Source organism: Diadema antillarum, unplaced genomic scaffold (assembly GCF_040938485.1).
Source record: "Diadema antillarum isolate AM-2024a unplaced genomic scaffold, OU_Dant_1.0 seq00000481_RagTag, whole genome shotgun sequence".
Classification (NCBI taxonomy): domain Eukaryota; kingdom Metazoa; phylum Echinodermata; class Echinoidea; order Diadematoida; family Diadematidae; genus Diadema; species Diadema antillarum.
The window spans coordinates 849,833-921,921 of record NW_027271445.1 but is presented as its reverse complement, the minus strand read 5'-3'; the positions used below and the strand labels follow the sequence as shown (position 1 = coordinate 921,921).

Genomic DNA, 72,089 nt, shown 5'->3' with positions numbered 1-72,089 from the left:
AATGGAGGCACAGCGTTCTGACTACGAAACCTCCCACAAAGAGGCAACCACGTGATTAACCAAAGCTATCTGCTTGGTTTCTGGGTTGGCCTGGGTGCCTTTTTCTCTCTCCTCTATTTCTATCTCCACTACTATCTCCTGTTCTGGTGGAGTTGTGGCCGGGTTGGGTGGTGTGTTTGTGCTTGGAGTTGGAGACGTGGGTTGTTGTGGAGGATCTTGTGGTGGGGCGCCTTCTGCATGAGGGGGTTCCTGAGTTCGCTGCCTCTTCCTGGTCCCAGCTACTGGAAGGGGGTTCGTCGGACGCCTGATAATCGGATCTCTAGAAGGGGAGCGTCGTCTTCGGAAATTGTGGCGACATTTGATATGGTCTTTTAGGCGAGGCCAGTTATCATACACTCTTCCACAGATCGGGCAGGGAAACTTCTTACGACTGTGTTCCATTTGTTTCTGTAGGTGGAGGGTGAATGGGGGATTGGGGGCATCATAGACATAGTATGCCGAATAATATTGTTTAATTGTTATTATGAAATGTTCTGTTTACTTCTTTGGAGTGACCCCCTCTCTTGGATTGGGATTGACTCGGGCAAATAAAGGAAAACCTCTACATGTTCCGCTATAGCACGGTTGCGAGCTGCCACAACATCACCAGTTATTTCTGTTTGCGTTGCCTTTCCTTCTTTCGCCCCTTCTGCCCCTTTTACTTCGGTGCTAGCCTCCATGCCCGTCTATACTTTATTCTTAGTATTCCGGTGATGAGTCGAGATCATGAAAATGGAATAAGTCTTGAGAACCATCCAGCACCGTTGAGTCAGCTGCGCGAACGTCGCTCTCGTGGCAACTTCTAGCATCTGTTCCTCTTTCTACCAGTATTGGCCTCTGTTGAATTTGTAACCAGGTTAAGAATGTGATCACAATCAGGTAGAGAAGGGTCACCAATACCAGGCCCTCTTCCAGATTCCACATAACCTGCCTGGAAGAAATGAAAAAGGGCCAAATTATGTGAAATGATGACTTGGTAGGCTAAATTCTGGCCATCTTTGCTACATAATAACATAACATTGATTTGCTGAAGCACATCTCATTGATAGTTGCTTCATTGCAAAAAAATACTATCCTCCTTCACTACACCGTCAACTCGATGACCTATCGATTATGTGATGTGGAACATCAGTGACCGCCCCGAGGGCACATATCCATAACAAATTAACAATATTCCCTATGCGAACGTAAGGGCAGCAAAACTGGTAGGCTAAAAATTGGCCAATTTCCTATTCAGAATTGCTACATTGACTTGTCAGCACAAATCTCCTTAGTCCTTGCAAAATTACAACAAAAATTATATCCTTTCCAACTCAGCTTGATGACCAAATCGATTAAAAGAGATGGCACATCAACCGACCGCCCCGTAGGCACAAAATACAACATTATCCATGCATTACATCATAAAACACAAAACATAAAGCAGCAGAGCCAGCAGGCTGAATTCGGGCCATTCGCCTATTTTGGAATTACTACATTGATTTATGAACATCACAAATCTGCTTATTCTCTATGATGTCCCCTCTGTGGAGACTCCGAATCTTCCTCCAATGGGAGCATAAAAAAACGTAAACACTCCATAGTATAGCGCTTTGCAACTCTTCTCACATTATCATTACAAAGCAGCACTTAAACCATAACGACAATACTTTCCGTTACAGACAAGAAAGCAAAAATACATTTCACTAACAAAAGTATACACAATACATGAACAATAGTGGACCTAGTCAAGGTCTCTAAAACTGGCTGTACAATACCTCTCTGTAATTGGGAATATGCCAGCCTCTCGGGAGTGCAGGAGCACCTTTGTGATCTCCTCAAAGGAGGATCTTCCTCTAACGAGGCGGCTTCTGGCTCGTCCCGAGGGCAGTTACGTCCCCTGGGGCTTCTACTTGTTCCTCAACTTCTTCATTACACGGTTGGGTATCTACTACCTCTTCAGATTCAATAACACATTCTCCCCTATCATTGCCATCCCCTTCCCTAGCCTCAATTGCTGCATCATTAATGGATGGGGCCAACTCCCTAACATTATCATATGACTCATTAACAATTGTTCGATTAATTTCACCTGTGACATTTGGCTCAACACGCCAAGCAACAGCCTCACCCCGCCCTTCATTCCGGGGTTCATCATCTACTACTTCAAATTCACTTGGGGGACGGGAGCTGACATTTCGTTTTCGTTTGGGGCCGAAGGCCCGGGTCACGTTAGGAATAAAATTACAAGGCATTAGCAAATTTCTATGGAGCATTTGCATCCTCTTTCCCCCCGTTTCTGATTTTACTTGATACACCATTATATCTACGTTGGGCTGACCCACCACAACATAAGCATCCCTACCCCACCTATCGGCTATCTTCTGTTTCCCCTTTAACCCTACGTTACGAACTAATACCCTATCCCCAGCTTCCAATTTATTCTCCCTGGTGTTGGCGTCGTACCTCTTCTTATTCTTATCTTGGGCTAACTGATCAGTTTCCGACGCAAGTTTGTATGCGTGTTCCAGCCTTTCTCGCAGGCAGGCAACATACTCGTCTGAGGAGATAAACTCCTCTCCTTCCCTAGCTCCTAACAAGGCATCTACCGGTAGTCGGGGATGGCGTCCAAACATCAGAAAAAATGGGGAGTGTCCAGTGGACCCGTGTTTAGCAGAATTATATGCATGGACGAGAGTTGACATGTGCGCTTTCCAATTCCGTTTCTGCTCTTCAGGCAAAGTGCCGAGCATTCCTAACAGCGTTCTGTTCATGCGCTCGCAGGCGCCATTACCCTGGGAGTGGTAGGGGGTTGTCCTGGTTTTCTTTACGCCGACTAAATTACATAATTCATTAATGGTCTGGGATTCAAAATTTCGGCCTTGATCAGAATGTAACCGCTCTGGGAAGCCGTAAGGGAGAAAGAAATGCTCATACAATGCCTTAGCTGTAATGGTAGCTGTCTGATTCTTAGTCAAGACGGCTACGGCATACCGAGTGAAATGATAGGTTATCACCAAAATATTGCCGCAGCCGCCCTGACTCTCTTCCACTGTAAGGAAATCTATACAAACTAATTCCGTTGGGCGGGTGGTTCTAATATTCACCAAAGGGGCTGTGTTTTGCGCTGCCGGCGCGCCCTTTCTGCGCACGCACTGCTCGCACGTCCCTACAAAGTGCTTCACATCCTGCCCCATGTGAGCCCCAAAAAAATCTACTACGGACTAAATCAAGTGTCTTCTCAGCACCGAAATGACCATGCTTGGAATGTAGTAGTTCTAAAACAAACTCACGTCGACTTGCTGGCAACACTAGCTGATATTGGCTCCTTCCATCTACCAGTCTTCTCCTATAAAATACTCCCTCCCGTAATTCTAATTTATCCCATTCTCTCAGTAAACATTGAACCTCTGGGCTTTCCAGCTTTAATTCTCTCCTTGGGGGTAACTTATCACTTGATTTCAAATCAATGATCCGACTTATATGTGGGTCAGTCTGCTGTTCCTCACACCAGTTGAGGGGGCCACCTAAGGGGTCAATGTCATTCCTATCTGGGGAGGGGGGTGGGGCGTGTACCTGTCCGTCATGTCCTACTATTTCCACTAAGGGGGTACCTGTTTCTCGGGCTTCTCCTAGCCCCTGCTGGGCCACGGCAGTGATTACCGAGTGAACTACTGTGGGTGCTACATCACCCTCTGTTTCCTTACTCTGGGACTCTGTCTGGGGGATGGGGTTCCTAGACAGGATGTCAGCATCAATATTAGTACTACCTGTTCTGTAAGTCAAGGTCAACTGATAATTGGCCAAAGCGGCCAACCATCGGTGTCCTGTCGCGTCCAACTTCGCAGTAGTCAACACATAGGTGAAAGGGTTGTTGCCGGTGTACACGTGGGTCTCATTGCCATACAGAAAATCGTGGAACTTCTCAGTAACAGCCCACTTACAGGCTAAAAACTCTAGCTTATGGGCGGGGTAATTGCGCTCTCCCTTGTTAACGTACGCTATAACGCGCTCTCTCCCTTGATCGTCCTTCTGATATAGCGTGGCACCTACATTTTATGTAGGCCAGTCCTACTCCCGTCTGTGTGCAAAATAAAGGGCTGGGATAAATCAGGATACTGTAAAAGTGGATATTTTCGCGTGACTAATTTTTCGCGCTTGGCCGGGTCGAAAGAGTTTCGCGTGTTTTTAATTCCGCGGAATCAAGACATCACGCACAGGCACATATGGCAAGCAAAAATATTCGCGTGCTTTTATTTTCGTGCTAGTTTCTGGTTGCGCGAAATGCGTGAAAATTTCAACACCGCGAAAATTTCCACTTTTACAGTACTGTAATACCGGGGCAGAAGTTAATTTGATCTTTAATGCTTGGAAAGCTTCCGCTTGCCTTGCTCCCCAGGTCCATGGTGGGGGTGGTTTCAGGTTTTTTTTCCCCTTTAGGGGCCATTGAACGATGGCGGCCGTCTTCCCAGGGTCCGTTGCTATGCCTTCCTCTGATATCACGTGGCCGAAATAGTTGACCTGTGACTGTAATAAGTGACATTTGGAGGGCTTCAGCTTGAACCCATGGGTGGCCAGTCGGTCACTGACCTTCCCTAAGTGCTCAATGGGCTCTTCTAATGTACTGCCAAACACAATGATATCGTCTAGATACACAACGCAGCAAGTGTGGTTTAACTCTCCTAAACACCTCTCCATAGCCCTTTGAAATGTGGACAGGGCATCGCAGAGTCCGAAGGGCATCCGGTTACACTTCCAATGACCAAAAGGGGGCGGCAGCACGAAGGCAGTCTTAGATTTATCCTCCTCTGCTATTTCGACTTGCCAATGTCTCGCCTTCAGGTCAAGGCAGCTAAACCACCAGGCACCCCCCCCCCCCCCCCATCATCTGCAGCACCTCATCCACCCACAGCAGGGCATAGGAGTCCCTAACTGTACGTTGGTTAAGTTTCCTAAAATCTATGCAGAAGCACATGGACCCGTCTTTCTTATGTACTAACACTACCGGGCTTGCGTATGGGGAATAGGATTCACGTATTACGCCTGCGTCCTGCATTTCTTGTAGGTGCGTCCGCACCTCTTCGTACCGACTGGGAGGAATTCGCCTATATCTTTCGTTTATGGGGGTTGGGTCTCCTGAAGGGATTTTGTGTTCCACGATTTTACTATGGCCAGTGTCAGTCTCTGAAGTGCTAAATGCACCACTATATTGCCCTACCAATTGTTTAATGCGGTCGATAGCTGCTTCCGGGGTGCCAGACTCCAAAAAATTTAACTGGGAGGCAACTACCTCTGCCTGGGATGGGGGAACCTTGGTTACCTGCTCTTGTGACTGTACTGTACTTAGTTCTTCACACAAATATACCTCCCCTAATTTGGCATGACGGGGAATCCAAAGTGTGGCATCAGTCGGATTTTGAACTACAACTGGGATACGCTGCTCATTTTGCACCTCCTCACTAGCTGTCACTAAGCCTGATTCAACAACTAGCCCCGATGGGAGGTTATGAAACTTTGGCTCAAACACGTCATACTGGACTGGGGATGGACATAACTTAATCTTGGCGGACACGATAATGGCCTGATGGGCCGGGACGGGGACTGCTTTTTGGCTTGCATTTCGAGCTACACCTACCTTGCCCGTAGCGTTCGGAGAGTTTGGGCCGCTGACGGCTGCATAGACTAGCTTCCAGGAGGCAGTCACGCCCTCCATAGTCCCAGACTCCTCGAGAAAACGGGGTCCGATGGTCTCCCTCCCAAGTCTTACACATTCGCGTATTACATTGACACCTTCACATATTGGGACGGTTTTTTTGTACTGGGTCTCGGGTACAACTAAAATCAATCTACTTACTGGGGTTTTCCCTGCCTGGGGGAGGGCCCCGTCAAATGAAACGTCTACTTCGATATAGCCAAAATAGGGGACGGCATTCCCATTTGCCGCCTCGACCCTTATCAGATTATCTATCTCGTTTAGTGGGAACCTCAATAGATAATGTCTGTAAAACCCCTCTGACAAAGTAGTGACCTGTCAGCCTGCATCTTGTGTACATCGACACATCTTCCTCCCTATCCTTGCAATTCCCTCATTCACTCCTCCCTCTAATCTGTTAACAGCCGTGGCTTCTTCGCTGCTACTATGAGGAATCTGGCTACTTACTTCTTGACCCATGGCCTGCCCCATGGACATGGATCCTGCCCGTTTAACGGCCGTGCACGGGGCGGGGGCATGGGTGGCGGGGCATGCTGAGGGGGCGGTGGGCGGAAGGGGGCAGGGGGATGTGCAGCCATATGGGGTCGGCCGCGAGGTACCGGAGGGAGGGTGCACTCCCTCGCGAAGTGACCTATCATGCCGCAGTGGTAACATGCCCCTCCTTGCTCTAACTTTTGCAGCCTATCCCTAATCTCTTCTAGCCCTGCTACTAGCTCCTTGGGGGCAGCAGTGCTCACTTGTACGCTAGCCGGCTGATGCTGCGCATGAGGCCGCGATGGCCCACTACCTCGAAACTCGCGAGCCTCCGCCGCCTCCTGTTCCATCGCGTGCGTGATTCTTACTAATTCATCAAAGCTTGTCGCAACCTTGTAACGATGCCGGATAGCCTTTTTAACTGTTTCATCCATTAGCCCTCTCCAAAATACTATGCGCAGAGTCTCGTCTTTGGAAGAGGAGGGGATCCCTCCCCTTTTCTCCGCGCGATCTATAAGCAGCTTGGGACGCACACTGTAGGCTGCGAGTACTTCCCCCGGGAGCTGTCTGGTACAATGTAACTGGTGTAAAAACATCGCCCCACTTTCCAAAGTCCCATAAAACCCCTCTAATTTCGAAACAATACCGGAGACCGTCGTCTCGGGAGGCATGTTCAGGACCATCTGCCCCACCTCCCCCCTCAACGACCGCCTGACCAGTCTGTTTAGAGCATCAGGGGGGCAAGTTTCATCCTGCTTGAGGCACTCCACCTCATACTTCAATATTTCAAATGAAACCTCGCCCGCCCCCCCCCCCCCTTCGGCTTTGGATCCTGTAATGAAGGTAAATGAAGGTAAATGAATATCGATCCCTCTCATGACTATTCATATTACATGATAAAATTTTACCTCAGCTGCATTTTGGTTGCACAGATCTTCTGAGCCACTGCATGGTTGCCTTGGAAATATGCAGTCATATGCTGATGGCCTTTTGCAGGGATCAGGAAACAATTTCTTCTCCATGTAATGTTTGAGATGCCTGCGCATTTCATTCACTTTCCCAACTCCCATTGTGACCAGTTCTTCTATTTTGGAGGATATTTCTTTAGCTATTGGGCGCAGCATTCCTGTAAGCTTAAAACAAATATGAAAATAAACTATATATGTGATAGGGAACTTCTATCCCTCTACGCGCTGCATCAATACTGCGCCGATACCTATGTCAGAAGCGTCGGTCGTCAGTATTAACAGGGATTCAGGGTCTGGGAGATGGAGTATGGGGGTAAGTCAGGTGGGACTTCAGCGTGTTGGACGCTTGCTCTTCCAGGGGTCCCGAGTCCATGCGGTTGGTTCTGTCTTTCTTTGCCAAGTCTGACAGCGATGCAGCAATAGCTCCAAAGTTGGGTATGAACTTGCAGTAATACCCAGCTAGTCCTAGGAACGCGCGTACCTCCCGCTATGTTTGTGGCACTTCTGCCTGTAGGATTTGCTCTACTTTCTCATGGTGAGGCTTCAGCGGGCCTCCACCTACTACATGTTCTAGGAAGTCGAGAGTCTTGAAACCCACATGACACTTCCTCGGTTTTGCAGTCAACCCAGCATCTGCAAGCCTCGATGGTGATGATTGTGATGACTGGGATGAAGGAGACTAGGATGAAGATGATGATGGATCAGATTCATAGTCATCTGAAGACTGATGTGTTGGAAGCCTTTGTGAGGGGATTAGAAATGGCAAAGAGCAGGGTGACAGTGGTGTTTGAAGTTCTTGCACTTGGGACAGTATTGTAGATAGACGGAATGGTATACATGTACCTCTAGAGCTCCTGTGTGGCAAACCTTTCTGAGGAGTTTAAAGTCGTTGACAAGACGCTTGTTGAAGAGAACCTCTTGCAAGGCTTCATGTGCCTTACTCCCCGGTGTTATCCACTTCTTGGAAGAAACCTCATCTGAAGGAAGATCCTCATGGACACACTGATGGAACCGTTTCCCTGAGTTCCATGTGTGCACATTACACACATGGTGAGTGAGTGACTGAATCATCTCTATCAGCATCAGGTCATCTCCATTACAGTTTTCAGCTGCCCACCACACATGGTTTGTAATGGCCTTTATCCAAGGTCCCAGCTCTTGGCAGTCTCTTTGTTTTGCCTTAGCTGTCAGTGTTTTGGTTAGACTCTTGGTTAGGTGCCACACATTGAATTGATGACTGATATTGGGGTATTGCTCTCTCTTGATCTTTTTGATGCTTGGGTGACGATCAGTAGCAACAACAGTTATTGGCAGCTGTGCCGCAAGAAGGCTGTTAAGAGTGCGTTTAAAGCCAACATTTTCCATGGCTACTGAGCTTGGTGCTTCCTTGACATAGACCCAAGCCATGCCAAGTATCTTGTTGGTGTTCTGGTGAAGGCAGTGTAAGTACGGTACTTTGCACTGCACCAAGGTGAATCACACCGACCATCATCACACTCAGTGACCTCCTCACCAGAGACTTCTGCCCAGACATTGCGTATCTGAATTGAAATTGATCGGTGGTGGCAAGAGTAATTGGCAACTGTACCTCAAGAAGGCTGTCCAGTGTGTGTTTGTATCCCACATTCTCCAAGGCTACTGAACTTGTTGTTCCTTGACATGAACTAAAACCATGCCATGGATCTTGTGTATGTCATGGTGAAGGCAAGTGTGAGTCAAGTGCAGTACTATATACTTCGCACTGTAACAAGGTAAATCACACCTACCATCACCACACACAGTGACCTCCTCACCAGAGGCTTCTTCTCGGACACTGCTTATATCTGCATTATAGAGTGCGTTGATGGTCGGCAGGAGGCTGTCATGAATGTCGGAGTATGTTGTGTTACACAAAAACCGCAAGTTCATTATATCAGACACAGAACGTAGGTCTTCATAAGTCTTCCCAGTGAAGAGTATGGCAGCACATGTGATGATATTTCCAACAGGCTGACAGTCAATGCTTGACTGTGCTGTCCATCGTCTGACCATATTGCTACATACACAGAACACCTTTACAGCAAGCATTATCCCAACAACTGATGTTGCCAATTCAGCGATGTGGCCATCCATACACTTGTTACACTTCAAGTCGTAAAGTAGCTGATCCAGGTGGCTCTCAAATGTAATGTATTTCTTTTCTGTGCAGTGGTGTGCATTTCCTGGTTCACCCTCTGAATCTGAACTGGGTGATTCATCATCAGGTGGTGAGAAGTCAGAGTCATCACAAGGATGTGCTGGTGATGAGTATGATGACTGGGATGAAGACAATGATAGATCAGATTCATTGTCATCTGAAGACTGATGTGTTGGATGCCTTTTTGAGGTGATTAGCAATGGCGAAGAGGGTCGCAACAGTTGTATTGGAAGTGCTTGCGCTTGGGACAGTATGGTAGATAAACGGAATGGTATACATGTACCCCTAGAGCTCCTGTGTGGCAAACCTTTCTGAAGAGTTTCAAGTCATTGACAAGACGCTTGTTGAAGAGAACCTCTTGCAAGGCTTCATGCGCCTCACTCCCGGTGTTATCCACTTCTTGGAAGAAACCCCATCTGAAGGAAGATCCTCATGGGCACACTGATGGAACCGTTTCCCTGAGTTCCGTGTGTGCACATTACACACATAGTGAATGAGTGACTGAGTCATCTCTATCAGCATCAGGTCATCTCCATTACAGTTTTCAGCTGCCCACCACACATGGTTTGTAATGACCTTTATCCAAGGTCCCAGCTCTTGGCAGTCTCTTTGCATTGCCTTTGCTGCCAGTGTCTTCGTTAGACTCATGGTTAGGTGCCACACATCAAATTGATGGTTGATATCGGGGTACTGTTCTCTCCTGGTCTTTTTGATGCTCGGTGACGATCAGTAGCAACAACAGTAATTGGCAGCTGTGCCCCAAGAAAACTGGGTTTAAAGCCAACCTTTTCCATGGCTACTAAGCTTGTTTCTTCCTTGACATAGACCCAAGCCATGTCAAGCATCTTGTTGGTGTTCTGGTGAAGGCAGTGTAAGTACGGTACTTTGCACTGCACCAAGGTGAATCACACCTACCATCACCACACACAGTGACCTCCTCACCAGAGACTTCTGCCCAGACATTGCGTATCTGAATTGAAATTGATCGATGGTGGCAAGAGTAATTGGCAGCTGTACCTCAAGAAGGCTGTCCAGTGTGTGTTTATATCCCACATTCTCCAAGGCTACCGAACTTGTTGTTCCTTGACATGAACTAAAACCATGCCATGGATCTTGTGTGTGTCATGGTGAAGGCAAGTGTGAGTCAAGTGCAGTACTATATACTTCACACTGTCACAAGGTAAATCACACCTACCATCACCACACAAAGTGACCTCCTCACCAGAGGCTTCTTCTCGGACACTGCTTATATCTGCATTATAGAGTGGGTTGATGGTCGGCACGAGGAGGCTGTCATGAATGTTGGAGTATGTTGTGTTGGACAAAAACTGCAAGTTCATTATATCAGACACAGAACATAGGTCTTCATAAGTCTTCCCAGTGAAGAGTATGGCAGCACATGTGAGGATATTTCCAACAGGCTGACTGTCAATGCTTGGCTGTGTTGTCCATCGTGTGACCATATTGCTACATACACAAAACACCTTTACAGCAAGCATGGTCCCAACAACTGATGTTGCCAATTCAGCGATGTGGCCATCCATGCACTCGTTACACTTCAAGTCGTAAAGTAGCTGATCCAGGTGGCTCTCAAATATAATGTATTTCTTTTCTGTACAATGGTGTGCATTTCCTGGTTCACCCTCTGAATCTGAACTGGGTGATTCATCATCAGGTGGTGAGAAGTCAGAGTCATCACAAGGATGTGCTGGTGATGATTATGATGACTGAGATGAAGACAATGATGGATTAGATTCATTGTCATCTGAAGACTAATGTGTTGGATGCCTTTGTTAGGTGATTGGCAATGGCGAAGAGGGTCGCAACAGTGGTATTGAAGGTGCTTGCTCTTGGGACAGTATGGTAGATAGAGGGAATGGTATACATGTACCTCTAGAGCTCCTGTGCAGCAAACCTTTCTGAGGAGTTTAAAGTCATTGACAAGACGCTTGTTGAAGAGAACCTCTTGCAAGGCTTCATGCGCCTTACTCCCCGGTGTTATCCACTTCTTGGAAAAAATCTCATCTGAAGGAAGATCGTCATGGGCACACCGATGGAACTGTTTCCCTGAGTTCCATGTGTGCACATTGCACACATGGTGTGTGAGCGACTGTATCATCTCAATGAGCATGATGTCATCTACCTTACAGTTTTGTGCTGCCCACCACACATGGTTCGTGATGGCCTTTATCCAAGGTCCAAGGTCCAAGCTCTTGGCAGTCTTTTTGCTTTGCCTTAGCTGTCTATGTTTTCGTTGGACTCTTGGTTGGGTGCCACACATCGAATTGATGACTGATATTTGGGTATTGTTCTCTCTTGGTCTTTTTGATGCTCAGGTGACGATCAGTAGCAACAATGGTTATTGGCAGCAAGAAGGCTGTCCAGTATGCATTAGAATCCCACATTCTCCATGGCTACTAAACCTGTCAATTCCGTGACATAAACTAAAGCCATGCCAAGGGTCTTGTGTGTATCATGAAGGCAAATACAAGTGCAGTATTTTGCACTGTACCTGGCTGACTCACACCTGCCATCACCACACACAGTGAGTTCTTTATCTGTGACCTCATCCTGAATGTGTTGATTGTCAGCAGGATAAGTTTGTCATAGATATCATAGTATGTGGTGTCAGACAGGAACTGAGGTTGAATTATGTCCATCAGTGATCACATATCTTTGTAGGTCTTGCCAGTGAAAAGTATGGCGGCACACATGAGAATGTTTCCGAAAGGTTGACTGCTAATGCTTGGCTGCGGCATCCATCAAGTGACCATATTGCCACACACACAAACACATTGAGTGTGAGCCGTGTTCCCATTATTGATTTCACTAATTCTGCAATATTGTAACATATTTTTGTGTTCTGAAAGAGTTGTGCCTAAATGCTTCACTCCAACAAGCACACCATCCCGAGGAAAACATGATGTAAAATCTGCCTGGGTTGCTTGCCAAAGTATATGGCTGAAGAGGCACTCCTTTTGTTTTAACTGGCACAGCAAATTCATGACAATAGTGCCACTCACACAGTCATGTACTCAAATCACCATCACCAGTTCCCAAGTCATCTCAGAAGAGACTTAACAAAGTAGGTCGCAAGACAAGTACATACTATTTGCTGTTGATTTTATTCAGGCAAGGATCAGCAGTAAAACAAAGACAAACTTGTCCACTGGAGATAAGTTTCTTCCACCAGGACCAAAACCAGACTCTCTTCTCTCTCCTCTTACTCGGAATTTGATACTGACTGGAGTGACCGATGAAACTTTTATCCCCTCTCTCTCTTTCTTTCTGTCACTTACTCTCTCTCTCTCACTCTCTGTCTCTCTCCCTCTCTCTCTCTATCTATCTAGTTACATAATCTTGAGCATACACAGCCCTACACCAGGGACATGAACTAAAACCATGCCATGGATCTTGTGTGTGTCATGGTGAAGGCAAGTGTGAGTCAAGTGCAGTACTATATACTTCACACTGTCACAAGGTAAATCACACCTACCATCACCACACACAGTGACCTCCTCACCAGAGGCTTCTTCTCGGACACTGCTTATATCTGCATTATAGAGTGGGTTGATGGTCGGCAGGAGGAGGCTGTCATGAATGTTGGAGTATGTTGTGTTGGACAAAAACTGCAAGTTCATTATATCAGACACAGAACATAGGTCTTCGTAAGTCTTCCCAGTGAAGAGTATGGCAGCACATGTGATGATATTTCCAACAGGCTGCCTGCCAATGCTTGGCTGTGCTGTCCATCGTGTGACCATATTGCTACATACACAGAACACCTTTACAGCAAGCATTATCCCAACAACTGATGTTGCCAATTCCGCGATGTGGCCATCCGTACACTTGTTACTTTTCAAGTCGAAAAGTAGCTGATCCAGGTGGCTCTCAAATATAATGTATTTTTCTTTTCTGTGCAATGGTGTGCATTTCCTGGTTCACCCTCTGAATCTGAACTGGGTAATTCATCATCAGGTGGTGAGAAGTCAGAGTCATCACAAGGATGTGCTGGTGATGATTATGATGACTGAGATGAAGACAATGATGGATCAGATTCATTGTCATCTGAAGACTAATGTGTTGGATGCCTTTGTTAGATGATTAGCAATGGTGAAGAGGGTCGCAACAGTGGTATTGGAAGTGCTTGTGCTTGGGACAGTATGGTAGATAGAGGGAATGGTATACCTCAAGAGCTCCTGTGTTGCAAGCCATTGTGAGTAGTTTGAAGTCATTCGCAAGATGCTTGTTGAACAGAACATCTTGCAAGGCTTCGTGCGCTTTACTCCCCGGTGTTATCCACTTCTTGGAAGAAACCTCATCAGAAGGAAGATCGTCATGGGCACACCGATGGAACCGTTTCCCTGAGTTCCATGTGTGCACATTACACACATGGTGAGTGAGTGACTGAATCATCTCTATCAGCATCAGGTCATCTCCATTACAGTTTTCAGCTGCCCACTACACATGGTTTGTAATAGCCTTTATCCAAGGTCCAAGCTCTTGGCAGTCTTTTTGCTTTGCCTTTGCCGCCAGTGTCGTGATGAGAATTTTGGTCAAGTGCCATACATCGAATTGATGACTGATATTTGGGCATTGTTCTCTCATGGTCTTTTTGATGCTCAGGTGACAATCAGTAGCAACAACAGTAATTGGCAGCTGTGCCCCAAGAAATCTGGGTTTAAAGCCAACCTTTTCCATGGCTACTGAGCTTGTTGCTTCCTTGACATAGACCCAAGCCATGCCAAGTATCTTCTTGTTGTTCTGGTGAAGGCAGTGTAAGTACGGTACTTTGCACTGTTCTCCGGTGAATCACACCTACCATCATCACACACAGTGACCTCCTCACCAGAGACTTCTGCCCAGACATTGCGTATCTGAATTGAAATTGATCAGTGGTGGCAAGAGTAATTGGCAGCTGTACCTCAAGAAGGCTGTCCAGTGTGTGTTTGTATCCCACATTCTCCAAGGCTACTGAACTTGTTGTTCCTTGACATGAACTAAAACCATGCCAAGAATCTTGTGTGTGTCATGGTGAAGGCAAGTGTGAGTCAAGTGCAGTACTATATACTTCGCACTGTAACAAGGTAAATCACACCTACCATCACCACACACAGTGACCTCCTCACCAGAGGCTTCTTCTCGGACACTGCTTATATCTGCATTATAGAGTGCGTTGATGGTCGGCAGGAGGAGGCTGTCATGAATGTTGGAGTATGTTGTGTTGGACAAAAACTGCAAGTTCATTATATCAGACACAGAACATAGGTCTTCATAAGTCTTCCCAGTGAAGAGTATGGCAGCACATGTGAGGATATTCCCAACAGACTGACTGTCAATGCTTGGCTGTGCTGTCCATCGTGTGACCATATTGCTACATACACAGAACACCTTTACAGCAAGCATTATCCCAACAACTGATGTTGCCAATTCCGCGATGTGGCCATCCATACACTTGTTACACTTCAAGCCGTAAAGTAGCTGATCCAGGTGGCTCTCAAATATAATGTATTTCTTTTCTGTGCAATGGTGTGCATTTTCTGGTTCACCCTCTGAATCTGAACTGGATGATTCATCATCAGGTGGTGAGAAGTCAGAGTCATCACAAGGATGTGCTGGTGATGATTATGATGACTGAGATGAAGACAATGATGGATCAGATTCATTGTCATCTGAAGACTAATGTGTTGGATGCCTTTGTTAGGTGATTAGCAATGGCGAAGAGGGTCGCAACAGTTGTATTGGAAGTGCCTGCGCTTGGGACAGTATGGTAGATAGACGGAATGGTATACATGTACCTCTAGAGCTCCTGTGCGGCAAACCTTTCTGAGGAGTTTAAAGTCGTTGACAAGATGCTTGTTGAAGAGAACCTCTTGCAAGGCTTCATGCGCCTTACTCCCCGGTGTTATCCACTTCTTGGAAGAAACCTCATCTGAAGGAAGATCCTCTAGCACATTGATGGAATCGTTTCCCTGAGTTCCATGTGTGCACATTGCACACATGGTGTGTGAGCGACTGTATCATCTCAATGAGCATGATGTCATCTACCTTACAGTTTTGTGCTGCCCACCACACATGGTTCGTGATGGCCTTTATCCAAGGTCCAAGCTCTTGGCAGTCTTTTTGCTTTGCCTTAGCTGTCTGTGTTTTCGTTGGACTCTTGGTTGGGTGCCACACATTGAATTGATGACTGATATTTGGGTATTGTTCTCTCTTGGTCTTTTTGATGCTCAGGTGACGATCAGTAGCAACAATGGTTATTGGCAGCAAGAAGGCTGTCCAGTATGCATTAGAATCCCACATTCGCCATGGCTACTGAGCTTGTCAATTCCTTGACATGAACTACAGCCATGCCAAGGGTCTTGTGTGTATCATGAAGGCAAATACAAGTGCAGTATTTTGCACTGTACCCAGCTGACTCACACCTGCCATCACCACACACAGTGAGTTCTTTATCTGTGACCTCATCCTGAATGTGTTGATTGTCAGCAGGATAAGTTTGTCATAGATATCATAGTATGTGGTATCAGACAGGAACTGAGGTTGAATTATGTCCATCAGTGATCACATATCTTTGTAGGTCTTGCCAGTGATAAGTATGGCAGCACACATGAGAATGTTTCCGAAAGGTTGACTGCTAATGCTTGGCTGCGGCATCCATCAAGTGACCATATTGCCACACACACAAACACATTGGGTGTGGGCTGTGTTCCCATTATTGATTTCACTAATTCTGCAATATTGTAACATATTTTTGTGTTCTGAAAGAGTTGTGCCTAAATGCTTCACTCCAACAAGCACACCATCCCGAGGAAAACATGATGTAAAATCTGCCTGGGTTGCTTGCCAAAGTATATGGCTGAAGAGGCACTCCTCTTGTTTTAACTTGCACAGCAAATTCATGACAATTGTGCCACTTACAAAGTCATGTACTCAAATCACCATCACCAGTACCCAAGTCATCTCAGAAGAGACTTAATAAAGTAGGTCGCAAGACAAGTACATACTGTTCGCTGTTGATTTTATTCAGGCAAGGATCAGCAGTAAAACAAAGACAAACTTGTCCACTGGAGATAAGTTTCTTCCACTAGGACCAAAACCAGACTCTCTTCTCTCTCCTCTTACTCGGAATTTGATACTGACTGGAGTGACCGACGAAACTGTTACCCCCTCTCTCTCTTTCTGTCACTCATTCTCTCTCTCTCTCTCTATCTAGCTAGTTACATAATCTTGAGCATACACAGCCCTACACCAGGGAGGTGATCCCTGCCTACTCCCAACATCACTTCACCATGCACAAGGAGGATACCCCTCTCTCATCCACACACGCACACACACATACACACACATAGGGCCTACTGCTACGTTCTAGCTTTGGCTCAGGGATTATACAGTCAGTCATGTACAGCATAGTAGGTCTGTTCTCCGGGTGTTCCATTCCTCTGGAAGGGGTTACTCTAGGCATGGTCAATATTGTTACAATATGGCCATCGTATACTTCCTTCAATTCAAGCCATAAAGTAGCTGGTCCAGGTGGCTCTCAAATATGATGAATTTCTTTTCTGTGCAGTGGTGTGCATTTTCTAGTTCACCCTCTAAATCCGAAGTTGATGGTTCCTCTTCAGGTGGCAATTATTCAGAGTCATCAGAAGGATCAGCCATTGATGATTGTGATGATTGCAGTGAACACATGAAGAAGAAATCTTGGGAGACCATGCATCATTTCTTTCATAAGCTCTGCCACACTGCCATTCTTTTCAATTTGTGCCATTCTCTCGTGGTGGGATTCCCATCTCAACCAGGAGATTACATCATCAGCTGGGCTTGCAAGGAGTTCATCAGTTATTTTTATTTACTTTATTTATTTTATTCACAACTTGCATATTCCCTCACGATGCACAATTCCGAGACATGCATACAAAGCTGGAAGAGTCACAAGCAGAGTTTTCCACAGGACCTCATCACTCCTTTGGAAAATATGTCCCCCTTTGATGGCAGTGCTTTGAGGTGAAGGTTGATGTACTCATAGTAACGTTATAAATACGCAGACGTTCTTGGGCATTTTGCCTCTAGTCACCTCATGTGCAGGACGTAGCTCAGCAATTGTTGATTTTCTTTTATGGCTGCATGGGGATTTTCTTCCTTGAAACACTTGCAAGCCTTATTTACCGTCATGGTTAAGTATCTTTTTTGTACTTTCTGCTTTTTCCCTCCAGATGGGACTGTGATAGAATCTTTTATCCCCAGACATTGCAAAGAGAAATTTCTTTGATAGAATGTGATTACTGCATCATGAACCTCATTGTATGCATCAGGATTTTGAGGTTTTGGCTTCTTTCTGGAGAGTCTTTCAGAAATTGCCAATTTTGATCCCACTGCTTGTCTTTTCCTTGGACTTCCAGGCAGAACCAACCTGACCCTCCAAGCATCTTTGCCAAGAGACTTGGAACTTGTAAAAGAACCAACACGTATGTTCTCTCTTTCTTTCACTTGCTCAGCAGCTTCATTGCTCTTTGTAACATATTTTGGTCTTCTCTTTTCACATAATCTCAGTACTCTAGATACATTCAGCTCTCTTTCGCAACTTTTTTTAAGATTCAAACTGGGTCACATTGTCCGCCCTTGAGAGATGCTTCCTTTCTGCATCTTTTCTCCTTGCAGCTGCACTCCTTTCTGCTTCACTTTTTCTCGGTAGACCACTATTCTTTCCTTTACAGTTATTTTCTCCTGCAAATCTTCAGGTTGTGGATGTCGAGGTGTAGTGGAGCTGGCATTTGTGTCCAGGCCATCTTCATTAAATAATTTTAATGTGACCCTTCCTGAGTATTTTCCAGGGTAGAAGAAAGTTGCTCCTTGATTTTTATTTTTTTCACCCTCGGGTAACATTTTTCAGTGCAAACCAGGTTTATATTTCACACATACATATTGTATAATGTGACTAGTCTTTTCACGGGGCATAGCTTCAGCATTTTATAGAATCCTCTAACCATGGCCTCTTGCTGCTATTAAGAGCGTATTTAGCAATGATAGTCTTGTCAGCAGCCGTTTACAGGGGATTGCAGCAAGAAGTCACAATTAGAGGCTAAGTAAGCATTTCATAACACCATGTCATATAGGTACGTCCAAATATCTTTCAAAACGGTGTGAGCGCAATCCTGCCTTAATCTCAGAGTAAAGAAATACAAAAAACAAGAAACATGACTAAATAATGCTGAAAATGTAGAGGGAGCTGATTATACACAGAATTTCCTATATTTTAAGGGGGAAAGAAATTAAAGGTTATCAAAGTGAAATGTAATGTACAGTAAAGATTAACAATTTTCCTCACAAACCTTTTAAATTCTAATTCATGAATTACAAAGTTGTGCTTGTTTTAATGCAATATTCAACCAACAGAATAAATGCTAAGGCATTTTCTGAGTTAGGTTTTTCTTTTCCTTGTATTTCAAATGGCTTCGAGTGGGTGTTTGTCTGCCCAGAGTGTCCACAGGAAAAACATCCTTGTTTTTGAATACGCATCACCCAAAATATCTTGTTTCAAATGTCCTTGTGCCCTACCATCTTCTTTTACTGAATAAAGATTTGTCCTCCCTTTGCTTCTTATATCAAGACAATAGAGAGAAACATCTTTACATATCCATACTTGATTGTGTATGTTGTTAGAAATGAGTATCTGAGAAGAAAAAAAAAAGACATAATCAAACAAATAAAATCCTTGAAACTCGAGACTCGCATCTTGTATGGCTTCGTCTGCCACAGGTATCTCTGTGCGTCACACATTTCAGAAGCATATTTTGCAAATCAGGAAATGTAAGGTATTTTTGTGAGCATCTGATTCCACAATTGAGAACCACCGAGAGGATATGAGAAACGAGCGTTATCTCTTTTCTAGAGATGGAGTATTTTCTTTGCTCAAGTTTTCAATTGCATTACAGACTGTATATTCATTTTTGGTCGCTTTCCTGTTGTTTGCATTAATTTCTTCTCTAGAGAGATGGTAATAGTTTGCCAAGTGGGAAATGATAATCACTGCATTGTGTTACGGGAGGCAATGTTTCGCTGTATTCTTGATTTCACAAATGTCAGTCAATTTCCAAAATTTATGAATATTGATATATATGTGGAAACAATGGTATTTTATAGCATCTCTTTTAGTTTATATAGTAGTTGGTACTACAAACAGAGAAATTGTCATCTTTACTGAGTAGTATCACTAATGGATGTCCTCATCTTGCTCACCCTCATGTGACTAGTTTTTGCTGAGAGTGGCATATTACTCTGACATACAATGTGTATCATGTGGATTTTTTTTTTCAGAAATGATCTCTTTGTGCATTGAATATATTCCTTATGTTAATAAATTGAATTCAGAGCCTTCTCATTCTAACCAAGTGTATTGCCATACTTGATTGAATGTGAAGAGTGAAAAACTAACTGTGTCGAATCCTGTTTTGCTGATAACAACTGTGTATGAGTGTGTGTGTGTATGTGTGTGTGTGTGTTTATGAATGAGTTGGTTATGCATACTGATTCAGGTATTAATTCCATGTGTGTGTTTGATTGTCTGTAGGCATAATGTAGCCTATTAAACTGCCTTGCCAAAAAAAAAAAAGCTGCTTGGATATTGGTGCATGTTGTGGTCGGTGTGTTTGCATGTCTTTTGAACAATACAAACCTACTTATTTTAGTTGCTATGTAAATAAAGCATTTATCCATATATTGGTGTGTATCAGTATGATGGCAAACAAAGCGACCATCTACAGAGATTCAGAAACTGAGATAACTGCCAGATTATGTTTCTTCTATTGCACTGGTGTACGTAGTGCTTTGCTTCTGAGAAACATAAAGGCATTATCATTAGATTATCATAAACTTTATTTTGTGTGTGTGTGTGAATACTCTATACATACATATATATATATATATATATATATATATATATATATATATACAGCAAAAAAAAGTAAACACTTTTCAAGTTTATATTTCTCATAGAATGTGTGGCTAAATGTTAATGTATTATATACCATATGAAAGTTATTTTAATTGGCTGTCAACTTGGTATATCAATATAAAGGGGAACTTTACACACGAGTGAACGCCCTTTTTTCTCTTCCAAGGCACAAAAAAGATGCAAAAATGGACAAGTTGTCATTCATGCGTAAGTGCTCTTCCATATAACAATAAGAACAAAAGACAAATTAAACACAAAACATGAATTAAGTTGCAAAAAATACACCTACGATCTCTGCAATATATATGAAGCCTAAAAGACCAATAAAGGCTGTCACAAGAGTGACTTTTTTGTTGTTAGTTATTTTGCTATGTTGACTCAGAAACATTCAGATCAAAACGGATCAAGTAGAGTTAAATCAACATTTGATAATCGAGTTTTGATAGTACAGTATTAACGTTGAAAATTGGTATAAACAAATACAGGCATTCAAACGAGATTCACAAAAATATACGAAATGAACACGTAACTTTGAGCTTTTTGGATCTCCGGGTTCCCGTTCAGGTCCTCCCTTGCCGACGTCGAGTGAAGCCTTGTAGATTATGAATAACTGGAACCCGTATCGATGTAAATATACGACGTGCCGATTAAAATGTTTCTCAATTTCTTGTTTCCTGCAGTCGATACTTACACACACCTTACCAAAGTCAGGAAAGTACGCAATAAAAATTCGCTTTACAAAATCATGGACAAGAAACGAAGGTCTTTCTTTGATCCCACAATCGCCGCCGCCACCCGATTATGTGCATCTTGATGAGTACATTCAGGTGCTTGGATAATGACGATTGTGTAATCGTGCATCATCACTCTGACAAAAGAACCATTTCCCTCATTGCGGTCTTATCTTGCTGAGATGCCTTTTCAGACTCAACTGCCTTTGAATAAACACCGATGAAAGGGAGCAGCAAACCCGAAAACATGACAGTTTTCCTGTCACAAAATTGAAAATTACTGAAGTGGACACTTGTGGACAAGCATGTAACATGGCCCGGCTTAATGATAGAACATACAGTGTCATGTCATCTACGGTTTCTGTCCGTGTTTACTCTGAAACAATGTGCGAAAAATGGGGGAAATTAGATTACAAATCACAACTAACCCGCCGAAATAATTGCTTTCTCTTGTAAAGTACGCGCTTTTCGCAAATGAAATTACTTGAACAATAATTTCCCTATGTACATTACAACTTGGCATGCATTTTTCTTGAGAATCACTATCTTCTGCGCATGTAAGTTTTAGATTCCTCAAAGCGTCGTCTTGTTTTTATCCAGGCTGGCTGTCGGCGGTGATGAAGATCAATGCAGGAAAGTATGTTTAAAATGCTTTTGTGCCACATTTGACCGAAACAGGTGCATGAATTAATTAACGAGCGATGATGTACATGATATATGCTTTGATGTGTTAGATTACTTGCATTTGTTGGTTGACCCTGACTTTCATTTTATTGCCTCCTCTTGGTACACCTTACTGTGTAGGGCTCGCCGTTGCTCAGCCACCTCCCTACCCCGCCCCCTTCCCCTGGCTGTTGCTATTTCACTCTTTTCCTTTCTTCAATTCCATCCGCATGCTGTTCCTTATCTTGTTTGATGTTGCCTCCCTATTCATCCTTTTCCTCCAGTGGTTTCCCCCTTATGTGGTCCTCAGGATCATTACTGACCCTCCTCTGCCTTTTGTCTGTCCACCCTCCTGCTCTAATCCCCTCCCTGTACCTGCTGGGCTCCTTACCCGTGACCTCCTATCCTCTCCTTTTGTTTCTTTGTTCTGCGTCCCTATAGCCGTCTGTCCCTGACTGCTCTTATTGTGTGAAGTCCTTTGATTGCTTTCCGTGCCTGTTTGTCATTTTGCCTCTGACGAATATTCTGCTAGGATTGAAAACTCAGACCTCTTTTGACTCAATTTCTCTGGTTATAACCATACCATCTTTGAGGTTTATATTGGTTCTGAAGAATTCCTTTAACAGTATATAGGCCTACAGCTCTAAAACACTTCTATATGTATACGCCTACACATCGTTCACGATACTTTAAAAATGACATACGCCATCACATCATTACACTTGACCGTAACGGATTGAAGATCGAGACTTTGTCATTCAAACTTGAAGAACATTATCCCATTCATGTAACATTTATCATGCAATTATAACAACTGCGTCATCACGTCAACATTATATAAAACATTAGTTGACAGTGTCTTATTTTCCACCAAGCTCATTTCAGTTGTGTTTATTCGGGTTGCGTTCATATGTTTTAAGTATGACCAAGAAAAAAAAACTCTAAGTACTAGTATACGAAGCAGCGATCGCACTATACATGCTGTATCAGTGTACTTTGCTGAGAGTGAGCTATAAAGAGAATTCCAACAGTTCAAATTAGTGAACACAATATCCCTCTATAGATTAATAAGTCATGAAACATCAGTAAATAGTTATCTACCGGGAGAGAGGAAGAGAGAGGGAGAGTTTGACTTGAGAAGACTATTATAAACCTAAATACCTATAAAAAAAATGCTTGTATATAGAGATAATTATTATAAAGAAGCAATTTCATTTAATGTGAGAATACAAGTAAAAGGTCAAAGTATCAAAAGAAAAATTGTGTCGACCAAAAACTGGTATGTGTGTGTGTGTGTGTGTGTGTGTGTGTGTGTGTCTGCATGTTGAGATTTGATGAATCCTATTAGTAACTGATACATTTTCGCATACAATAGGCATTTTCCTGGACTTTTCCGAGGCTTTTGATACGATTAATCACGAGATACTTCTCTCTAAGTTATCCCATTATGGCATTCGTGGAAAAGCCTTGCAATGGTTCACGAGTTATTTATCTGTGGAAAAATGAGCAAAGAAAATGGGATTCCATCGGGATTCGAACCCGAGACCTCCGGATAGCTATATAGCCCGGTGCTCTACCGACTGAGCTATAGAAATCCCTAGTTCAGTGTTCGTCCCAGAAACCCTAAATTCTCAATGCTCGGATGGTCAGAAGCTATAGCAGTGTGTTTGTCTGTTATTTATCTAACAGATTTCAATATGGACATGTGAACGATTTTGATTCTTCTATGAAGAATTGATGATTATTTTTTTTTAAATCTTCAGATAAACTCTCTTTTATATTATTTGCGGATGATTCCAATCTTTTTTATTCCCATCCTGACCCTAATTAGTACAGTGAGTTATGAATTAAAGAATATCGCACAGTGGATATATGCAAATAAATTGTCACTGAATATTGAAAAGACAAAGTATATGTTTTTTCAGTAATTAATCCTTAGATAGACTTCCAGGTAATGTTGTATTTGACACTACTCCCCTAGAAGAGGTTTCGTCTACTAGATTTTTAAGTGCTTGTGTTGATAACAAGTTATCATGGAAGTGTCATATAAATAATATTTGTAATGTAATCGCCGGTAACATCCATTATGAATAACAAATAGATTGAAATATCAGCTCCCTTCTTCTGCTTTGATGACGCTTTATTCAAGTTTGGTATTACCGTGTTTAAATTATGGAATTCTTCCTTGGGGGAATACATATTCGACATTGCTAAACAAACTTTTTCTTTTGCAAAAGATGGCGCTCAGAATATTGTTTTTAACCTTCACATATACCTTCAAATACCTTTACGTACTGATAAGTTGTTCCCTGAACATGAAATCCTGAAAATAAAAGAGTTGTATTTATTTCAAATTGGTAAATTCATGTTTATTTACAACTGCAACCACCTACCCAAATTGTTTTCACTCTTTATTTCGCCGTAACATCCACGTGCATATCCCACGAGACAATCCAAAGAATTTCATCTTCCCTTAGTGAGAACTGTGCACACTCAAAATAAATTTCTTTATACTGGACTCAGATTTTGAAATAGCTTAGATAATGATTTAAAAGAATCTGTTAAGTTGATTACATTCAAATAAAAACATGAAATATATTTGCTTTCCATATACCAGTTAATTCCGTTTATGAAAAAATCCGCCATGTTTCACTGGTCCTTGAGATTTTGCAGCGTGTCCACTTACCTTTTCCATTCATTTCCTTTTCCTCTTCTTTCTCAATTCTTCCCTGCGTCTCTTTCCTCGTACTTTATTGTCCGGTAACTGTGTGCATTTTGCTTCATTTCTGTTATTTCTGTGTTTTGTGTTGTTACTCAGGGCCGGCGGAGAGTTTTCAAAAGTGTGGGGGCCCACTTCCAGGTTTCATGAGCTAACAAGCAAAAACAAAAAGGAAAGAAAGAAAAGAAAAGGTCTTAGTGGAAAAACATGACCTTACCGCACTCACACTTCAAGATCTCTATCTATTTCTATTTAGTGCCACTTGAAACGTACTTCCGGTTTAAGAAAAGTGTGGGGGCCCAAAGTGATGACACCTTATGTCTTCCTTTTGCACAAAAAGTGTGGGGGCCCGAGCCCCCACGGCCCCCACGGTTCCGCCGGCCATGTTACTGTTGTTGTTGTCGTTATTGTTTTGTGTGGCCGCGTGTATAATCTTCCTTTTTGGTAAATTTTCCTGGCATACACGGCCAAATAGTGTCTGTGTCATAAATGTGATATGTTATATAGTTTATATGTTTGCATTCTAAAATCATACTATTGTTTATACCATGGTATCAGCATCATTATTCAATTTCAATTCAATTCAATATTGAGTAATATATCAATGGGTAAATGTACAATAGTATACAGAAGAATTTAATATGAATATATTGTAACGAGCCAACCTCGTTACGGTCCTCTACTAGTATAGAAACGGTAACTGTATTGCACTTTGCATTCAGCAACTTCATACATTCTTTAAGGCATTGAAGAATGTAGGGAATACCCGTTTGTTATGAACTGACGGCCAGGAATATTGGTAATTGAGGGATTTAGTATGAGTAGCGAACATTTGAGTGGTAACTTACCCCATGTGACAGAAATATGAAGGAATATGGAGTTTGAAGACGATGTTAAGTCCTTTATTACGAAGGATCCAAAACATAGCCGATAGATGCGCGTACCGCGTAGTGTTCATTCAGGGTTGTAGACCTTCCCTCGTACGTTATCATCGATATTTTGGCCCATTATCTTAATTCATATCCAAATTTCCTAAATTCACTATATCTGAGAAAAATAATTTGCAATTATTGATATATGAACTAGCTTTTGGTGATAGAAGTGAATTTTATTATTCTTCGGAAGCTAACTCGCAAATTGATGCAAGTTTGGATGCGAGCTTTGGCTTCGCATCGCTGTGATGACGTAGCCACGTCAGCGTGTGATTTGGATCCTCCGTGTGTGAAAATTACTGCTATTTTGTCGATTCTGGTCAATATTAGAGAAATTTGGTTTGTTATATGTATCTGGTCATTTAGTAAATAACTCACAACTTATAAAGATGCAGATTCTTTGTTATGGAAAGTGATAGTTGTCGAGATAATAAGAGATTTGCGACGTCAAACTAGCACAAAATCTACGGAGTGTAAAAGTTCAGCGCTTAGCGCATACGTAGCTACCTCCGCGTAGTGTTTCCCGCGACGTCCGCATTAAGAGTATATAAGCAGGAGAAATTTTTAGATCGAGAGGAGACTCCCGGAGTCCTGCTCCAGGTAACGAGCTACTCTCTGCTCACTCCTCAACACACTACTTTCTTTCTCCCTCCCCCTCCCCTTATGTAGAGGAGACTCTTGGAGTTATACTCCAAGTATCGAGCATCTGCTCACTCCTCTACATCTGAACTACACCCCCCCCCCCCCCTATGTCCCCATGTAAAATGTCAATTTATATTTTAGGATCTTTCGGCAAATTCAAAAAGAGTTAGAGACATGCTTTGTATTAGTTTCATGAGATGTCATGTTAGGGATTTTGGCGAGTCAGAAACTAAGGGGAAATAGAAGAACTTATTCACACGTACAATCAAACGAAGTGTATGCATGGTTCGGTATTAGAATTTACGAATTGGCTTAGGCATGCATTAATAAAGAATGAGTATGTAACAGTGGTGATTTTGAAATGTTGTAAATGAAAGATTAAACTTTGATTTTTGTTTTTGTTGAACCTGAAATCTGAGTACTACAACCTTGTGTCTTTCTTTGTTTCTGTGTACGACTCACTTGGCTTAGTTTCTATTTTCACACACCACACAACCCATACACATCTACTACTACTACACATCTACTACATACACACACACATACACACACACACACACACTACACATATATTCCTCTCCTTGAATATTCCATCTTCCCTCCTCGGTCATATACTTTGACCAAATAACTCATCCCCACCGAGACTATTAGTTTCCGAAGGGTCGATTTACTCTGTATATGTTTTTACCGCTCGGACATTTGGGCTTAACATCTCGCCCACGGAGTTGATCAATCTTTCTGGAAAACACACAACATCTACACTAGTAACTCTCGGTTATATTATATTCTGTGGTAGTGGCGACAGTGTGCCCTCGACGACGAAGATCAAACGACAAACAACTCAGAAGGGCGATACACACAACAAACAACGACTCCTTAAAAAGCCATCTAAAGCCCGCCACAATATGTTATTGGTACAACAAATTGGTGTTGTCGTTATTATGTTTCCAGTGTTCCACGTCTTGCAAGCTTGGCTTTTTAGTGAACACTGTTTTCGGCATCGTTATGATTATTTACTTTTTTGTTGCCATGACAAAGTGCATTGCCATGACATTATTCGTGCATATTATACTTTATATTATTATTGTATTTGAAAAAAAAAAACTGCCCTTATCAGACGAATAAAAGGCAGATCGACAACTTGTGCCGCCTTAGACCATGTTTTCTTTTTCTTTTTTGATGATGGAAATAAATAAACTATTGAATTGAATTGAACTAAACATCGGGAAGGAATGCTGTTTTTCAGTGCAGCAGACGGAAACCAATAAAGTATTATACATTGCTATACTGTTGTGTCTGTGTGTGTGTGTGGGGGGATAAAAAGTTATGCATGATGTCTTGTATACGCGCTGTCTTATGCATGGATTAAAATCGTGAAATAATAAAATTTGCTCCTACTTCTGGAAGCTGTCGGATCAAGCCTAAATTGAGCTTGCTAATGCGACTCCTCTATATAGGCCCTGATACTGTTTGATAACTGTCTGTGATGATCGTTTTTTTTTTTGTGTGTGTGTTTTATATAAGAGGATGTGTATTATTTTTCAAGCAACCCAGTGAATTCACGCGAACTTTTTTTTGTTGTAATTTCCATGTGAATTTTCAAAATTCAAGTTCCGTATGCGGATCCACCGGGACTAATCTGTAAGATATGTTGAGGTACAATACTTTCGTAAAGCATGCGGGATGGTGACTTCGTGGAAACAAGAAAATGAATGACTGTCTTTTGCTCAATCGAAAAGATGACTGTCTACAAAACAACATTTTTCTTTAAAAATCAGGTTTATTCAAGGGATGCTTGTTCTGCTGCAGCGCTGCTGCTGCTACTATCGATCATGGATAATGTTCCATGAAGCCATCAAAATACAGTACATGTAGAAGTTTTTGCATCAGAATTGCCAAAGTCGCTCATAATACTATGTGGTAGGTTATAAAAGATTTTCAAAGATAAGTAAAATCAATTTCATGAATTTTTCACAAGTTTGTCTTCTGAGCGAAAAGTCTCTCATAAGACTTAAAGGGATAGTACAGTATTGGTGGAGATGAGAATTTGGCTTTTAACTTTTTGCGAGATATAGGGGCCAAGAAAACACTTATAATATAGTACAGAGCATACCATTTTAAGAGGAATTCAAAGTTTATTTGATGAAAATCGGGTGTGGAATGAATGAAACATCCAAAAACAAAGTAAAACAAAGCAATCGTAATAAAGTGTGGGTCCCACACTTTATTAGAATCGCTCGTTTTGGGGTATCTCAGCCATTTCAAAACCAATTTTCATCAAATAACCGTTGAATTCCTCACAAAATTACATGATCTTTCATATTTCATAAGAGGTTTCTCATTATCTCACCAAAAAATGTTAGAAACCTGAAATTAGGTCTCAACCAGAACTGTAGTGACGATCCCTTTAAAATACAAAACAGACCCTTGAACCACGATGGGAACAAAATATAGGATACTGTAACAGATTACAGTATCAGCGCCACACATCAGCGGCCCATTTCTTTGCTGTTACCCCCCCCCCCCCCCCCCCCCCCCCCAAAAAAAAAAAAGAAAAAAAGAAAAAAGAAAAAGTGATGTTTATATGTTCTTGTCGAAAAATGAAATAAAACATTGAATTGAAATGAATTGAATTGAACTGAATTGAATTGAATTGAATTGAAAACAGACGAAACTTTTCATGGTCAGTGCAGTCGAGAGCCCTCAGTCTACGTCTGTTCGTGGTCTTAAATGTAGAGCGCCAGCTGTAGTTCGCCCTTTACCAATCTGCTGCCTAACCAAAATGGTGAGCTACACAAATCATCCAAAGCAATCTTCATAATCCTCACCTTCTAAACAGAATTCATGTATCATTTATGTATCATTATCCATAGAAACATACATGAGATGGATATCAACTTAAATTTTTATTTTGCGGTTCCAGTGAAAAACACAATAAAGCATTATAAATCTATGTACAGCGTAGTCGGAGCCCAACACAGATGTGATACGGAAACCCTCCGGTTGAGCCCTACCACAATCCGTGCACACAAGTAATCGTGTCCTCCGGTCACGCCGCTCTGGCAATGATTATGAATGGTTCTCAAAAAGTTGTTAATGTTTGTGACGGGTATCACGATACAAGATATGTGGTTCAATTAAAAATGGGACTAATGTTGTTGAGACTCGATATCGGTATAATCCTGAGGCAAATCCTGAAGTAGGCCCAGCCACCACTGCTTGTTCGTTGTAATAAACTTGTAATAAATACACATCTGTAAAATAGTCTACGGCGGCTCGGCGGCGTGCCTGTTTGTAATACTCGTGAAGTGCCTGTTTGTAATACTCGTGAAAGCAGCCCCACCGTGTAGCGTTCAACGCGACGGTACATAACTTGGCACGGCGGTGGGGCTTCCTTCCACAGTGAACATCTTTCTCCCATCGTTGACGTTAGATCAGTAACACAATGAATGCGGCCCCACCAAACTGTGTTTGGAGTAAAAGCCCCAGGGCCCAATATTCGGCCGGCCTCCAAAATCCAGACACTTATCATTTATTTTTATCACATTCAAGCCAGCAAATTCTAACGTTACTGTCACAACACGCGCATATCACATTACCTGGCACACTCGTTTACCACAGCACAGGAAAGAACCTGAGTCACCTCCAGAAATCCATCTAAAAGCCCAAATTTTGCTGTCAAAAACGCAGAATCGCCGCAACTTTTCCAAAGCGTACGCGAATTAGGTCCCATGTAAAGTAAGAATCGGGTACGCCGAAAGAGTACTCAAAATTGAAAAATTATGCCGTTCTATGGTGAGATTTTCTGCTTATCGCAAGCTCAGAGTGTGATGTGGTATCCTCAAAAACACAAAAGAAAAACAAAATCTCCGTACGTGCCGACGATGCAGTGAAAAAATGTACAAGGGCTGAATGCAAGTGCAAAGTCACCAAAATTTGGAGTCTTGGACACGAACGGGTGCCGCCGCAACGTCCCCGATGCAACCTTGCGCCAACAAGGTATGGCATGCGCTCATTTTTCAGCGGCTTTGTATACGTATTGACATTGCGCGCGTGTCCGAATTTTGAGAGGCTGTCCGAATTTTGGGGAATTGACAAGGTGATAATATTTGGGGATTCTGTGAAATTTTATGATGTATTTAAACTAAATCAATATTGGGATTGGGAAAAAGTAGGTTGATATATTTAATATACATTATTATAGATATAATTTTGTAGAGTATTATTTGAGTTGAACAAATATTGCAAAAAAGCGTAAGTGTCCGAAAATGGGGGGTTTTACTATATGCGTGATTGATAAGTGGCAGGGCTGATCGATATCCACAGCATACATCATGTACATTTGTAGCATCTTTCGTCCTTTCTCCCTCCCCATTGACGTTGTGCTTTCTTCTTTTTTTTCCTCCCTCTTATTCTCGGAAAGACTTCCTAATGTCCCTCAACTAATTTAAAACTTAAATACAACCCTAACCTGACTTTGCTTGCTATTAAATGCATGGATGCACGCGCACTGCGGTGGGGCCTGTTTCACGATTTTGCCTCGATACCTTCAGGGCCAGGCTATTGGGCCTCACTAACCAGTCTGTAGTCCACCAAAATTGCATTAGGGTCTAGTAGGGTTTAGATCTATTTCTAAATTTCATAGAATGCTTGCTCTATCTTGTTGATATTTTTTTTTTAAATGTAAAAATTAGAACATTGGACATGGTCTACCCACTAAAAATCTAGGATTTCTCAACATGACTCATGACTCATGCAGGATGCTTGTAGGGGCAGACATGATATTTAGATGAATTGTTTTACAGGTACTCCAGATGGATAAAATAACAAATCACACCAATCAACGCAGTAGTGCTGACAGAGTATGTGAATTTGGTACTCAGCTAGGTTCTCATCATTCATTCCAATTTCTTGCTCTTGTTGACAGACGAAGGGTACTTCGAGTTTTGGTAAGCGCAAGAATAAGACCCACACCTTCTGCCGAAGGTGTGGGCGTCGCAGCTTCCACATCCAGAAGGGAGTGTGTGCCAGTTGTGGGTTCCCTGCCAAGACCATTAGGAAGTGTGAGTATAGGAAGAGAATTATCTCAGGAGTTCATTTAGCATTCTGATTTGTAAAGTTTGATAACAATATCATAGAGAAGCTATAGACAAAAATGTCTTTAAATGCGACACATTTTTGTGCTCTAATGTGTAAGAGAGAGAGAGAGAGAAAGCAATGGAGACTTGTAAGTATAATTTCTTGAAATGGAAAAACTCAACATTTTAATGGATCATCAGATTTTCCTCAAACTGTCACTGATGTGTTCTACTGATATACTGCATTCACCCAATCCACATGTACATTAACATGAACTTTCCTTTAATATCAGCTGTTAAAATCTACTGTATGGTGCAAAATTCATATAAAACCAACATAGTTGTAGTGGAATTCTCGTTGCAGTGGAGTAATTCTGAGTGCCATTGAAGAAAAACACAAGAAATGTGCTTCAATTTAATGAAATGCAGATTGCTTACAAAGTTATGTGGTAGAACAAACATTTACGGAGTGTCTGCATGGTAAAGATCTTTCATTTCAGTGTGGTCTATTTGCTGTCAGTGTCACGTAACTGTTTGCAAGAAGAACTTGTGTTATGTCATGTAATAAGAGTTTGTTATGTCATGTAATAAGAGTTTATATTGTACCATGGATAGTGTGTGTGTGTGTGTGTGTGTGTTGGTTGCACGTGCTGTGCATACAGTGTGTAATATGAACCTGAAGAAAACACGGAGGGGCAAAGACAAGTTGAGTGGTGACGGCATGCATGCATCAGTATAGGGTAGCATCTGAGATTGAAATGCAATTGAACATGAAATGATGTCATGATTCACTTGCCTTTCAGATATGAAACTTGTACAAACAACATTATGCCCTCTCTCACCTGTAAGATTTAAATGAAATGATTGAAAAACCAATGCATTTAACATTGGGATTTGATTGCCTTTACGCATGTTACAAGTGTACAATTTACCAGTAAACAAGATACGATATAAGCAAGGTTTGCGCGTTTTCATTTTATATTGTATTTAGTCGCCTGTAACGAAAGAAAACTGCATTATGTCCCGAGGACTTGGTCATAACAGGAGAGACCTGTATTTTATGTGTTGAAACTGTTAACAAAACAAAACAAAAAATCTATTACACTTGTAATTCTTGGTTTGGTTTGATGACAGACAACTGGAGCATGAAGGCCAAAAGGAGAAAGACCACCGGAACTGGCCGAATCAGGCACCTCCGTGCCGTCAACCGACGCTTCAAGTAAGTAGTGGACAGGTGTACACTTTATTCAGTAACTTTAAAAACTTGTGTTGCTAGATAAACAGCCAAGCCCCAGATGGCATTTTAATGACCATATTACATCCATATAATTTTACTTCTTATCGGTGCTTACTGACAGTTGTCTTAGTTATATACATTGATAGATAAGGGATGTCCAGTCTGTATTACAGCATGATTTATGTTGCTGTGGACTGTTAGAAGAGCAGAACATTCAGACCGCAGCACGTATGCTAATGAGCCGATCCGGCAAGATTTATTCAGCACTCTCGTTGACGATCTTTGCGTTCGAAAGGTGTCTCGTCGTGCGAGATTTTGGGAGAGTTTGACAGGGCTATGGTTTTCACAGTGTAGCGACTTGTACATTCATCATGGCTACAAGTCACGGTAAATTGTTCTCCAGACTTTGATCTTTATTTTGATACTAAATTTCCGTATAATATCGGTTCTTATCATGACGATATAATCAGTTGAATTTGCGTAAATTTTACCTGCTTTTCATATAAGATTTTGTCGTCTAAAGTTCGTTTTTGGTTCCTGACCGGATTAAGAAACTGTTGTTTCTGATTTTGGCTTTTTCGTAGAGAGGAAACTATGCTCAACATATATTGGAGTCAAGGAGACGCAAGCATGATTTATACTAGTTTTTCCGTTTTGAAATGTCTGTAAAATTCACTCTTAAGCCGGAAGTATGCTCCATACAAAGTGTACAGTGGCGCGAAAGAGCTCTCTTATTGGACAGTTCTTGCATTCAGGGCGCGCTGTACCACTGCTTCTAGCTTCTAGCTTCTGTCCGAAGCACAGAAATCTACACGCGTGCATATGCAAGCATGCGCTATGCACGCATGTGGCATGAAACCGTAGCAGCGTAATGACTTAGTGCAAGCGCTGAATGCAAGTGCTGTCCAATGAGAGAGCTTACTCTTGAGATTGCACGGTTTCAAGCTGACCAGCCCTGACATCGATGTATATTTTACTGGTTCCTGACCGGATTAAGCAACAAATTGTCAAGATATTTACATGGACACAAATATTTAAGGGATGGACTACCAAATAATGCATTTTCATTGATACGCAAGGTGAATTTGGTATTCTTTTGACGTCTTGAACATGTACTGCACGAATTACTTTTTATGCCTCCGCCACGTAGTGGTGCCGGAGGCATTATGTTTTCGGGTTGTCCGTCCGTACGTCCGTACGTACATCCGTACGTCCGTACATACGTCCATCCGCTTTCGTTTACGCGATAACTTGAGTAATATTTACTGGAATTTTACCAAACTTGGTCCAAGTATGAAGTATGATGGGGCAATGATTTGATTAGATTTTAGGTGAAATCGACTAAAGGTCAAAGGTCAAAGTCAAGGTCAAATCATGAAATTTATCCGTTTACGCGATAACTCAAGACTGTATAGAACAAATTTCACCAAACTTTGTTGGAGGATGATGTATGATGGGACAATTACTTGATTAGTTTTTCAGTGAAATCGGACAGAGGTCAAAGGTCAAAGATCAAGGTCAAATCCTAAAATTTATCTTTTTACGTGATAACTCAAAACTGGATGAAGCAGCTTTCACCAAACTTGGTCCAAGGATGATGTATGATGGGACAATTAGTTGAGTAGATTTTAGTGACATTGGCAAGAGGTCAAAGGTCAAAAGATCAAGGTCAAATGCTAAAAATGTTGCTATTTTCCCCCATATCTATGCAATGCCCGTAGTTATTTTCTTGAAACTTAGTGTAGACATGTATTACTGCATAAAGATTCTCCAGAGAGAGTTTCATGTTATAAGGTCAAAGGTCAAAAGGTCAAAGGTTAGGTGAAAATGTTGCAATATCACTTTTCTCACAAATGGTTCAATGTATCTTCATGGAACTTGGTACATATGCATGTACAGACTGGCAGGGATTATCTAGGGAATTTAGTGGTCATGGGTCAATAGTCAGGGGGTCAAAGGTCAAGGTCAACTCCTCAAAATGTTACTATTTCCCTCATATACGCCTGTACTAGTATATGCAATGATTGCATTATTAGTTTTAAAATTTAATATATGTACATGTATTACTTAATGGAGATTCTCTTGGAAATTTCCAGCCAGAAGGTCAAAGGTCCAAGGTTAAGGGTCAAAGGTTAGGTTTAAATGAAAAAAAAAGATATATTTTGTACTGTTTTTTTTTTATAGTGTAATTACACTCTTTCTTCAAGGGCAAGTCCAAGATAATGCGCACGTTACGTATGGGACATTCAGAGACTTTTATGACCTGAAAAATAGTGTTAATGGCCTTTGATCATATTGAACTTCATCATGGTGATTGATATCTAGAAGAAGTATAATCATGTAAAAAATTGAGAAAAATGACCTTGACAATTATATTCTAGAAGAGAAAATATGTGCCGTTACGTATGGGACCAGAAAAATTTTGTTTTTTTGAACATTTTTTTCAACCTCAAAACTCTCTGAAAGTATATTATTCTACAACTTGTAACTCACTGTGATGAAAGTCACAATACTCAAGATTATTACAGGTAAGTTTCATGTCATTAGGCAAAAATCTCTAATTACAGGTTCTAATTAAAGACAGACATGACGTGTTACGTATGGGACAGTTACGTATGGGACAGTTTGTCCCCCATTCATTTAGTGTGTGAAGAACAATTATTATGGGTATTTTGCATAATTGTTGAAGTAAAATCAGTTGAAACTACTCAAATACTGATCCAGATTGTCAAGGAAACAATATTCCCCAAATATCCACCATCATAATCATATTCAATCATATTTTTATATTTTTATGACCAACCTGGGTATGCATGCCCTTTGTCCCCCATTCGTTTAGTGTGTGGAGAACCATGTTTATGGGTATTTTGCAAAATAATTGTGCAAAATACCCATAAACAAATTTTTGCATAATTATTGAGGTAGAATCAGTTGAAATTGCTCAAATACTGATCCAGATTGACAAGGGAACAATATTCCCCAGATATTTACCATCACAATCACATTCAATGATATTCTATATTTTTTGTGACCAACCTGAGTATGTATGCCCTATTTTTATCAGGATAGTTACTACTGAAAAATTGAATAGTTTGAAGTGTTTACTTCCATTGATGAAGGGCAGTTTGCCATTTAGTTTCAATAAAAAACAACTTGACACAAGAAATATTACGTTCAATAAATAATCAATACCTGCTGCGTGGAACCCTAGTGATCGAGTAGATATATGATGTCTGTCTAGCCGTCAGGTCATTGATTCAAGTCACACCTCAGTATGTATACCCATGAATTTTGTTGTGGCTACTACTGGAAACTGAATAAGGACAATTTGTGTATCACTTGCAATAAAAAAAAATCATTTTACTTTTTTTTCTATAAATATCACAACCATTTCAAATTGGATCTCCATCACATAAACCTTGAATTCCTCTAGTCTTAGGATTTTATGCTCTTAAGTAATTCATATAATTGGTTTCCAATCATCTCTTTAAATGTTGAAAACTGAATCCCCATTTCTACAAAAAACTATACCATCCCTTTAATGCTGATTTTTCATTGTGTATTTTGCCATTTTCCCTTTCCCCTTTCTGAAAATTGTTCAGTCAAGTTCATGTATTGTTTCAAGTGTCTATAACTCAAAAAGTAGCCAAAATGTTGGGATTTTTTTCTTCAGGATGATTGACCATTTGTGTACTGAGAGACCTTCCCAGCTAGCTACATGCATTCACATGCAATATGTATGAGGATGTCCCATACGTAACGCATTTGTCCCATACGTAACATTATTTCAATGCCTAATAAAAAAATATTTCTTTTACTTTTTTTCTTTTTTCTCTGGTATTTAATTTCTCTAAACAATAAATTAGAACTTTCCAAAAGGGCATTAAAATAACCTTAGCAATTTCAGAAAAAACCTAAAAAAATGACCTCATTTTGTTACGTATGGGACATCTCATGATAGGACACGAGCTAATTTGCATAATCATTTGCATAGTATCTAAATTTTCATACCAAGTTAAACTATGTGATGAACTTCTTATGTCCACATATTAATCAAATATTATTTGCTTTCCTTTGAATTAATATGAATTTTTATAAATGTCCCATACGTAACGCTGTGTTTCACATTTATGCAAATGAAGCCCTTGAAATTTGCATAAATTTACATAATATCGTTTTTTCCTCCCCGGAAATCAAAACTTCAACTCATAAGCTTCAAAATGATATCAAACATGTCAATATTGAGCAAAGATGAAATTTTGCCTTCTGAGGGGACCTTATCTTGGACTTGCCCTCAAACCTTGAAAATTATACTCAATGCATAAACTTATAATAAGGTCGGTCAGAAGTCAAGTAAAAATTTTCAATTCCCCAAAGATGTGTACCTGCACTCTTTAATAGACAATTATAGCAAACCCAGTTTGTGGAAAGTGAACATTCAAGACATTTCTGATAAACCTGTTATTTCGATATTTTGCCAGTTATGTGAAACTGTCATCACACATTGTGAAGACATTGTACTATACACCTATTGGGAGAATCATGCATTATGGCGGAGGCATCAGTCGCCGTAGCGACATTTCTAGTTTCATCATTTTTCAAGCTCAAATTACGCTATGATATTTTTCATTTACAATAATTTGAGTAACATGCGACGATAGCTTACATATTTTCCTTGAATTTGATACCAAATTTGTGAATATAAAGTGTATTTTTGTTGCCGAAAGCCCAAGGACAAAATCCCCTTACGCAGGTCAATACGTATGCAAGCCTCGAGCGGGCTTGCATACGAGTTGAATAAATACGAGCGAATTATTGGGTGCTGCGGTCTGACTGAGAAAGTCTTCTCTTTTTTGGGGGACCAATTATGCCGTAACACCCTGATTCAAAAGATTGTGAAACCTGCCTGGAAATATGCAGCTTTTGAGTTGCATAATCAAAGACAACATTAGATTAAAGCTTCAAAGTTTTGTTATCACATCTAAGCCTATTTTGTATTGATATTGATTTTTATATATTGATAAACATCATCCTTTATACTCTAGTGGGTTGGGCAAATACTGAATTCATTTATTTATTTTAATCTTTTGGTTAGTTGCTCTTATGTGATTGAAAACATGTTTTTACTAATGTCTGGGACATCTCTCTGTGCACCTCTGCAGGAATGGGTTCCGTGAAGGCACGATTGCCAAGCCGAGGCCAAGAGGAGCAGCCTCATCGTAGATGACAACTGTGTACTGATGTCAACAACCACACAACCAATTTTTATCACAATAACTGGCTCATTCATTTGGTGGCAGCAGCAGCAGCAACACACATCAACCACAAACTTGTGATGAAACATTTTGTCGGAGGAGTGGAATAAATCCTCAAAAAAAAGTTAATGACTGTCAGCTTGCTTGAGTGTCTTTATATGAAGTCTGATACTTCGGCCCCTCACTCAGCTGGTCATCTGTACCGCATATGTGATTCTGAATTTTTGGGAAAGGGGAGATTTTAGGTGATCAATTCAGGGGGAAAAATCCACCAAAAAAATCATTAAAATAGGGGGTCTTTTGCATTTTTTCCCCTTTCTTATAGTTTTCAACCCTGAACATAACTGAAATAAGGGCCAGTAGTTAATGTCAGCTCCTGAAAAATTCTGAAAAAGGGGTAGTACGGCTTCGTGGTGTTTGCCCCTATTTACCAGAATGTGCTTTCCGTGCACGTTTTGCTACAAAAAATGTCGGGCTGGCCTTTTTTGCACGACATTTTGCCACGTATGCCATACATACTACATGTATAGGACATGCTGCTTGAACGTATGCTGGCATTCTTTGATAGGGGGTCAAAATCCTAAGCCACTCCTATTCTTAAAGGGGATCTCTCTCAGGATCTGGAAGAAGCATGTGTTTATGGTTGACCACCTGAGTGGGGAGATCTGGACTTGTGTGTTGTAAGAGTGAGAACAGTGTATACTCCAGTGTTTATATGATATACAGTGTAGTAAATGGCATATTTGTGACAAGATTTGTAATGGGTTGAATTGGCACCAAGTGACATTCATTGTTTGTCAAAGTTCACAGCTGTGAACTATGCTTTTGATTGTTGCATGGGGAATCCCAACAAATCAATGTTATAAATACATTTCATTTACTATAACAAAGGGTACATGTTCATTATGCTCTATTCTAGCCAATACATAGCCCAAATGCATAATTAGCCCTCACGTGAGTCTATTTTATCTTGGCCTTTGGTCCCCATGAAATAAGATTAATTATGCCTTTGCAGTGCATGTATTCTAGCATAGTGCATTCAACATTATGTATTACAGTACTCTGCACTTAATTGGGTACACCGCTTAATTGACTTACAAACTGAAAGGTGTGTGTTATAGTTACTGTAAAAGTGGAAATTTTCGTGGTGTTGAACTTTCCGTGCATTTCGCACAACCAGAAACTAGCTCAAAAATAAAGAAAGCATGCGAATATTTTTGCTGGCCATATGTTCCTGTGCGTGATGTCTTGACTAAGCGGAATTAAAAACGTGCGAAACTGTTCTTAACCGGCCAAGCACGAAAAATTAGTCGCGCGAAAACATCCACTTTTACAGTACCAGATAATCAGGTTGGTGTTCTGGAAAAACTGAGAGGAATTTTCCAGATTAATCTGGTCTATTTCCATAGTTTCCTGCAGAAAGCCTGTAGAATTTGTGTAAATACAGTCAACCTTGCTGAAGTGAAATATATTTGGATTGAAGAAACTGACTTAGAGAAAAATTGACTTATGAGAGATTACAATCAATACACCTGTAGAATGTAAAGAGAGGAAGACTTGAAAAGACCTTCAACTTTGGCTTTACAATGTAATTCGACTTGCGTGAGGTCCACTTAAGCAAGGTTGACTTGTGCCAATTTTGAAGAAACTGAGGTGCTGAAAGTCGACAGATGATGATGGTGATGTTGCAGTGTACGATGGATTCACTGTATCACTGGTACAAGTAGATGCATTATGGCGTGTATGAATTGCAAGAGCACCACACACACACAAACAAACAGTTGAACATTGATAACTACATACAGAGCTGCCAACTAGTACTGATTTTCAGTAATTTCTACTGAAATTGGATAAAAATACTGAAGGTTACAAGCAAATTACTGATTTCAGAAATCATTGTATGTGATACTTCTATATTCTATTACACTGTTAAGGATTACTGATTTTCATTCAAAAAAGGTGGAAATTACAGTACTGATTTTCATCCATCAAAGTACTGAAAGGCTTGTACAAAAGTTGGCAGCTCTGACTATACATGTGCCTCTGAGCTATGGCTAGTTCTCAAGATGAACAAAGAATAAACTCCATTGAGACTCTTAACATTTTTTCAGGCATTGAATTAAAAACTAATTTACATCTGCCGTGAGATACAGGATGCAGCAGAATTTATGGCAGCATTGGGATGCCTATGCATATAGGAATCTAGCTTCAAATGACAGATGTTTACAAGCACGCATTTCACTTGATGAGGTGGGGGGGGGGGGGCTTTATGAAGATTGTTCGCAAAATTACATTGCAAACACAAACTAATGCTGTTGTGTGACTACATGTAGATGAGCTGTGGCCATAAGTGACATACCGTGCTGTGTGTCTCGGGTGGAGAGATATGTGATTAGTATGTGGTATCTGTGTTGTGAATGAATTAACATGCTGTTTGGTTAATCACATACTCCACTTAAAGGACAAGTTCACCTTCATAAACATAAGGATTGAGAAAATGCAACAATGTTAGTAGAACACATCAGTGAAAGTTTGAGGAAAATTGGACAATCGATGCAAAAGTTATGAATTTTTTAAATTTTTGTCTTGGAACCGCTGGATGAGGAGACTACTACAGCTTGTGAGTCATATGCGTACAACAGTATAAAGAAAATGTAAAAGAAAATTCAACATATTTTCACTTTTTTCGCATAATAAAAGAGCACTTGACTTGCCTCTTTCTAAAGGCAGGGGGAATAATATTACCCATAACATTTGTCGTTAACGAGTCAGGGGAATGTATACTTTTTTCAACAGATGGAATTTTGTGAAATTCTCTTTATATTTTCCTTATATTGTTGTACGCATGTGACATCTAAGTTATTCATACACTGCAGTAGTCTTCTCATCCAGCGTGTACTGCACAAAAACTTCAAAAATTCATAACTTTTGAACGGATTGTCTGATTTTCCTCAAACTTTCAATGATGTGTTCTACTAATATTGCTACATTCTCTCAATCCTTATGTTTATGAAGGTGAACTTGTCCTTTAATCTGGTAAGAAATGCACTGCCAGACACTACCCGATCTTTAAGCAGAGACTACTGTATTTATAATATCTAACCAAGTTATGTGCGGTCAGTGGCACAGCATTGAAGTGGTGGTGAACTCATCAATTCCTCAGTAGTTTTCTTGAGATTGTGAACAAATAGGCTCATAAAGAATATCTTCAAGTAACACACACACACACACACACAATCACACACACAGACATATGCACATAAATAATTTGAATACACTTGTATATATATATATATACAAACGTATATATATATATATACCGGGTGTCCCCAAAAAAGCGGAACGGTGGATTTGCAGTACCTTGCGGTCTAAAAGTTATATATCTTTTGACATCATTAGAAAGAGCATCTTCCGCAGAAGACTATGATACCAAAATTGTTAAATTTGGTTTTGTACTTTTTATTCTACGCCAATTTCTGAAAATGCAGTCATTGTCAAATTTCGCCGGATTTTTGCGACTTATGAGATAATAATTTGAGTGCAACACACGATCCATACGGTGAATATTGTGTAAGCTCGGTGATCCATGTCAACAGAAGATACAGCTTTCACATTGGGCACGCGCCAGGAAAAATCTGTGTGTGTGTGTCTGTGTGTGTGTGCGCGCTCCCAATATGAAAGCGTTATCTTTTGTTGACATGGATCAACGAGCTTACACAATTCACCGTATGGAATGCGTGTCGCACCCAAATTATTATCTGATAAGTCGCAAAAAATTGAAAATTACTGCATTTACAGAAATTGGCGTAGAATAAAAAGTACTGAACCAAATTTAATGATTTTGGTATCATGGTCTTCTGTGGAAGATGCTCTTTCTAATGATGTCAAAAAATATATCACTTTTAGAACGCAAGGTACTGAAAATCCACCGTTCCGCTTTTTTTGGGACACCCGGTAGATATATTTATATATATATATATATACCTTGTATATATATATATATAAATTTCACATGTGTATAAAAGATTTAAAAAAGAGATTGCAATGCATTACTAGCGTCCAACAACTTTTCATGTTTGCATCAAATTGTCGACGCATCATGCATCTTCTCCAGGGTTGCTGACAATGATTTTATAGATGTACAGTGCACTCCTGTTATCACGAACACAGTTATAACAAAATTCTCTTTCTAACAATGTAAATGTTCCAGCCAAAAAAATAATTACAGTGTATATATCTTTGAACAGTTTATTTGTTCAGTTATGAATACATTTTGATAAAATAAACGAAAACTGCCGGAGTCCAACATTTTTTATTGTTTTGTTTTGTTTTAATGTACCTCCAATTTCTCACTTTTTAATGAATGAATAAATATCCCCCCAAAAGTCACACTTCTTTCCATGTAAATTCAACGTAAGGAATTGAAGAAGGGGAACACATAGTATATACAAAGTATTGGGCAACTGCACACAAATTACAAAGAAGTTATCTATCATACATCAAAAATTTGCCCTTGGAACAGTATGACATCATCTGTTTTATTTGATACTTGAACATGACAATTGCACAAGATCAACGAAGGTGTGAATAATACTGGACAACTGATGAGGTGATGAGCATTGAATTTGGCAGCATATACTTCCTGAAATGGCCAACTGCTCTCCAGTAGAAATGTGATATTGCTCACAGAAGAAAGGCACACTCTACAGTGTGATCTCTTGAAGATGACTAGAGATGCCCAATCATTCTGTCAGGAACTCCTACAATCCAAAACATCCCTTATTACAAAGGGGAAATCCAGTCAAAATAGAAGTTAGTCTGATAAGAAAGAGTAAAATATTATGAGTTCAACAGTAAAATTTTGATCAAAATCAGGTGAAAAATAGGAAGTTATGACATTTTGAAGTTTCGCTAATTTTTCAGGAAACAGTACTTGATCGGTATGCAAATGGCAAAGTGAGCATGTCATCCCCTCACAACTTGCCATAAAGTTTGTACAAACAATTTTGAAATTTCCAGTTTTTCATTCAATTGCAATTATGCTCGAGGCTCAAATCCTGATACGTATCTAACTGATCACTGGAAGACATTGAGTTGCACCCATGACCTTTGCATATCTGCAAATACAGTAACAACTAGAAATGTCGCTATGGCGATTGGTACGCCTCCGCCATAATTCATGATTCTCCTAATAGGCCTATAGTACATGTGGACAATGTGTGATTACATTTTCACCAAATTTTCAAAATATCAAAATGACATGTTTGTCACAAATGTATTGAATGTTCACCTTCCTTGACCTATGTTTAATTGGATGAATAGGAGATTATGTATTTGGGGACTTAAGAACTTTAACTTGACTTTGACCCTTTCATACGTTTATGCACTGAGTAATTTTCAAGGTATGGAGAAAAAGTGCAATTTATGTATTGAACAGTAAATTATCATTTTCATCTGGCCTTTGATTTATAAGAGAATCACTGTCAGGCAGAACATACATAAATATGTACTAAGTTTCAAGATAACTTCAGCCACTTCCGAGATATGGAGAAAGAAGTAAGTTCAGCACTTTCACTTGATCTTTGACCTTTTGACCTTTGACCTTCTTGGCAAAAAAAAATCCCAGAGAATCTCTATTGGGTTATACATGCATACATCAAGTTAAAAAAAAATAATTCTGCTGGCATTGCATAAATATAAGGAAAATAGTAAAATTTTGAAGTATTGCCCTTGACCTTTGACCCCTGACCTTTGACCCCATGAACCCCAATTCCCTAGATAACCACTGCCAGTCAGTACATGCATATATACTATGTTCCATGAAGATACCTTGAACAATTTCCAAGATATACAGAGAAAAAAGTGAAATTTCAACATTTTACTTGACCTTTTGACCTTTGACCTTTTGACCTCATGACCCAAACTTTCACCAGAGAATGCTAATTGGGTAATACATGTATACACTAAGTTTCAAGAAAATATCTTCTGGCATTGCATAGATTTGGTGGATAAAGTGAAATTTTATGTATTTGACCTTGACCTTTTGACCTTTGACCTTGAGCATGTGCACCCAAAAGTTGATAGGCACAACTTTACCCCCTAATACACATACATGCCAAGTTTCATTAGGATATCTCAAAAGATTTGATAGTTACCCTGTCCACAAAATTCATTACGGACGGACGGAAGGACGGATGGAAGGACGGACGGAAGGACGGACGGACAACCCGAAAACATAATGCCTCCGGCACCACTTCGTGGCGGAGGCATAAAAACTGATGTTTGTGAGAACTGTTGTAATCTTCGCTGCCCCTCTAGATCAGGGATCCATCTTCTTTAGAGGCAGAGTCACCATCATGCTACTTGTGGCAGGTGACCCATTGTTCTTTTCACTGACATTGTAAACTTTTGACAATCAAAGCTAACAAAGCCAGGGTGATGAGGTTAGACAGTTTTTCTGTTCAAAAACCTTCAGGCCATCATTCTATCTTCTTCCAAACTTGCATAGTTAGGAATTTCATCCACAAAGGCACATGGTTTCAGATGAGATGTCACCTTGCATCAGGTGGACTCGGGGGTAGAGGAATCCCAACGACTTCCCCTGAGGGCTCCGACTGAGCTCTGGAGCGTTGCTCTGGGGTGCAGTAATCCTGCAAGTACAAATCAAAGTGAGAAAGGATTTAAAAAGATACATGTACATGTCTTCAACCTAGCTAGTTTAAAGAGATGGTACAGCTTTGGTTGAGGTGGGGATTAAGGTTTTAAATTTTTAGCGAGATAATGAGAAACCACTTAAAGGAATATTACAGAGCACAGAATTCTCAGAAAAATTACAAATTTGTTTGATGAAAATCGGTTCTAAAATGGCTGAGACATCCAAAAAGAAAGTAAAACAAAGCGGTCCTAATAAAACGTGGCACCCATCTTTTAATAGGACCATTTTGTTTTTGGATATCTCTTGAGCGAAAGACTATTTTGAAATGTTTTCATGAACCCTGTACTGACACCACAATCAATGCAACTTTTTGCAGAGGGTTTTGTTCACAGTTTGGTGAATGAAGCAAGCTGTGGAATACTGTCTGAACAAGCTACACCATGTAACTTCCCAACAATACCCACAAAATATCAAAGGTTATTGAATGTAATAGTTTTACACTGTACCTGAAGAAACACTTCAGCCAAGTTGCTCAGCCGCTTGTTCGACGATCCAGCAAATCTGTGCATGCACTCGACTATAGAGGGCGCTGTGATTTCTGCAGATTTGGTGGATGGGGAGGAAGAGGTAGACAAAACATTCAGTCGGCAGGTTAATGATTATCCTGTATGACATAGCATGACCAATGAATGCCATGCTCTACGCACCATGCTAAGACGACCATATCTCACAAGGGTTTTCCAAGAGAGGCATGAGTCTAACATGAGTTTTATTACATATTCTGTAGTGTTTTTTAATTTTCTTGTACATTCAATCTACCTCACATCAAGCAGATTCTGAGGAGACCTAAAAACAACAACAACAACAACAACAACAACAACAACAACAACAACAACAACCCAGAGGAGGAGATAAGGCTTTGAATCGCAAAGTCTAATACGGTACACAGGTGCAGATTTACATTGAGACTTTTATGGGCCTTCACCTCTTGATAGTGCGTGTTGGATTCACAGCCAGCCAACTATTGTGTGATTGACAGTGTCTAATCTAGTCTCACTTCAGTAACAAAATCTCAACAGCTTCTCCCTTCCTTTGGCCCATCCTTTGCCTAAAATATCAAGTAGACTTCCAGTCTGTCTACTCTGTGGTCTGAAAAGTATGAAATAAGATGATGCCACAATTAAATTCAGGTAACACCTTTGAAAGAATTACTCTCTATCCTCATTCAGCTTACTGTAAACATGGAAATTTTTTACGGTGTGGAAATTTTTGCGCATTTTGCGCCACCAGAAAAAACTAGTGTGAAAATAAAAACATGTGAATATATTTGCCTCCTGTATGTACCACTATGGAATGTGTTGGTTCCGTGGAACTCGCATACAATAAACACTTGTTTTTTTTTCCTCAATCAATCATCAAATTGCTAGCCATTATGGTACCAATGGTGAATATATGCAATAAGACTCTAAATAATCATGGAACTCTGTGAGTTTTCCCATGTGATCTGGCAGATCAAAAAACAAAACAAAACAAAAAACAAAAACAAAAAACCAAATAAATAAACAAACAAACAAACAGCCATCCTGAAGAGCAAAATAGAATTCTAACTTCGTACCTGAGAGGCAGCAATAAGCTATGTACTATTACAGGGCTGTCAACTCTCACGCATTGATCGTGAGACTCACTCATTTTGGTCCTTTCTCACTCTAAAACTTTATTTCATTTGCATGCATTTCTATTGATCTCACTCATTTTGACTCCTAAATTATAGCATCAGCCTATGGGAGTCTCACTCTCAACTAGTTTCCAGTGTTGGCAGCCCTGCTATTACAGGGACAACATTATTGTTATTGCAGCCATATTGAACACACTGTGTTACTTCATGCAAACAAGTCAATGAGACAAAACACACATTTGTTGTTTATAGCTATTGAAAATACCTGTATGTGCATTACCTGATTTGGAGGCTGGTGTGGTAAGATACATCAGTGTGGTAATGGCAGATAGTACCGTCTCTTCATTAGGGCTGCAAGAACACATTTGATAGAAAACAGTGCCATTGGGTTCTACACAAGTGAATCATCTCAATGTCCTTGAAAATATTCTGAATGCAATCATGTGCATAGTAATGATTCCTCATGTTGATCTTATCAGGAAAATACAACCACTACATCCTAATAACAAAATTATCTATAACAAGACATATTTTTGAAAACAACAACAACAGCAGCAGCAGGTAGGCCTAAACTTAGAATTGGATATCGTTGCTGGGGTGACAAGACCTTGTATCTGCAATTTTGGTGAAAATGACTGTTTTGGATTAATGGTCAAATGATGGGTTAAGTGATGTCCTGTCCAAATCCCAGTTGTCTTACTCTAAAAATGAAGCCACCACAGCCTGTCAAAGGAAAGACCATCCCATTCGCCACAGTGCTTTGGCCGCCATGTTTTTTGGCTCTCCTGAACATTTGACATTTTGTAGATACGAGGTCTTGTCGCCCCAGCGACGATATACTTCATGTGTGTGTGTCTTCATTTGGTTCTGAACATTATGCAGCCACTTTGAAATGTTCCCTCAATAAGACATTGTTTCCTTCTTCATAATTTCAGTCAAACCAATATCTTTATAAAACAACATAATGTATACAATAATCTCTGAGTGAAACTTCTAACAACTCTGGATGCTTCCTCGATTGAAGCAAATTATTCTTCTACAAGTTTAAATGGTCTACACCACAGGGCTTCCTAAATGCATACCAGGTACTGTTTGTCTATCTCAAGTACGGATAACTGTAAAATCAACAAGTAAAAAAAAAAAGATTACAAAAAAATCAAATAAACACCCTTCCTCCCCCCCCCCCCCAACACACACACACACACACACACAAACTCAAGCTCTGTTGGTTTCTAAAAACCTATAATAGCCTCCACGTTTTTTTTTTGTTTTTTTTTAAAGATTAGTAAGTAATCACATACCCCAGTACTATGTTGAAATTCACAGAGTAATATCGGACGAAGCTGAATTTGGTCAAAGTAATCTATGATTGCAGAGTCCACAAGTAATTGTTATATAAGATTGTAAGGTGTGAATTTTAATTTGCACATAGTTCAGCAAGCTTGAGCTAAAATCCATACTGAATATCAAACTCGGCAGCAATCACATTTCGGGTGTCACCAACATCATTGTATATGTAAGTCACGTCTTACCGTAATAGCTTCATTTCATAATCTTACCTTGACAGGCAATCTTTCACCAGTGACACCCCATCATTCTGCAGTATTAAAGCCTTGTTCTCCTTATCTACAGGAAAGAGGGCATGGTAAAAATGTTGGCAGAAAACATAGACTGTAAAAACATGTTTTTATGATTGGGTACCGGTAATTAATTTTCCATGTTTTGTCATGTACAATGAATATCACTAGTTTTAATTATATGATGACATATGGAAAAAAGTACAGAAAAAAAAAACAGTATTTGAATGTTCATGATTTTGTGCTGGTATCACAATGTGCACACTGCATGATATTTTCCATTATCTACACTAGAAAGAAAGTCCACTTTAACAATAGCAATGGTAACATCTACTTACATTGTGTACTAGATGGCCTGTAGGAACTGCTCAAAATGCTGCCACCACAATATGAAATACATGGGTATAGTGCATCCTTTTAAATCTAAAATACCTATTCTTCATGTCATTGTAAATATACCGGTGATATAAATCCTAGCTGGTGGAACAGTTACAAGTTAATAAAAGTGACTTTTATTTCAACCAATATATGTGGATACTAGAGTTCAGATTCAGTTCTTCATAACTTTTGTTTGCTACTCCATATTGCGAGGAACTTCTGTCAGATACTGTACCACAAGACAGACACTGTCATAAATCAACTTCTAAAAAGATCATTGGTATCTACAAAGTGAACTATGGCTTTCATACTGGATGAAACATCATTCTAAAACACATCCCCATATGTTGGCTGCAGACTAGAATATAACACAACCTGCTGATGATAATTCAGGCACTACAAAATTCACATAAAGCACTGCTCATAATATGTGGAACATTTTTGTCAGGCAGAAATGGATATAGAACAATGACATGTTATTTCTATTCTACTTTAGTTTGGCTTGGCTATATTGTGTCTATTGATGTCATACAAACGCGTCATCTAGGCTCCCTACCCTGCACACAGCTTGCTACCTTTACAGATGCAATTTAAAAAAAAAGAAAGATATTTATCTTTTTTATCTTTTTTTTTAATTGCATCTGTAAAGGTAACAAGCTGTGTGCAGGGTAGGGAAAATTGGCAAAATCTGGGAAATCGAAAGAACTGCTCACCCAGAGCAAGGTTGCAGAGTCCTCCAATGCCAAACTCTACCAGTCTCTCATTGGGCTCTGTCAATGTGTCTGAAAAAAAAATTATATACATATTAATACCTAGAATGCAAAATTACACATAATGTAACAAATATTATCAATGTTCCCTTCAAGATAGGGCAAAGCTGGCACCATCATATTCTTCCTCTTTCTTAAAGCATAGGCCACACACCAGGTCATTCAAAGAAATTTGGGATATCACTTTGTTTGAAATCAAAATAAAACAATACCACCACAAGGATAAATGTTGCAATGCTGATCAACATTTTTCAGATGCCTGTGGAGTACTGTGCAAATTATGTCCAACAACAATGTAATTTTCAGTGACAATCATAAAGAGGTATTCAAAGCACTTATACTGTAGAAATATGTTACAAAGTGCAACTTACCAAGGAATAGATCAATGACATTCAACTGCCGCAAGTAGTCATAGTTGATCGGATCATACGCAAAGTTAGAAAGGTTGGCCAAGACCTGCTCCCTGCATTCTGAAAAGTGAACAGCCATTGAAATCATTGCACATGAAAAGTACTTTCGATGAAAACAATGAAATTCTACATTCGAAATTTGTAAGGTTGCAACTGCTGAGCAATAGTTTAAACAAACGTGTCAGAAAAAAGGAACCACAGTAGAGAGACAAATTGAAGAAAACGCACACCTCAACCTTCACCCATCAGCTTAATCTCTTGCTTTAATAAAATTATGTATTTCCCATTCTAGATCTATCATAAAATTGGAAATCTTTTACTGAGTACTAACTACTAATAACTATGCCTATGGAGACAAAATTGCATGATACAACTGGAGTGTAGAAAAGGTTAGTATCAAATAAATTATTATCATTAATATCAACTGGTACTTGTTCTATAGCTTTTCCGTTCCTTCTGTCCAGCACCCTAGACAAGAACTTATCAAAGGTCTGTCAAATGCCATTGCATTGGAAGTACCAGTATTAAAGACTGACATGACAGAATTATATTGAACAGCACCCATTTATTACCAGCACCTAGTCGGACATTGCAGAAATTTGTATGCAATTACATACCTACAGGCTACAGCCCTGAGTGAGCAACATGCGCATGGAACCACACACTTTACATGCCCACGTCCCAGGGCGGGCCAGTGTAATACAATAGGAAAGAACAATCTAGCATTTTAGTAGCAAGTAAGCCCCTGCCCTGGAGATGAGGCGGGGTAATCCTCATGACATTATTCCTCTCACTCCCGGCCTCACCACTTGATAATCTCATCATGCCAACATAACAACATTTGAGCATTGCATTGCCATTGTTGTGGAGTGTGTTGACCCGAACAACATTTCAATAGTGACGTGTGGAGATGGAGCCATGACCACATGGTAAAGGCCGTGTCACACCAGCCTTGCGTGCGACTTGCAAAGAACAATTTTAACTACCCGGAGGTCCCCGTAGATATCCGCACATGACAGTACCTAGCATGTACAGTATCTCAAAAGTAGTCGCCCGGAGGTGCGCACGCATATTTTTTTACCCGCAACCGTGTTTAGGCCCTGTCACACCTTTCCGGGCAAGCTACTCGGGCTTGTTACGTGTAGGGATTTTCTAGCATACCGGACATTCCTGAGGGCGGAAAAGGATTTGTGCGAGTCAGCGCATGTGTCTTACTTGCTGGACGCGTTATACTTGCGAGTATACTGTGTGAACTTTGTACCAGTCGCGTGGGGGCTGACAACTTAGTGAAGGAATTCCTCTAATGGAATGGCTGAAATCTCACAGAATTTCATTATCTTGGCTGCATACGGAACTGCGAAGTACCTGCGTGGGAATTGCCTGGGAAGTACTGCCGCTAAGAGTCTCCTACTGGCGTTCTGCGTGGACCTCTACGGGCATTCCCGTGACTCACCCGGAAAAAGTTTTGGTCATGCTCAAAACTTGGCTGCGGTTAAATCGGACTTGCGTGAACACCTCCGGGCAACTACGCGCTAGATACTGTCAGGTGCGGACCAACTGCGGAGAGCTCCTTGGAGTAAATTTGTTCCCCCGCAAGTCAAGCTGCAGAAGTTCCCCTGTACGGTATGACAAGGCATGAATGAAAATTGCAAACATTCTTGTTCGCCCGCTGAAAATCTTCTACGTGCTGGAAACTACCTCCTCGCCACAAGCCCGCGTTATGGTGTGACACGGCCTTTAACTATGATTGACACGTTACGAATGGTTTACACATCTTCAATGCGATCTTTGATTGAATCACATGTCAAACTAACTATACACAGCCCAGTGCACAGCGTCTGGTCGGGCTAATGTCAAACTCGCCGCACCATACATCACTCGAATTTACATCTTACGTACCAGCTGCTTACCTTCACTTTCAGTTTGCTGAAACTCAGTTACTAACGCTTGTAAATACTGCAGTCTTCCTACACCTTCCGATGGTGTTCGGTTTTCTAATCTCTCTCTCGAACTAAACATGACATCCAATATTTTATCTAACCACAAAAATCCTCAGAAAAGGTTTACTCATCCACTAACCAGACAATAACATACTAAAACAAACGGTAAATCTTGCAAGCAACAACAACGGCATAGCACAGTACAGTGTCAGTGATACCAAGATCTTTGGTTTGGTAATAGTACTGCACGCAGGTAGTTGAAGAAGTTTCAGTGTAGAGTCTAGCTTGTGTTGTGTGCATGTGATCTATCTGGCAACGGTGTTTCCCCGCTCCCTATTCATCACGTGGATACTGCTAGATCGCGCGTACGAAATGTTGATCAACATAAGTGCACGTGCTCCGCGCGCACAGGGCCATGGCCACAAAATTGCCAAATTTAATATGTTCACTATGATCATATTTTAGATATATTTTATTCCAATAAAGTATAATTTTCAACAATAGTGTACTTAAGATTAAATCTTAAAAATATATTTTATTATTCTTATTTAGAAAATAGTTTTATTAATATGATTTTTAAATAAATGCTTATGCTTGAACGGCAGTATAAAATTGGCAGTTGTTTATGTTTACACTGTTAGCGCGAGGTGCGCACTCAACTCTCTGTAATAAATGTATGGTGGTTCGTGAGCATAGCACTCCTCGAAACCAAGCTCACCCTGGGAAACATCGGTAAACTAATCTACGAAATAACGCCAGGATGTCAAATCCTCAAGTCAAAATCGGACATTATGTCATCGGAGAGACTATTGGAATGGGTACTTTTGGAAAAGTGAAAAGTAAGTGACCGTCAAAAGACGTTCATGAGGCAGCTCTTATCACTTCATTCGGGCATTGGCCTGCTTGTGGGTATGATAGTTTACGCGTAGAAGAGGTGTGTGTCGTATTGGTAACGTTAGTGGTGGTGGGAGTGACTGCTGTTCGTCGTTGAGATGTCGCTACCGCGCCGCTAAGCCTAAGCCATGTCGCCTGGCGCCTGCCAGCCAGGACCAGCCATGCCAGGCGGACTCCCTCAGCAAATCTGCTGGAATATCATATAATTCATAGATTCTAGTGACAATAATGCACTATACAGGTCTTGTATAGGCTATTTGTATTAAAGTTGGAAAGACCGAAGAAGATCACACAGCGAGTGATCTTTCTTCAAATCCAATTGTCTTCTGACTCTTCGTCACTCTTCACAGTCTTTTCATAAAATCCACAAAATGTTTAACCCGTTTAATAAGGCGTTTAGATTTATATGGATGGCCCGACACACCCACTCCATACCTACTTCAGCTTCATTTGATCTGGTAGTATTTGCCTTTGTGTTCCAAGGTCCACTCAATATTGTTTCAGGTATTCCTTCCTTTGCTTTGTTCATAACCTAATTAAAAATTATAATGTTCAATTCATATTTTCAATAACATAAATGTCACTGGATCACAAGAGTCTAGATTTAATTTAAATTAAGATTAGTTTTCTCTGAGTGAATTAATCTTCCTCAACCGATCTACTTGCATAGCTTTGCATGCAGGCACCCATTTTACTTGTTGTTTTTTATTCCCTTCTCCTGATTTCCTGTCATTACATTACATGCCCCATTTTTTTTTTTTTTTTTGCTTTCTTTTCCTACTTCCCAATTTATTCACAATTTCTGTTTCTCATTTTACTGGTGCTATGTACGTAGAGTAGTGGGCAGATCATTTGTAAGAGCTACAAAGAGAAATAGATTTTATATTCAGGGCTCGACACTAACCGTGGCCCGGTGGCCCGGGGCCACCAAAAATGAAAGTCGGGCCACCAAATTTCAAAAAAGGGCAAATTTGGTGGCCCGCCTTGGGCCCTGACCAAAATTTTTTGAAAAGTATGTCAAAAAGTTCGTAACTTTTTGCGCCGAAAACTAGCATTTAAATTTGTTTTAAGAGTGGATGAAAAGGACTGAATGAGTGCCTGAGAGTGAATGTTGCGAGTGTGTTGAGGTTTATTTATGAGTAGATACATATGTCCGACTTCCAATTCTTACAATGATAAAACTTGAATATTTGACTCACTAAAAAAACAGGACTTTTAATGTGTCTTTTTTTTTCGGGCCACCAAATTTTTCTCTCGGGCCACCAAAAATTTGAAATTGAGGATTTTGGTGGCCCCATCGGGCCACCAAACAAAAAAGTTAGTGTGGAGCCCTGCTATATTATTCAAGACTTAGAATTGTAGACTTTCAATGTTTTCTTGTACCATGTGCACAGTGTCCTGTTTTCTTTTTCTTTTCTTTTTTTTACATTTGGTTATTTCACATGCCCATGTATGTTCTTTATTGTATTCAACTTATTTTCAGCCAATGGGGGTCTAATTTCTATCTATATTATACTTGTAGATAGATGAATGAAGGAAATGAATTGGAATTGAATGCTGGAAATGATCATATGCTTTCCAGCTGACCTTTTAGGTTCATATTGCTTAATTTCTATACATTCCAGGTTTGGGATAAAATGAGTTTCATGTGAATTGTAATCAGGGTCAGGGACACAAGTCTAAGGAATATATCCTGTCATTGACTGTTTACCAGAAACTTTAAATATTTTTACATTTTTGTGAGTAATTCAGCAAAGTTTGGTCGTGATGTCAGGTATCATACATGACATGTACATGTAATCTCCATCAGTGGACAGCTAGTTCATCTCAGTTATTTTATCAGGATTCAAATAACCACTAAGAACATTAAATGGCAGGGTACTTTTGAAATCAGCCTTTGCTAATGATGATTTGGTTGATACTTTATGTCATAAGACATAAATTTCTATAAAATTATGTGTCTATTTTGTGTGCTGACTAGGTAACAAATTGGTATGATTTGGATATAATTGGTATTTTTGATTCACAAGCAGTGGTGCATGTAATCATGTGTTATCCAGATACCCTAAATATTCTCACTCCAAGGGAATGGTTTAGATAAATTTGTGGCAATTCAGTTTTCCTGTTTGAAACATTTTTGTTTTCTTTAATAAGAATAGGAAAAATATACATCTGACTGAGATTCATCAATTTCCAAAGGAGTGAAAGTTTGTAACAATGTAAGAATAAGATGTAAGGAATTAAAGTTAATTCATTTTCATTTAATCACAGAAGATTTCCTGATAATAGACCAGTTTACCAACATATTTTAATCATTTTGATACCTCTGCAATAAAGGCTTTTCCTGACAACCCGGAAAACAGTAGATGACAGGTTTGAATCCCACTGGTTCCTTTTTCTGACATGTTTGTTGAAATTATAGATCCGCAGTTGCGATCTTACAAATTTCATTTGTAATGAGAGACAAAATTGAAGAAAACTCATACCTCAACCTGAATGCATGCCAGATGCTTTCCTGCTAGGCTTGCCCAACATAGCAAAAACTAATGCCTGCAAAGAGTGTTCCACTGACTGGAATGCACTGAGTATGCCATGACAATTAGATGTGCAAGATACACTGTATGTTGATTGAATAGCTCATTACTGGTAGGTCCTTTGAGGAAAATAACTGTTTGCAAAGATGCTGTAAACCTTTCTAAAAGAAATCATGAAGATAAATTTATGTAGGGGCTTTCAACCAAGATGAAATCTGAAAATGTAACGTTTACATCATCTCTGGGATTTTGCAGTGGGAGAGCACCAGCTGACCCAACACAAAGTTGCCATCAAGATCCTCAACCGACAGAAGATCAAAAATCTTGATGTTGTCAGCAAGATTCGGAGGGAGATCCAGAACATGAAACTTTTCAGGCACCCGCATATCATCAAACTGTGAGTATGGTACTTAAGTAAGATGATTGATTTACATAGCCTCTTGAGGATTCCAGAGAATAGGCTACCCTTTATCACTGATATTTGATAAAGTACTGTATATTACAGTTCTTACATTGTAGCAGAACCAGTGAAGTGTCACCATTATAAAAACATTTATATTTTCAATATTAAAAGTGTCTATGATGTAGAACTCGGCTTTAACACGACACATGAGTTGTCCAAAACCTGTGTTCCTAACCTGTTGAATTAAAATGTAGAAAATCCAAACTCTTTGAGCTTAATTGAGGACTCTGGAGACAATTTAGTCTATTGAAGTGCACTGACTCATGGTGAATCACTGCACTTTTATATACTGTGCATAGGATAAAGGGGATCAAAATCTCCAATAACTGCTCTAAAGGGTTATCAGAATCATCATGAACCTTTGAATACTTATTTGTGAAAGCACATTCTCTTCATGATTATTTCAAACACGACTACTATTTCTTTTGCTGATTTCTGTAGATTCTGTTTCTTTGATTTATCATCACATTATGCATATATATGATACTACGAACTTTTCATGACTGTAGTATCAACTTACATTATAAACTCGTCATATTCACAGACAGTATGAAAATATTTTCAACAGGCCTGGGCACTTGAAGGTTATTTCATCAATTGATATGATACATGTATAAAAGAAAATAAAACAAACAGAGAATTCAATGGAAATTTATGAAAATCTTTCTTTCTGATAAATATGACAATAGAACAGTGTGACTTTTCATGTTGACACCATCTTTGATTTTAAACTTGTTGATACATCTAGTAAAGCATTGAAAAAATTGCAACCTCCTTCAAGGCAACTTTCCATTTATTGACAAATCTGTAATTTGCTTCTTGTACTTCTAACCAAATATTCCACTGTCTACTCTGACTGTGTAATACAAGTGTTTACTGAGTAGATGACAGACTTTGCTTGATCTTGCATGTACATACATGTTGAATGAAAAATACAATGTACTGTGTGATTTTTTTCATAGATACCAAGTCATCAGTACTCCAACAGATATCTTCATGGTGATGGAATATGTGGCCGGAGGAGAACTCTTTGATTACATCGTCAAGCATGGCAAGGTACGCTTCAATCACTCATTCATCTACACCTTGCTGATACAAGGGTGCATCCGCAATTCTGAAATTGTTATGTAGTAAAGAAAGAATGCATAATTCAAAGTGTATATCTCATAAAGCACATCACATGTGTATGCACATAACAGACCTCGTCAAAACACTGTGCACATCTGATCTGTCTGGGGGGCGATCCTCTCTCTTAGAGCGTCAGAATGCAAGTCCTCTTCTCTGCATGTTATACACCTTGTAATTCTCTTCATACATTTAGTCATACACATTGGTTCTACTGTTGTAACACACTATGAATGGGTGAATTGGGGTGGAGTCTTCATGTTAAAGAGAGGTTTTTATTGGGCAAAACTTTGGTTGTTATAGAAACAAAGGTTGGACTAGTTTTATAAAGGAGGTACATTGTAGTATTCTTGGTTTTGGATTCAACAATTCTAGGTAATCAGTGAGGGAAGGGCAGGATGTTTGGGTTTGACTTCGCCTGGTCGTAAATTAGATGGGGCTAGATGTACTCAAGGGATGATGAAGGTCGATGACTCACTGGATGAAGTGGAGAGTATTGGTAGGGGTCATTGACTGGCCGGAGGTGAAGAGATGTATCCGGTCATCATACTCAGTAATGAGAGGGGGTAGTAATAACTTTGTGTATCATTACACAACAATATCCACTTTGTGCCGGCGAGTCTGCATGCATTCATCATTCACTAACTTGTCAGGAGTTTTGTTTGTGTGTTTTGTTGTCCCCGCCGAACGAGTTCGAGCAGGGGACTATGAAACGGGCTCCGTACGTGTGTGTGTCCGTGTGTCCGTCCGTCCGTCCGTGTGTCCGTCCGTCCGTCCGTCCGTGTGTCCGTGTGTGCGTCCGTGTGTGATCAAAATCTTCAATTTGCTACTTCTCTGTCATTTATGAGCCAATTTTGATTCTGTTTGCTTTATATGATAGCACTACATGGGAGCTTTGAAACTTCTACACAGAATTTCAGTCGTGACCTTTGACCTTGACCTTTGACCTATACTGTACATTTTGCTACAAAATGCTACTCCTTCGCCATTTCTAACCCGATTTCGATTCCGTTTGCTTTATATGATGGCACTAGGTGAGGGCTTCAAAACTTCTACACAGAATTTTGACCTTTGACTTCTTTGACCTTTGACCTTGATTTTTGACCTATATTGTACATTTTGCTACAAAATGCTACTCCTTCGCCATTTCTAACCCGATTTCGATTCCGTTTGCTTTATGTGATGGCACTAGGTGAGGGCTTCAAAACTTCTACACAGAATTTTGACCTTTGCCTTCTTTGACCTTTGACCTTGATTTTTGACCTATATTGTACATTTTGCTACAAAATACTACTCCTTCGCCATTTCTAACCCGATTTCGATTCCGTTTGCTTTATGTGATGGCACTAGGTGAGGGCTTCAAAACTTCTACATAGAATTTTGACCTTTGCCTTCTTTGACCTTTGACCTTGATTTTTGACCTGTATTGTACATTTTGCTACAAAATGCTACTCCTTCGCCATTTCTAACCCGATTTCGATTCCGTTTGCTTTATATGATGGCACTAGGTGAGGGCTTCAAAACTTCTACACAGAATTTTGACCTTTGACTTCTTTGACCTTTGACCTTGATTTTTGACCTATATTGTACATTTTGCTACAAAATGCTACTCCTTCGCCATTTCTAACCCGATTTCGATTACGTTTGCTTTATGTGATGGCACTAGGTGAGGGCTTCAAAACTTCTACACAGAATTTTGACCTTTGCCTTCTTTGACCTTTGACCTTGATTTTTGACCTATATTGTACATTTTGCTACAAAATACTACTCCTTCGCCATTTCTAACCCGATTTCGATTCCGTTTGCTTTATGTGATGGCACTAGGTGAGGGCTTCAAAACTTCTACACAGAATTTTGACCTTTGCCTTCTTTGACCTTTGACCTTGATTTTTGACCTGTATTGTACATTTTGCTACAAAATGCTACTCCTTCGCCATTTCTAACCCGATTTCGATTCCGTTTGCTTTATGTGATGGCACTAGGTGAGGGCTTCAAAACTTCTACACAGAATTTTGACCTTTGCCTTCTTTGACCTTTGACCTTGATTTTTGACCTGTATTGTACATTGGCTACAAAATGCTACTCCTTCGCCATTTCTAACCCGATTTCGATTCCGTTTGCTTTATGTGATGGCACTAGGTGAGGGCTTCAAAACTTTACACAGAATTTTGACCTTTGACCTTGATTTTTGACCTGTATTGTACATTGGCTATAAAATGCTACTCCTTCGCCATTTCTAACCCGATTTCGATTCCGTTTGCTTTATGTGATGGCACTAGGTGAGGGCTTCAAAACTTTTACACAGAATTTTGACCTTTGACTTCTTTGACCTTTGACCTTGATTTTTTACCTATATTGCACATTTTGCTACAAAATGCTACTTCCGGCGGGGACATATATTACGCACCGCGTAATTTCTACTTTTCCTTGTTTATTCAAGTAACATCAGTTATGTACCTTTATAAGTGCCATTACACAAGCTACACATACTGTAATTACTACCATGTACTGCATGTCTCTTTAGCACATAATCTGCATCTGTGATACTTTCTTTTTCATCCCGAGGACACCTAAACACTATAAATATTAAGTGTGTAATGGTAAGTACAGTGTACCTGGTATGTATTGTTTATGAGTCTAAGGCATAATTTTGATGTCCATGTGAAGATATTTATATGCAATGCCATCCTTTTTCTTTTCCCACCATAGCTGAAGGAACATGAAGCAAGACGATTCTTCCAGCAGATCATTTCGGGAGTAGACTACTGCCACCGTCACATGATTGTCCATCGGGACCTCAAGCCAGAAAACTTGCTTCTAGACCCAAACCTCCATGTCAAGATTGCAGACTTTGGTATGATACTCTAATGATGTCTTGGGAATAATCACCAAATGATTGATAGTTCTGGATATTTTACGATTATACATCAGTAATTTTACAATTATTGATGTGTTTATTGGATTTTAAAAAAATGCTATTGGGTTCACATCCATGGGTTACTGTAAACGTGGAAATTTTCGCGGATTTCGCGCTACGTTCGGCTAGCGCGAATTAAAAAACGCGCGAATATATCTTCGCAATTTTCCATGCACATTTTGAACGGCCTGAATTGCATGTGTGTACTGCTACATAGTACAGACATGTTTACGTATATAGCAGTATCATCGCACGCACCGCACGCACCGAGCCCAGGCCGATTGGTGTGCTACATCCCCGCGACTACAGTAGGTGTACTAGTACTACAGTACATGTATCGAGTAAAATCAAAGAGGTTAGTTGAGCGCTTGTACTCGCACTCGCGCCGCTCGCTACGTCGCTTATCGTACGCTGGCATCGCTGGATGAAAACAGCGATTGTCTATTAACCCGCTGCGGAGCGCGAATTTAAGAACCCGCGAATATGTTTTCGAGCCGCTCAGCGCGAAAAATTAATTGCGCGAAAATATTGACGTTTACAGTACGTGGTTTGTGCATGCTTTCATGAACGAGAATTGTGTAGTTGTTCACTCGATATCTATTGTGTCCCTAGTCCTTATGGAGAACAGGTAATGGTAAATATCTCTCATTTTATAAGAAGTTGTTTGGAAGGTATTGATACCCAACAGCATAGTCATACATTGTATTTAATTGTTGTATTTTTTCAGGTCTCTCAAACATGATGACGGATGGGGAATTCTTGCGGACCAGCTGTGGGTCACCAAACTATGCTGCTCCTGAGGTCATCTCTGGCAAGTGAGTGAGGTCAAACTCATCTGTTACCATGGCAGCGACAATGACATTTTTTGGTCTTGCCTTGTTTTTGACAATAGCAACAATATATAGAATCCTGAGGGCAAGTTTCTTATGTGTACTGATATTACTCTTTGTAATTGCCACAGACTTGAGATGAAATTGATATCTCATTCATACATTTTAGTCATCAGTCTCAAAAAGTCTTAAACAGGTCTGTATCAGGTTGTACTTTTCATGTTGTTTATGAGTTAAAGCTCCTTCTTTTGAGCATCCGGTCACGTTTCCATGCAGTTTTGTTTTGGTGTGTGTGTGTGTCAGATGATAGGTCTGAAATTACCAGTATATCCCAAGACCCGAATGTAGCTTGTATATCTGGTTATTTTGCATATTCTGTATATTGTCATGGTCTCAAGTTGAGTGTTGACTGCACGAGGGAAAGCAGTTTATTTTTGTTTCATGAATGTTAGGTGATTAGTGACAGATCACAGATCATTTTCTGTTTCTGTACAGTGTCTTTTTAAATTTCTTTTTCTTTGTTTGTTTTTTCAGACTGTACGCAGGCCCAGAAGTTGATATCTGGAGCTGTGGAGTAATCCTGTATGCCTTGCTCTGTGGGACGCTCCCATTTGACGATGAGCATGTTCCAACTCTCTTCAGAAAGATCAAAGGTAGAACAATCAAAAGGTCTAGAATACCAGACAGTGTGATTTACTGTGTTTGCCATATATGTTTCGCGAGGTTTTTATTTTCATGAATTTTGCGAGCCAGGTGCTATTTGCAAATTTAACAACATGTGAACATATGAACTCTGATCCCCACATTAGTGCGATGTACACACATCCATTTCTCTGTCTATTACTGTACTCTGTGATTGTGAGTTTAACCACTCGCGGTGAGTTTAACCACTCGCGACATTGTTTGGGAAGTTCTGATTCAGGAAAAAGCGCACTTGCTATATATATGGTGTATACAGTAATATGTAAAGACATGTCTAGTAGACTTGCTGAATAACACCAGTACAGCACCCTCACTAAGTTGTGAAATTGTGTTTGTTTGTTTGTTTGTTTGTTTGTTTTGTGTAGGTAATATGCACTGAGTCCTTGCCTTCAAAGTTATAATTTCATGTGAACATGATGTTCACAGATTTGTATGTAAGCCCAATCTCGACTAAATTGACCCAAGGTTGCCAATTTCCAACAGGACATCATTTTAGATATCATACTCATACTCTAGTCTATTATAACTTATTTCAATACCAACTTTGCTAAACTTCCGCTGACCTGTTACCGTAACGTTTGCATTTGATTGGTTTGTGCTGCAGGTGGACATTTTGTGATACCAGACCACATTGAGAAGTCTCAAGTGAAGAGTCTCATCCAACACATGTTACAGGTAGACCCACTCAAGAGAGCTACCATTAAAGAAGTCAGGTGGGTTACTCATGCATTTTTTTTTTTTCTCCTCACTGTAAAAAGTTACAGGCATTTCCCACAAAAGTGACTCTTAGCTGAGGAATGTTGCCAGTAATACATGTTTACTGTTTCTTCTTGAATTTTGCTGGTAATGTGTTGTAGAATGTTGGCAATAGAGTCTATACTGTCCTATAGACTGTTGTCCATGATATATTTGTAGTCCTTGTACAATGTAGGCTGATTATGTTGTACATGTCAATTACTACATGTAGAATGCATATTATATATCTTGCTGGTGAAAGCCTATTGAAATCTGTCTCATGTCACTTGAAACAGAACTTATTTATAAGTGCCTTGCTTCAGTAGCTTCATGTCAGTTTGTAAGTCATGCACCTTCTGACAGAGGCTTGTGATAAAATATGAGATGCCTTTTTTTTCATATATGGAAGCAAATTCTGTTTGTTTGTTTTCCATTAAAAATATCAACATATTCCATACAGAAGAAAAATGTTTTGCATATAAAGGTCATGAAAAAAAAAAAAAAAACGTATGGAAGGTTGCCCATTTTCATTAGTGACAATGATTGTCACTTCTGGTCTTCATGGGGCCCTGTTTACAAGAATTTCACACAATCAGGGACTGATTACAGTAGAATAAATGCTGTGGATGCTGAATGCTGGTTACATAGTATTGCATCATGATGATGAACACGACACACACTTTTGAAGAAGAACAGGAGAAAAATCAAGAGAGTTAGAATATAAGAGATCATAGTATTAAATGTCACTTTAATTTCCAATTCAGTCTGGCTTGGGTCCAGTGACATAATGATGCGAGGTATGGTGCAGACTTGTGTGTTACGTGTAGCATTGTACATTGTGTTATGGTATGAAATCACAAAACACTGCTCATGTCCAGTCACATCAACCCATTTAGAACCACCATCTCCAAGTAACGGTGTTCATTGACCTTGAAATTCTATGGGCCTTTATTTTGGTTGCAGGGACCACGAGTGGTTTAAAGTGGATCTTCCCGGGTACCTGTTCCCCCAGAACGACTTTGACGACTCCATCGTCGATGTGGAAGCAGTCAAGGAAATCTGTGATGTAAGCCTTCAAATGATTTAATATCTAACATTTTTTAAAGCAAAATTTACTGCAATTTACTGGAGAAGTAAATCTCATATCTGGTATGCTGATTTTTATCCTAAAGTACATGTATTTGTGAAAATATGTTATTTACCATATGACTTGAAAAAAAAAAGAAAGAACACATTTTTCTGTGAGATTACACAACGACATGTGCCTAGCAAAAGAGATTCTTTACAGTTTGAAAGGAGTTCGTTGGATAACACGGTTCAACTGTTGAAAAATTTTCTTAACTTGTTTTGGAATGTATATGATAGGCAGCAGTAACATATGCATTCAATTCAGCAGACATGATAGTAATCTAGGCTTTTTGTAGTTGATTTTCATTTACAATTGTCTTGTGGAATTAAATGGGCTCTAACCTATGGAAATGAAAACCATATTCTACCACTTCCTTAATGAGGTGACAATTTTGTTATCATGACAATTTAACCCTATGCATTAGAAATTAATTTTTGTGGTTGCTACCAGAAGAAATTTCATCAACATGTGACATTTGACCTTTGACACTTGCCCACAGAAATTCAACGTGAAAGAAACTGAGGTTCAGAATGCTCTGCTGTGTGGAGACCCTCACGATCAGCTTCGTATCGCATATTACCTCATCATAGACAACAAGAGGATTATGGATGAAGGTAAGCATTCAAATGTGTACTGTATACGCCAAATTTTTCGTGAAGTTTTTATTTTCGCAAATTTCGCGAGTCAGCTGCTATTCGCAAAATTAATAACATGCGAAAATATTGACTCTGATTCTGATATGAATGTGACGTACGCATACAAATTTCTCCGTTCAGTACAGGACTCCATGATCGCGAATTTAACCACTCGCGAAATCGTCGGGAAGTCTCGATTCGCAAAAATTTAGACCCACAAAATATATGGCATATGCAGTATTTGTGTTGAACGGACTAGCTGTACAGAGAAAAGAGAGACACGGTTTATGTCAAAAGTAAAATTTTGATAAGCATTATAAGTTATGATGAGAATGATGATGATTAGTATGGTATAGTCATCATTGCGATTATTATTAGTTTTACATGAAACGTCATCTTCATTGTTATATCGAGAGAATAGGTGCTGAAGGATTGTGCAAGGAATGTTACAACAGGACAAGTTCACCTTCATAGACATGTGGGTTAAGTGAATGCAGCAATATTAGTAGAACACATCAGTGAGAGTTTGAGGAAAACCGAACAATCCGTTCAAAAGTTATGAATTTTTGAAGTTTCTGCTCAGTCACGACTGGATGAGAAGACTACAGTGCACTCCCGTTACAACGAACACGGTTATAACGAAATTTCGTTAAAACGAAGTAAATCTTCTGGTCCCAAAATTATCACCATTAAAGTCTATGGTACAAAATTCGCTTATGACGAACACAGTTATAGCGAAATTTCCGTTATAACAAAGTCTTTTCCGAGCGCCACAGACAAAGAAAAACAAAAGAAATGTGCTCCGTTATAACGAAATGCGAATTGCTTTCGAAAATACGTAGCGGAACAAGCATTTATAGCGTCTCTGCATGGGTGAACAATGCACACCACTGTGTATTCGCTCCTTGTGTCACGCACAGTTTCTGAGGGGAACTTGCGTTTATTATTGTAATACAGTTATCCCATCACATTTCACATAGCTTTCCAATGTATGTTGAGTATTCACCAAACATAATATGATATATATACGTGGTTCCTTGTTTTCGTTATATATTGTATTTGTTCGGTTATAACGAAATTTCGTTATAACGAAAGAAAACTGCCGGTCCCGAGCATTTCGTTATAACGGGAGTGCACTGTACTATAGCTTGTGATGTCACATGTGTACAACGATATAAAGAAAGAATCAAGAAAATTCAACATATTTTTACTTTTCTTGCATAACAAAAGAACACTCGACTTCTCTCTTTCAGAAGATAGGGTGAATGATATTACCCTTAACATACGTCAGTAACAAGTCGAAGAAATGTGCACTTTACTCAAAAGTAAAGTTTTGTGAAATTCTCTTTTTATTTTCCTTATATCGTTGTACGCATGTGACATACACTGTAGTAGTTTTCTCATCCAGCAGTGACTGTGCAGACACATACTTAAAAAAGTTCATTACTTTTGAATGGATAGTCCGATTTTCCCCAAACTTTCACTGATGTGTTCTACTAATATTTTTGCCATGTATATGAAGGTGGACTTGTCCTTTAAGACAAGATGTATATTTGTGTCATTTCTATGCATTACTGTAAAAGTGGAAATTTTCACGGTGTTGAAATTTTCGCACGTTTCGTGCAACCAGAACCTGGCGCGAAAATAAAATCACGCGAATATTTTTGCATGCCATATGATCCAGTAGTTGATGTCTTGATTCCGCAGAATTAAAAACCCGCGAAACTCTTCTCACCTGGCCAAGCGCGAAAAATTAGTCGCGCGAAAATATCCACTTTTACAGTACCCTTTTTATGTGTTATTGAAAGCCTTCAGAAAAGATCAGCACTTGATCATCCATCCCACAAACCTTTGTAATAAAGTATCATATCACGTGTACTGTAAAAGTGGAAATTTTCACGGTGTTCAAATTTTCGCGCATTTCGCGCAACCAGAAACTAGCGCGAAAATAAAAGCAAGCGAATATTTTTGCTTGCCATATGTGCCTGTGCGTGATGTCTTGATTCCGCGGAATTAAAAACACGCGAAACTCTTCCGACCCGGCCAAGCGCGAAAAAGTAGTCAGGCGAAAATATCCACTTTTACAGTATATATTTTCCACTTGATTTTGCTCTGACTCATACATTTGTACACACACTCTCTCCCTTTCTCTGTGTCTCTTTCTTTAGCTGCCAAGTCACAAATGAAAGATTTCTATCTAGCCTCTAGCCCACCTCCCAGGGAATCGTACCTTGAAGTGCAGGTGAGACAAGGGCAACTTTATTTGATGTCATATAATGACTAGAAGATAGTAGAATTTTGATGAACTAAAGAAGTAGAGATATCATCCGTACACAATCAAATCTATGTACATAGACTGCTGGAGAGAAACATGAATGCAGATATTGCTCGAGATGATTTGAGGCATGTCATTCCATGAAAGTAACCAGAAGGTGAGAAGATGCAACGCGAGAGTTTTCTGTGTGTATGATGGAATAGGATGACTATGTCAAGCATAGAATAATGAAAACCACAGGGTAAATGCAGCAAACTGTACCGGTATTTGAATTATCATGTTGGATGGTACTGTGAAAGTGGGCATATTCACTGTGTGGGAATTTTTGTGCATTTTGGCTGACATTAAAATAGTGCAATAAAAGCATGCTAAGTTGTTTGCTTCTTGTGTGTGATATTAAACTTAATTTTACTTCCACAGAATTGAAAACATGCAAAATTCATCTGACTCGACTCGACGTGAAAAATTTCTCGCAAAAAAATTTCCACTTTTAAGTACTCTGATTTCAGCCGGGATGTCTCTGAGAACTGTAATCTCATTCATTGTGATTGCAGACCTGCATTCTCTGATTCTGCAGGATCTTCTATCAAACATTAATTATTTTTGTTTCAGTTCTGACAAAAAGAATATAAAAGTTCAAGGTCTGATTTAAAATTACAGTTTATTTGACCATCAAGATTGATGTAACACGCAAGTATCCCCCTCAAAGGTCTTTAGAATCTGCCTGATTATCTTGTGTGAACGTTGGCAGCCCTGCCTGTGACCCAGGTGGAAAGATGTTAAGCATGTGGTTATACCACACATACATACAGAACTTTGTGTGTGGTGTTTTCAGGTTTACTGCACAGGAGGCATTAATTTCTGGGATGTTCTTAACTGCTTTAAACTGGAAATGCTGTAGTCAAATCTTTATCAGTGCAATGTCTGTGTGTACACAGTTTGGAGGAAATGTCTGGCTCACGGTGTCTCTCTAGACCCACAGTACATGTAAGAGTGAGTGTCTTGCAATGCTGATGCGACATACAATGGAGCAGCTGCTGGAAGATTAAGGCTAACACTGAAGATTAAACATACAATCACACGTTATGTATCTATGATATCTAAATGTTTTCTTTTGGACCATATGATTAGAACATTTCAATTCGTTAATAAGTCAGAGAAGTAATTGTATGGTGTATACATCGTGTATGTCTATGTGTGTACATGTAGATGATTTATAAATCAGAAAATTCTTTGTGTTTTCATGTGAAGTCACAGGAAGGAGGGTTTGCACAGCCCAAGGCTCATCCAGAGCGGTTAACAAGTGAGTGATTTGTCTGGCAAAAAATTTTAATGTGAATAACATCCATCATATTGCAGACTCTGTTGTTGTTTTCTGAAGTGTGGTTTGAGGTCCCAGCAAATAAGATATATATTACAATCATGTTTTGTTGTGTTTTTGATTGTTTGTTTTTTTACCATGTTTCCATGAATAACAGCATCATATTTATTAAGGGAAATGTTATGTGTAGCTGTGAAAGTTTACTCCTGAAAAAAAAAAGTAAAAAATGATTTTTTTTTTACTGCTGTAATTTAATTGTTTGGACGAAAAATTACTTTTCATAACTTAGATCATTCATTTGCACTAACTTGTAAGTCAGTCAGTTTTTTGAATATCAATCTTTGTTCTAACAATTTTCACCCCTATGTGCATGTCCATCTGTAATAGCCCTGACGATGAATTCGCTCGAGAACTTCAACAACCAAAGCTCAGAGAGCCAGCGGCGGGTACTGGCCACGCCCGTCAAGCGTTCCAAGTGGCACCTGGGCATCCGGTCCCAGAGCCGACCCCATGACATCATGGGTGAAGTCTTCAGGGCCATGAAGGCACTCAACTTTGTGAGTTACTTCTTTCTCTTCCCTTCCCCCACCATCATTCACAATCCTGTAATGTCAGACAGATGGCTTAAGAGTAGGGTTTTCTTACTGTTAGTTCAAGGTAGCCTGTATGCACCCATCCTAGTGGGTCCATGTTGTTGGTTTCTTTAAGCAATTCTCCCCGCATCACTCTCCTTAAGGATCCTTAGACCCTGGAAAAGACTTACTGGCTGTACAATCTTTCAATGGTCACCATGACAACAGCCAGTCACCAACAACCACAAGTGATTCTTAAAAAACAAACAAACAAACAGAGTTTTAAAAAAGCAAAGTGAAAATCAAAAACAGGAAACAAATCAATATTATCATGTCAACAAATGTTGACTTGAAGACAGTTCTTGTAGCCGCACACACCTAAATATAAGAGCACATGTTTTCCCACTTTGCTAATAGACACACCACTACAATGTACATGTATACGCGTGGACCAGCATTACATTTGCTGTCCTCATTCTACCTGTGTGCATGTAATGGTTGATTTAATGTTTGGTGCTCGTGCTGGTGTTAGTGCTGGCTCAACACTAGCATCAGCAATAATCCCAAACTTGAAATCAGTTACTGTAATAGCAAATAGGCCTAAAGATTATGATGTACACATTGTAGTTCTGGGAGCTACATGTACTGTTTGGCCCGGTGCTGAATATAGTCTGCAGAATCATGCTACATGATATGTGTTTGCAATTTACATGTTTTGTTTTGTCCATGGCGATTATCAATTAGTCACTGCAAGTTTGGTGCTGGTGTTTGGCATTTCTATACATGTGGGACTCACACAGTCGCATCCCTGGATGCACGTTTCCCCTTCTCACATTGAGTACACATGTAGTCTGTGGTTATGGAACAAACTGTTAGAAATGATTGAAGATTGATAAGGCAACACAGGGTCTCTCAGAAGTCATCTTTCATGTGTATATTGCCCCTATACAGGAATGGAAGGTGGTGAATCCATTCTATGTCCGAGTTAGGAAAATCAACCCGGTGACCGGTGCCCAGATCAAGATGGGGCTGCAGCTGTACCAGGTGGACAGCAAGAGCTACCTGCTGGACTTCAAGAGTCTGACCAACCCAAGGGATAGCGGCATCAGTGCAGGTGAGAACAAAGAGGGCATTTGTTTTCTTTCTGGTTTATTTTGAGGTTCAAGGGTACAAGGTGCAGAGAGGATTAAGTGCACACTGAGATACTGTACTGTAGTGCTGCTACTGGACCGAAGATGCAAACACTGTAGGGTACTCTCACTGGCTGACTGTGCCTCCGATTGCCCATGACGTTGAGATAGCTGCAGTGGTTGCTGCAATATTGCAACAAAGTAGTGGCAACAGTTGCAGGGTCTGCCTAATCGTCAGACATGGTCTACAATATTTCTGCAATGTCACATTGACAGAGAAATGGGTTGAAAACTCAAAAGGCTTTTACTAATTGTCCCCGCCGAACGAGTTCGAGCAGGGGACTATGAAACGGGCTCCGTACGTGTGTGTGTCCATGTGTCCGTCCGTCCGTCCGTCCGTCCGTCCGTCCGTGTGTCCGTGTGTGCGTCCGTGTGTGATCAAAATCTTCAATTTGCTACTTCTCTGTCATTTATGAGCCAATTTTGATTCTGTTTGCTTTATATGATAGCACTACATGGGAGCTTTGAAACTTCTACACAGAATTTCAGTCGTGACCTTTGACCTTGACCTTTGACCTATATTGTACATTTTGCTACAAAATGCTACTCCTTCGCCATTTCTAACCCGATTTCGATTCCGTTTGCTTTATGTGATGGCACTAGGTGAGGGCTTCAAAACTTCTACACAGAATTTTGACCTTTGACTTCTTTGACCTTTGACCTTGATTTTTGACCTGTATTGTACATTTGGCTACAAAATGCTACTCCTTCGCCATTTCTAACCCGATTTCGATTCCGTTTACTTTATGTGATGGCACTAGGTGAGGGCTTCAACACTTCTACACAGAATTTTGACCTTTGACTTCTTTGACCTTTGACCTTGATTTTTTGACCTATAAATTATTGTACATTTTGCTACAAAATGCTACTCCTTCGCCATTTCTAACCCGATTTCGATTCCGTTTGCTTTATGTGATGGCACTTGGTGAGGGCTTCAACACTAGTACACAGAATTTTGACCTTTGACTTCTTTGACCTTTGACCTTGATTTTTTGACCTGTATTGTACATTTTGCTACAAAATGCTACTCCTTCGCCATTTCTAACCCGATTTCGATTCCGTTTGCTTTATGTGATGGCACTAGGTGAGGGCTTCAACACTTCTACACAGAATTTTGACCTTTGACTTCTTTGACCTTTGACCTTGATTTTTTGACCTGTATTGTACATTTTGTTACAAAATGCTACTTCCTGCGGGGACATATATTACGCACCGCGTAATTTCTACTTTTCCTTGTTTTTTATGGAAATTAAGCTTGATCGGCTTTTATCCTGAGTAACAGATTTTTGTCCCCACCGAACGAGTTCGAGCAGGGGACTATGAAACGGACTCCGTACGTGTGTGTGTCCATGTGTCTGTCTGTCCGTGTGTGCGTCCGTGTGTGATCAAAATCTTCAATTTGCTACTTCTCTGTCATTTATGAGCCAATTTTGATTCTGTTTGCTTTATATGATAGCACTACATGGGAGCTTTGAATCTTCTACACAGAATTTCAGTTGTGACCTTTGACCTTGACCTTTGACCTGTATTGTACATTTTGCTACAAAATGCTACTCCTTCGCCATTTCTGACCCAATTTTGATTCCGTTTGCTTTATGTGATGGCACTAGGTGAGGGCTTCAAAACTTATGCACAGAATTTTGACCTTTGACTTCTTTGACCTTTAACCTTGATTTTTGACCTGTATTGTACATTTTGCTACAAAATGCTACTCCTTCGCCATTTCTAACCCGATTTTGATTCCGTCTGCTTTATGTGATGGCACTAGGTGAGGGCTTCAAAACTTGTACAAAGAATTTTGACCTTTGACTTCTTTGACCTTTGACCTTGATTTTTTACCTATATTGTACATTTTGCTACAAAATGCTACTTCCGGCGGGGACGTATATTACGCACCATGTAATTTCTACTTTTCCTTGTTCATGTTTGATCCACAGTCATTTTTCTTGCTGTGTTTTGGCAAAGTATTGCTAGGGTTACAATGTGTTTCAAGCCTCTTGAAGTGAAGTAGTTTTAGCCAAGTTTAATATGTGTTTTTGACACTGGTCAGCCAGCGGAATTGTATTGCATGATTATAGCTGCAATTGGGATGTGTTGAAGCAGTTACCTGTTCGTCCATTTCTGTTCATGATTTAGTGCTGTATGAAAAGAGTTACAAGTGTTGCAACTGATTATCAAATTGCCCTTCTTCTACGTAGATAAGCACCGATTATTCAGTGTTGTAGTAGCAGCCATGATATAAATATAATGAGCATACATACTTGGGTTGGGCTTGACCCAACAATCTCCTGATTACAAGACAGCATCGTATTCACTAGACTACCAAGCTTTCGCCCAACAGCCAGTGCTGGTTCTTATCCTTCATAGCAATAGGTACTCTGTATTAAATTCAAATTATTGAATTCTTACGTCGAGTTGTTTTTATTGCTACTGACTGACAAATTGCCCTTTATTGATGTAAGTTGTTGCTCAGTAGCAATAAAAACAACTTGGATGCAAGAATTTATTCATTTAGATATTTGTACACTGCACTCCCATTATAAAGAAGATGGTTATAACCAAATTTCTGTTACAGCAAAGTAAAAATTCATGTCCCAAAATTATCATCTACATTATCTTTATATGCTTTTATTGTTCAGCTACAGTAGTGTATAACAAAATTTTGATACCAGGAAAGAAAACTGTCAGTCCCAAGGACTTTGATATAACAGAGGAGTCGTCTGTACTCATTTTTTCTCTTGTTTCTCATTTACGTGTACAGAGGAGAGACTGGATGGAGAGGAGCCCCTCTCCCCTCGATCACCGAACACGCCCACCTTTCCCCAGTCACCCGGCTCACCGCGCTGCATGCAGCACTGCACTATGGAGTTCTTTGAGATGTGCGCCAGCCTCATCGCCACCTTGGCCCGCTGAGTCCGAGTGAGAGGGAGGGGGAGAGAGAGAGAGCGAGAGGATGAGAGGGAGTGAGTGAGAGAGATGGAGAGAGAGAGAGAGAAAAACAACAAAGGGATGAAACAGATGACAGTGAAAGATGGAGCATTGTTTGGGTCAATAGACTAACATGACTGCGATGTCCCACTGTAAGATGCTGTGTAGTGAAGTGACTCTTTGACTGCTCAGTGTGTTGCCGTTGTGCAATGATCTCTTGGAGTGATGGGAAAGCACTTTAAGCAGAAGAAGGGGTGTTACCACCAAAGAGTGTTTACACTGTATTTCACATCTTCTGGTTTTTGAATGCAGATTGCCATGGAAAGAGGTGTGATTAGGCAGTGATTTTGCATTTCAAGAGCAGAACCTTGTGACATTACCATCCGTGGGGCAATGCCTTGTACTGGTGATAGCACCCCAAACACACACAAGGGCAATGTATTTGTGTAGTGTTGTCCACCCCAAATTCTGTGTAGTGTTACAAGTGTGGTGTCAGCTAACCTTGTGTGGCATGTATTGACACACATACGGTGTAGTGTTGACAGAGTGAAGTTGATGGTGTTGCAGTGTGCAGTGTTATTGCATACCCAACATTTATTGTTAGTGTTTAATAGTGTAATGTGTATACTGTAGCAGTGGTGTGGCCCTTAAATGTGTAAGAACAGCACTTACATTGTACAAGAATGAGACAGTGTAGGACATACATAAAGCTTTTGTTGCTGGTGTTTTTAACACACCACGACACACTATAAAGCCCTGTACATTTGTTCGTACTTGTGTAATCCCTGGATCTTCCTTTTAGTATTAAAGCATTTGATGAATAGAATAAGACAGTGATTTAAAAAACATATATAGATATTGAAATATAAAGAGG

General features: G+C 40.1%; 2 protein-coding genes across 2 annotated transcripts; one reads left to right on the top strand and one right to left on the bottom strand.

Annotated features, from left to right (window-relative positions):
- Positions 1 to 44,111: 44,111 nt before the first annotated feature.
- LOC139733513 (armadillo repeat-containing protein 7-like) lies at positions 44,112 to 51,044 on the bottom strand. Its single transcript, XM_071644323.1, has 7 exons — positions 50,936 to 51,044; positions 48,987 to 49,085; positions 48,559 to 48,627; positions 47,450 to 47,516; positions 46,171 to 46,241; positions 44,722 to 44,813; positions 44,112 to 44,210 (listed from the first exon to the last, which is right to left on the bottom strand). The coding sequence occupies exons 1-7, from the start codon at positions 51,042 to 51,044 to the stop codon at positions 44,112 to 44,114; spliced, it is 606 nt and encodes a 201-aa protein (XP_071500424.1).
- A 606-nt stretch (positions 51,045 to 51,650) lies between these two features.
- On the top strand, positions 51,651 to 71,871 carry LOC139733482 (5'-AMP-activated protein kinase catalytic subunit alpha-2-like). Its single transcript, XM_071644297.1, has 14 exons — positions 51,651 to 51,804; positions 54,649 to 54,790; positions 55,819 to 55,912; positions 58,691 to 58,835; positions 59,626 to 59,713; positions 60,263 to 60,381; positions 61,035 to 61,143; positions 62,129 to 62,231; positions 62,794 to 62,908; positions 65,098 to 65,171; positions 66,456 to 66,507; positions 66,913 to 67,082; positions 68,049 to 68,211; positions 71,049 to 71,871. Exons 1-14 carry the CDS (start codon positions 51,726 to 51,728, stop codon positions 71,198 to 71,200), a joined length of 1,605 nt encoding a protein of 534 aa, XP_071500398.1. The 5' UTR covers positions 51,651 to 51,725; the 3' UTR covers positions 71,201 to 71,871.
- The last annotated feature ends 218 nt before the right edge of the window (positions 71,872 to 72,089 follow it).

Excerpts from the sequence above, each read along its gene's own strand:
- LOC139733482 (XM_071644297.1), top strand. The coding sequence starts at position 51,726 with ATGTCAAATCCTCAAGTCAAAATCGGACATTATGTCATCGGAGAGACT. Across the intron at positions 60,382-61,034 it reads TCTCTTCAGAAAGATCAAAG|GTGGACATTTTGTGATACCA; the intron begins GTAGAACAATCA and ends TTTGTGCTGCAG. Across the intron at positions 67,083-68,048 it reads CCATGAAGGCACTCAACTTT|GAATGGAAGGTGGTGAATCC; the intron begins GTGAGTTACTTC and ends GCCCCTATACAG.
- LOC139733513 (XM_071644323.1), bottom strand. The coding sequence starts at position 51,044 with ATGTTTAGTTCGAGAGAGAGATTAGAAAACCGAACACCATCGGAAGGT. Across the intron at positions 46,242-47,449 it reads GTGAAAGATTGCCTGTCAAG|CCCTAATGAAGAGACGGTAC; the intron begins GTAAGATTATGA and ends GTGTTCTTGCAG. Across the intron at positions 44,211-44,721 it reads TGGCTGAAGTGTTTCTTCAG|GATTACTGCACCCCAGAGCA; the intron begins GTACAGTGTAAA and ends TTGTACTTGCAG.